Source organism: Cnephaeus nilssonii (assembly GCF_951640355.1).
Source record: "Cnephaeus nilssonii genome assembly, chromosome: 7".
NCBI classification, from domain to species: Eukaryota; Metazoa; Chordata; class Mammalia; order Chiroptera; family Vespertilionidae; genus Cnephaeus; species Cnephaeus nilssonii.
In genome coordinates, this window is record NC_137078.1 from 98752340 (window position 1) to 98821101 (window position 68762).

Here is a 68762-nt window from a genome sequence, read left to right on the forward strand (position 1 = left end):
CACCCAAAGCCGTCTTGGCCACATGGGAGTGAGTTTAGAGAAGGGATTGAGACAAAGAGGAGCTACCCCCCTCATCCCCAACCCCCCTCCTCACTCCCCCACCCCCACACACGGGCCATGACTTCGGAAGGTCAGGGTCGAGGACGTCGAGGATGTCCACACGCCGGGCAGAGTGCACATCTGCTTTCAGGACTGTAGGGCGGACTGTGGTCAGTAGCTGATGGGCTGGACAGAGGGATCAAGAATTTCATAGAGTGAATGAGTTAGGGGCACCTTTTATGTTCTGAGGGAAAGTATTTGATCTTGGTTGAGAGGCAAAGTGGGGTTTTAAAGTGTTTGATTAAATATACACTGAGTGGCCAGATTATTATGCATTCAGAGATCATAATAATCTGGCCACTCAGTGTATATGTGCATATATATTTAATAAGCTCTGTGGACTATCCTATCAATTTCCTGGTTTCGTTATTGTTCTGTAGTTTCACAAGACGTAACCACCAGGGGAAACTGGGTAAAGGGTACACGGGATCTCTCTGTACATCCCTTTTTTTTTTTTTAATTTCCTGTAAATCTATTATTTCAAAATAAAAAATTAGAGCATATATATTTCTATTTGATTAGATGCTGTGTGATATCCTGGAACAGAAAAAGGACATGAGTAGAAATAAAAAAGTAGAATCTAAAAGAGGTCTTTAGTTAAAGGTAATATGTCAATGTTAATTTCTTAATGTACCATTAAAAGAAACTGGGGGAAGGATCTGAGGGAGTCTGTACTATCCTTTACAACTTTTCTGTAAATTTAAAATTATTCTAAAATAAAAAGGTTAGAAAAACAAAAGTCTGTGTGTGTCTGTGTGTATATGTATTGTCAAATTCAAATGCCAACACGAATGCCCAATTTGGGGTGTGGTAAGGAAGGAGACCTGACTTAGTGCAAACAGCTGGAAGGAGCACAGCATGGCGGTGAAGACACTGCTGGGGAGCACTCCACAGCGCTACAGCGCGGCTGCCGTGGGAATGGCCCCACCACGAGGCTGCCCGGGCCCAGCCCCCCTCAGCTCAGCAGCTCCCCAACAGTCCGCTCTGCCCCTGCCCTTGGCCTGTGACCCTGGCATGAGACATGGGGAAAATGCACTCTCGGACCTATGGGGGGTGGGGGGGAGCTGGCTTATATAGACAGAAATCCCCACCGCTGGTTCCTGATTGGCCAGAGTAGAGCTGCTCTGATTGGTCAGAGCTGCGTAGCTCTGATTGGGTGGAGAAAGCCTCAGCCCTATTGGTTGAAATAGGACTCCAGGGACTCCTTATAAGCACTGCTCAGATGGCAGAAACATAGTGCAGGCAGGGTAGCAGAGAGTTCCCCATGAAGTGCAGTTTGCCTGGGAGGCCCCTGTGCAGAAAGGGCTGTGAGGCTGTTTTTGTTTTGTTTTGTTTTTCTTTTCTGAACCCATTTAGCCACAAGGAGCCCTTCTTAGTAGGTGTCCTTTTGTCCTTTTTTTCCCCTCGGGGTTCACAGTATCTATATATATAAAAGCCGAAGCGACCCTTTGACTGCCCGACCGGTAGCTATGACATGCACTGACCACCAGGAGGTAGATGCTCAACGCAGGAGCTGCCGAGCTTCGGTGACTGGGCAGCCTCGGTTCTTGGGTGACTCACCCAGAACCAGAGAGGAGGGAGCCCAATTCCAGGTGTGTCACCCGAGAACCATCCTCTCGCAATCCAGGACCCCTCGGGAGATGTCGGAGAGCCGATTTCGGCCCAATCCCCGCAGGCCAGGCCAAGGGACCCACTGGTACACGAATTCGTGCACCGGGCCTCTAGTATATATATAATTTTGCTCCCTTGTTTGGCTGTATGGCTAGAAGGAACCCTGCAGAGCTCTTAAAACCAATAGGAGCCCTGAGTCCTCTCCTCCAACGTTAGGGAGAGCTCACTGTGATACAATCCCATTTTCCAGACCAGAAACTGAGGTACAGACAAGAACTGAGGTAATCAGATTGTGATTTCCTGGAATATTTAAACTCAAATTCTTTTCTGTTTTCTAAGCTTGTGCTTGCAAACATACAAAATAATCTATAAACTGTAGCTGTTATACATTCGCGGGGGGAGGGTGGGGTAAGAAAATGACCATTGCCACTCTTCTGGGCTGTCCTCAGGACCAGTGGCTAAATTTGGTGGGGAATCCAGTCAAAATGAAAATACGGAGTCGGCACCTGGTCCGTGCCTTGCAGCGAGGGTGCTTCCAGAATGCGCGAGGACTGCTGGGAGCCAGGTGGTTTTGCTCCTCGGAGCACCTGCCTGGACCTTGTGGGACCCCTCACCCCACCAGATGCAGTCCAGAGGCGCACCCCAGTGACCTCAGCTTAATCTCCTTCAAGACCCTATTTCCAAATACAGTCACATTTTGAGTAACTGCGGTGTTACTGCTTCAACATATGAATTGGGGCGGGGGGGGGGGGGGGCATAGGGGATGGCATGGACACCATTCAGCCTTTCACAGGGATTTTTCTGGGTTTCAAAATCGAGGGTTAATGCTTAACAATATCTCCCCAGTCTGAAAAGCCGAGAAATCGTCGACTCCGGTTTGTTCTCCATCCACAGGAAGAGGCTCCGTGAGACTGGGCCGCCAGCAGAATGTGGCTGTGGGTGGTTGCTCAAGGGCATGAGGCACGGGTTACTTCATACCGGCTTTCAAGGCGACACAGGAAGAGTGACTGTGCCGAGGACAGGAGCCAGCTGCTCCCCAAGTCCTGCGGAGCCGGGGCAAGAGGAAATGAGTATGAACAGAAGATTGGGATGAAGATGGCAAAAGGCCTTCAGGTCGGCAGGGGTAGGCAGGGTCAAAGTCCTGAGAGCCAGGAGTAGTAATGTCGGGAGACCTGTACTCAGTCACCTGGGGTGTCCAGGAGTCCGTGCCAGGTTCATAATAAGCCTTAACCCTCAATCCCCCCCATCGAGGGCGGTGCCCAGGCATCTGTGTTATTAGACAGTTCCCCGGGCAGGACGTGATGACACAAGATTGGTCGTGTGCCGTGATTATTGAAGCTGGCTGATGGCTCCCTGGGGGTTCGTGTGCTTTTTCAGTACAAAAAGTTTAAGGAGAGAGAGATGGAGAAAATGGGGAAAAGCTCCCGGGAGGTTCTGAGGCCAACCCTGGTTAGGACACAGATGGGAGGGAGGAGGCCATGACCTGCCCCTGGGCTTCCTCTGACCTGGGAGGAGCGGTGCCTCCTGGTGGTGAACAGTGGGCACTGCACACACACTGTGCGTAACCCCCCATCCGGGTGTGAACCTGAGACCAGGACAATGTGTGCCCCTGGGATGGTCAGGACCCCTGGGATGGTGGTAGAGGTGAAAGCGAGGCAAGCCCTGGGGGCAGGCTCTTTGCCTTGGTTATGCCACGGGCCCCTCTACCATCTAGCCATGCCTGTGACCCAAAGGGTAAAGGCAAATTTGCAAAGTGGCATAATTATAGTATAACTAGAGGCCCGATGCACGAAGATTTGTGCAAGAACAGGCCTTCCTTCCCCTGGCTGCTGGCACCGCCTTAGCTCTAGCCGGAGCTGCCTTTCCGCCTTCCCATGCTGCCCAGAGGCCCAGAGCGGCTGGGCGGTGCAGAATGCCTGTGTCCCACCCCACCCTGGCCAGTCGATGCCTCTTTATGCAAATTAACCCACCATCTTTGTTGGGTTAATTTGCATACTCACTCCTGATTGGCTGGTGGGTGTTGTGAAGGTACAGTCAATTTGCATCTTACTCTTTTATTAGTGTAGATATAATGATCAAAATAGTTGATAAAAGCACATTTGTTTTAGAGTGGTACACGTTCCCCTTATGAGCACGTTACGGAAGATCCAGTGCCAGGACGACTATAAAAGTAGTGATGAGCATGAATGGCATTTTGAGAACTCTGAACCATGATATGAAAATACCTGTGATTTCTATTGTTGACAGAATCAGGTATACTGCTAAGAACTCTCCAGGGCCCGTTGCTTGCCTTCCTAGGTCGAGGGGATGCTGGATTCCTGTGGGGAGTCGGTGAGAATAGATGCACCTAGTTGCCCTCTGGGTGCATGGCCCGCAGGTAAGAACCTGCCTTAGAGAGGAGCCAGGGGCCACGTGCTCCCCTCACCAGGGCCAGGTGGCTGTTGTCTCCATATTCCCATCATTGGTCCCACACACATTGATCGAGGGCCTACTGTGTGTCAGACACTGCACAACATAGACCAGGTCTTTGTCCTTCCCAGGGGTGCATCCCACAGAGAAACAGATGATAAACTATACATAGAACAGCCCCGTTGGCGTGGCTCAGTGGGTGAGCATCAACCTATGAACCAGGAGGTCACAGTTTGATTCCCAGTTGGGGCATATGCTCAGGTTGCAGGCTCAATCCCCAGTGCAGGAGGCAGGCAATCAAAGATTCTCTCTCATCATTGATGTTTCTCTCTCTCTCTCCCTCTCTCTTCTGCTCTGAAATCAATAAAAATATATTTTAAAAAACAACAACACAATACATAGAACAGATTCAACATGCTTAGAATTTCAGTCACATGTTCCTATGGAATATATTATATAACATAATATATAATATACTAGAGGCCCAGTGCATGAATTCGTGCACCAGTGGGGTCCCTCAGCCTGGCCTGCGGGATCAGGCCGAAACTGGCTCTCTGACATACCCCGAAGAGTCCTGGATTGTGAGAGGATGCAGGCCAGGCTGAGGGACCCCACCGGTGCATGATTGGGGGTGCGGAGGGATGCGGGAAGTTGGCCAGCTGGAGAGGGCTCCAGGGCGTGTCTAGCCTGTCTCACTCAGTCCGGATCGGCCGGACCCCAGCAGCAAGCTAACCTACTGGTCGGAGCGTCTGCCCCCTAGTGGTCAGTGCACATCATAGCAAGTGGTTGAGCAGCCTTAGCATATCATTAGCATATTATGCTTTGATTGGTTGAACAGCTGACTGGATAACCGGACACTTAGCATATTAGGTTTTTATTATATAGGATAATGTTTCCTGTATAACTGATACATAATTCTTCTCAGTGGAAGTTTCAATCCTATTTGCTTTAAAGTCAGGGTTTGCCACCTAGTCTAGCCCATGGTCCCTTTTTATAAGGCAAGAGAGATCGCACCTCCTTTGGCAAGTTCCCAAGGGCTTCTGGGAAGGCAGGGTGCTCATGCCCCGCCAACCCCTATTAAGAATCACTGTTATTCATAACAGCGTTATTCACAAGAGTCAAAGGTGGAAACAGCCCAGGTGCCCGCCCATCGACAGGTGAGTGGATACACACATGCCCGTGCCATGGAATGTCATTTGGCCATAACAGGGAACGAAGAGCCCATTGCTGCCACGTGCACGAACCTCAAGACATTGTGGGAAGTGGAAGAAGCCAGACACAAACTACCACCTGTTGTCTGATTCCACGAATGTGAAATGCCGAGAACAGGCACTCCACCGAGAGAGAAAGCAGGTGAGCGGTTGCCAGAGGCTGGGGGGGGGGGGGGGGGGGGGAAGAGGCGATGGGAGTTATTGCGTAAGGGGTACAGAGTTTCTGTTTGGGGTGATGAAAAGGTTTTGGAAATAGCAGTGATGGTTACACAACCTTGTGAATACCACTGCATTATATACTTTAAAATGGCCGAAATGACAATTGGTTATAGTATAGACAGTTTACCACCACTTACAAACTAGGGTCACTTTTTCGAGACATCTTTCTGGCTGAAGACCCTGACTCAGCCTGGTGACTGCAGTGCCCTGGCCTCCCTTTGCTGACGTCGCGCCCCACGCTGGGCTCTGGGAGCTCTCAGCCTTGTGGCTTAGACGCGATCTGTAAGCTGATTGCCTCCGAATTTCTGTCTCCAGATAGGATCTCCCCAGAAGTCCAAGCTGCCCCACTGGGCTTGTCCAATAGGAATCTGACCGCAGGCCCAGAGCTGAGCTCCTGCGACTGCCTCCCCCTGAACCTCCCCCCTAAAGAGCCGCTCTGCCCCTTCAGCTTAGAAATCTGGATGCTCCCTCGACTCATCGTTGGCTCACACTGACACCTGACCTTTCCGAGAATCCGTCAGTCATCTCTGCCTCGGGAACACAGCCATGACCCCTCACCTAGTGACACAGACGCCTCTGAGCCGGCTGTGTTCGTTCCCGGCCGCCTCTGCCCAGCCCTCAAGGGTTCCCATGTCACTTGTGTAAAAGCTCAAGTCCTCCTGGTGACAGGGGGCCTCGTGTGACCTCCCGCCCCTCTGCCCGCCTCTCTTCTCCCTCCTCTCCCTCCAGCCACAGTGGCTCCTTGCTGTTTGCTGAAAACACTGGCCATCCTTCCCCTCAGGGCCTTTGCACATGCTGTAAAAATATGATATAAGGGCCCTAGCTGGTTTGGCTCAGTGGATAGAGCATCGGCCTATGGGCTGAAGGGTTCCAGGTTTGATTCCAGTCAAGGGCACATGCCTGGGTTGTGGGCTTGATCCCCAGTAGGGGGCATGCAGGAGATAGCTGATCAATGATTCTCTCTCATCATTGATGTTTCTTATCTCTCTCTCCTTCTCCCTTCCTCTCTGAAATCAATAAAAATATAGTTAAAAAATATGATATAAGGGATGAAAAATGGAACACGCGTGGAGGGCGCTGAGCGTGAATTGAGTTGGCAGGATGTTGCTCTGGGTGAGTCAGTGAGTGAGTGGGGCGTGTCTGCAGAGTCCACTGCCGGGGTTCTTGTTCCAGCATTAAGAAGGATTCAGCAATCTGGAGACAGGCTGTGCGTAGATTAAATAGGAGTCCGGAGACGAAAGATAATTTTGAAAGGCATTGGGGGTCAGAGGAGCTTTAGCTAAAGGAGCTAAGTTCTCCTTCTCTCAGGACCCCTTGCTTTTTATTAACGCAATTTGTCCTCAGGCAAGGTGGAGACATACACTTCAAAGGGTAGGGTTTCCGTCTACAGAGTCCATTGTCAGATTGGGGAATAGCCTACGGCTGTTCAGGTGTTTGGCCAGTAGGAGGCAATAACATGTAGATTAAGATGCCCTGAGCTGTCTGGCAGCAAACAATCCATTTAATGCACCCCTTTCCGGTTTGGGGAAATGCCTTTAGCCATTCCCAACAGGTGATAACATATGTGGCTCAGCCCTTGTTGAGTCCCCAAGTTCCATCAACCTTTTGATGAAACCTTTGCAATTATGACGTGCTGAACTGGCTTCCGGCAGTCCAACCCTTTATAAACCTCGTACACTTAGGATACACTACATTTATACAGCCACACGCGATTCAATCAAGCACAAGAGAAAATGATGCAATCGAGAGACATGGTAAAAATGAGATGTGTGGGGCTGTTTTACAGCAAAGTTTTTTGTAAGTAAAGACTACACTCTAAAATAACGATAAAAAGTATGGTAGAGCCAATATAGAAAGCAGCAACCTCGTCCTTCATTACCATGACCCAGTGTTACATGCTGCACATAATTATATGTGCTGTACTTTTATGTGGCTTTATAGGTTTGTTTACACCAGCATCACCACAAGTCCAAGCTCAGGGTTCCTGGGCCCCTCTCCCTGGCTTGCAGACAGCCACCTTCTCGCTGTGCCCTCCCTGGCAGAGGACCAGGGAGCGCTGGTGATGCCTCCTCGTCTTTCTCAGGCCCCACTCCCGAGGGAGAAGGGGAGCAAAATGGGCAGTGACCACTAATATCACAGGGCTCCATCGCTTGACCTCTTGTAGCCCGAAGCACTATCAAAGGCCCCGCCTCCTAATACCATCACGCGGAGGGTTAGGGCTTCGACCAGCAGGTTTGGGGAAGGGGGTCCGCAAACATTCCGTCTACAGCAGGCCTTTAATCGCATCGTCAAATCCCCTCACGCAGTGCCTGGCTCAGTGTCTGAGTGAATAAGCCCGGGACGGGATTGAGTTGGGGGGGGGGTCTATAGAATTCCAACCCGACAGACGTGGTCAGGACAGAGGTGCAGGGGGACCTGGCCCTCCCCTGGATTACGGCACCTGCCCCGCTGGCTGCAGCGCCCCTAAACCGGCCCACCTGCAGAGGGGCTCGGAGGAGAGGCCCCGAGGAAAACGGCCTTCCCTTCAGTGCCTTAGCTCTGCCTTCGTCGGCCTGGGTGGCTGGGAACGATGTTGCCGTGGCCGCCCCCGGAGCTGGTGCAACGCCCAATGCCCATCGCCCATCGGAACAGCGAATTCAGGTTTTCCGCGGGCAGCAGGCCCAGGTGCACAGCTGGCTGGGGCAAAGCCTTCAGAGTTTGGGGTGGGGAGGGGCAAGGCTCAAGGTGAGGGAGGCGAGTTTAAGCACATCCCCCACCAGGACCAAGGGCTTCTCTTGTAGGAAAATACACCCACCAGATGGTGCGCCATGCAGGGGAGGCCCCTGACCTCCGAAATGTGGCTGGTCGGGCCTGTCCTGGCCTTTCCCCTGCGGGGGGCCCCAGGTCACATGAGCATGCCCAGGGGTTGCTGGAAGTGGGGGCGGGAGGATGGAGAGGGGCTCCCGTGGGCTGGTCCCTGGGTAGGAAGGGGCAAGACAGGCAATGCACACCTTTAACCAGGAAATGAGAGAGCCCACATTCCTCCCGGCCCCTCTTCTGCTCGGGGTTTAGGACTCACAGGCGGGGCCTGTTCCTCAGGTTGGAGTTGAGCTCAGGAGATCAGCTAGGGCGCCTTCGATTTAGAGTCTCCCTGTTGCCTCTGTCAGAGGAAGGGGCTCTGGGCCAGTTTCTGGGGCGGGAGGAGGGAGGAGAGAGCAACAAGCCCACCTGCTCCTGGGGCCACCAGCCTGGGCTGTGGGGCCTCTCTGGGTCTGTGTCCTTGATTGGCGGCCAGATAACGGGGGAGGGGAAGGCGGGGGGGGGGGGGCGCTGAGGAGGTTGTCGCTGTGTGTCCGGACCTGGGACCTGGCCCCTTTGGATGTCGGTCATGGAGCGACAAGACAATCACCAGCTGGCTTGGCATGGATGCTAGAGAAACAACTCGGGGTCAAAATAAGACGCCATCTGAATTCCTCACTAGTTCCCTGGAGGGGAGGAGAAAGGGGACCAGGAGGACGTAGCATCCCACGTGGGGTGGGCTCCACCGCAGGCAGCTCGGAGCCTGGATTCTCCGGGGCTGCTGCTGTTGGCCAGGCCTCCTGGAGGACCAGCAGCCACTGGGAGGGGAGAAGCAGAGCCCAGGACTGGCTCCCTTGGGCGGGGGCCACACCGGGTGGCTTTAGGTCACCCGGCGACGTAGGAGTCATGATTTTTGCCTCCTGCTCACTAGGAGTGCCGGGACCCATCGGGGCAACACCAGGGAGCTCGGACCTGGGAAAGTCAGCCTCAAGCTTAGAGCTGAGTGACCTGAGGCTGTGCCATCGCACATCTTTCCCATTGCCCCCGGGGGGATGTTCCTGGAATGCTGTTTTCCAGGGCAAAGCAAACCAGGCGGCCTCCTGACCACCCCTGCCTGCTGCATAGCCGGCCTCTGCCCTAGGGAGGTGGAGGAAGTGCTTTCATCGCAATCAGCAGGGAAGGGACTGGCAGGCTGGTCTGCCGCCGAGCAGCGTGCCAGGAGACCTCTCCCGTCCTTTCTGCCCCCAATACCCTGAGGACCAAATGACCGTGAGCTGGGGAGAAAGTCCACTCCACGCTCTTGCCCAGCCATGTTCCAGAGCCCAGGGCTCGTTGCACAATCCACGCTCGGACCTGTTCACACCAGTGAAAGCTGGGAGGCCTCACTGACAGCCAGGGCCTGTGTGTGGCCGGGGGTCCTCTCGGGAGGAGGCCAGCAGCTTCCGAAGTGACTGGAAAGAACACAGCTGCTCCTCAGCTCTCTGCGGGCCGTGTCCCCGGATACTTGCCCAAACCGCTGGGAACTGCTGTTAGTAACTATTTTCCCGATGAAGAAAGAATATGTGCTCCTTCCAGCATGGCTTGTAATAGCCCAAACCCGGAAACAACCCAAATGTCTAAAAACAGTGCAATGGATAAATATAGTATTTATTTCATGGAAAACGACACAGTGGTTACAGCAAGGAACATGAGTGAACTGCAGCTTCATGTCAGAACGTGGATGAATCTCACAACAATAATGTGGAGCAAAAATCAGGATATTCAAAAGGTAACATAGAGTGTGATTCCATTGATGTGAAGTTCAGTGACAGGCAAACTACTGTTTTGTTTAGGGATGCATCCATGAATGGTTAAAAAGAAAAAGCAGTAGAATGACAGAGGAAGAAGAAAGAGGTTTGGGGAAAGGCTTCTAGTAATATTAGTATTTCTTGCGCTGGATGGGTATTTGCTTTATAATTATTCATTAAGTCATACAGTTGTATGGTAGGCACTTTGCAGTATGCCTATTTCATAATCAGTGATTTTAAAAGTTAGATACAAAAAGATAACCTATGCCCATGATAATCTGCCTTTTCTGACTCAAATGCAAAATCGAATCTAGTGTACACGGAAAACTACAAACATCATTGAAAGAAATTAAAGATGACCTAATTGAATGGGAAGACATCCCATGTACATGGATAAGAAGGCGTAACTCCATTAAGATAGCATTATTCCCCCAATTTATCCGCAGATGCAACTCAACCCCTGTCAGAATCCCACCAGGCTCTATTCGCAGAAATGGAAATGCTGATCCTGAAATTGATACGGAATTGCCAGGGACTCCAAACAGCCAAAACAATACTGAGAAAGAAAAGCAATGTTGGTTCCCGATTTCAAAATTGTACTACAGTGCTGCAGGAACCCAAACCATGTGGTGCTGGCAAGAAAGAACACTTGGCTGTACATCTTCACGAGTTTGGATGAGGCAATGGTTTCTTAGAAATAACACCAACAGCCCAGCAACCAAAGAAAAGAAGTAGGTCATGTGGACGTCGACAAAATAAAAACTTCTGTACCTCCAAGTGATAGTGATAAGATGACCCACAGAATGGGAGAAAGATTTTGTAAATTAATCTGATAAGTTTCTAGAATCCAGAATATCTAAAGAGCTCTTACAACTTGACTCCATAACAAAAAGACAAACTCAATTTAAAAATAGGCAAGGGAGCCCAGCCAACGTGGCTCAGTGGTTGAGCTTCAACCTTTGAACCCCGAGGTCATGGTTAGATTCCCGGTCAGGGCACATGCCTGGGTTGAGGCTTGATCCCCAGGGTGGGGTGTGCAGGAGGCAACAGATCAATGAGTTCTCTCATCATTGATGTTTCTGTCTCTCTTTCCCTCTCCCTCTCCCTCTCTGAAATCAATAAAAATATATTTTAAAAAATTTTTAAATAAAAATAGGCAAGGGAATTGAATGGGCATTTCTCCAAAGAGGATATGCAAATGACCAATACGCATATGAAAAGATGTTCCGTTTCATTATTAGAGAAATGCAAATCAAAACCACACTGTAACACCACTTCGTAACCACTAGGATGTCAGGAATAAAAAAGCAGATAGTCAAGTGTTAGGAGAATGTGAAGAAATTGGAACCCTCACACATTGCTGTAGTAATACAAATGGTGCAGCCACACAAAGTTCAACATTGAGTAACCCTATGACCCAGCAATTTCACTCCATGAGAACTGAAAAGCTATGCCCACACAAAAACTTATACATAAATGTTTAAGTCATAGCAGCATTATTTATAACAGCTAAAAAGTGTCCAAATGTCCACCAGCTGATGAATGGGAAAACAAATGTGGTCTATCCACACGAGGGAATATTGTCTGGCCATAAAAAGGAATAAAGCACTGAGACGTGCTACAACATGGATGAACCTTGAAAACATGCTACGTGAAAGAGGCCCGTGACGGAAGTCTGATTCCATCTCTGTGAGCTGTCTGGAATAGGCGAATCCGTAGACACGGAAGGTAGATTAGCGGTTGCCAAGAGCTGGGGAGGGAGAAGGGGAGCAAGATGGGCAGTGACCACTAACGGGGTTTCTTCTTGGGGTGATGAATATGGTGTGGACTGCGACAATGATGATGGTCACACAAGCCTGTGAATATACGAAAAGCTACTGAATTGTACACTGAAAAGTGCCAATTTTATGGTAAGGTATATCTCAATTAAAAATATGAAATTATGAAAAAAACACCAATAAATTGGAATGGCTTCTTTGTTTTAAAAATTACACCTAATACGACTAATTTTTTTTAAGATAGTGTGCTCATTGTAAGAAAAATTGTCACACCCCCTCCCGGGAGTAGCCACCACACCCTGTGGACACTCTGTACCCTGCTTAGGGAAGGAGGATCCTAAGTGTATTTTTGTTACCAGTGGAAGGAATGCCTCCATCCCCCGCCCAACACACGCGCGCGCACACACACACACACACACACACACCATACACACACACGCTGGCTGGAAGGAAGGTAATATTAGCCCTAAAAATGCGAGTCCTTGGCTCCCAGGACAGACGTCCTAGCCATCTGGTGAGTGCAGGGGCAGCCTTTCAGGAGGGCGGGGCTCCAGGTCTGGAAGCCCGACCACCCACCGGACTTGGGCGCAGCAGGGGCGTGGTGTGAAATTGTTCGTGGGGCACGTGGGCGGGGCGCAGGGGCGTGGCTGGCACTCGGGGGCGGGGCTCGGGGCGGGGCGGGGGCGGGGCCCGGAGCCGCCTGCAGGGCGTGGGAGCGGTTTGCGAAGGGCGCGGGGGCGGGGCTTGAGGGCGTGGGCGGGGATAGGGGCGGGGCCCAGCAGCCCGGGCGGGGCGAGGGGCCGGGACTGGAGCCGCTGGCGGGTCCGTGCAGAGTCGGCGGCGGCGGCGGCGGTGGCCGCACTGGCGGCGCGGCCTCCGTCCTCGTGGCGCCCTCGCATTCGGCCCCGTCCCCGCCCGCCCGGCCATGCCGCCGCCCGCGCCGCCCACCGTGCTGGTGCCGTCGGAGCGGGCCGTGGTGCTGCTGTCGTGCGTGCTGTCCGCGCTCGGCTCGGGCCTGCTGGTGGCCACGCACGCCTTGTGGCCCGACCTGCGCAGCCGAGCGCGGCGCCTGCTGCTCTTCCTGTCGCTGGCCGACCTGCTGTCGGCCGCCTCCTACTTCTACGGGGTGCTGCAGGACTTCTCGGGCCCCTCGTGGGACTGCGTGCTGCAGGGCGCGCTCTCCACCTTCGCCAACACCAGCTCCTTCTTCTGGACCGTGGCCATCGCCCTCTACCTGTACCTCAGCATCGTCCGCACCACGCGCGGGCCCCGCGCCGGCCGCCTGCTCCTGGCTTTCCACGTCGTCAGGTGGGTGGCCGCCCCGTGGCCCTCGCGCCCTTCTGGCGCCCTCGTCTTGGTCAGATCCGGGCCGGGCGCCCAGCAGGCAGTGTGCGCTCCTCCCCCGGGCGGCCCGCGGCGAGCGGGGCGCGTCAGGCTTGTCTGAGAGGTGCACTGTGTGAGCATCCCCATCTGCTTGCTCCGCCTAAGGCCCCACCAGGTGGGCCCCTGGGCTCAGCGCCTGGAGGGAGGAGGGCCAGCGCTCGCCCTCAGAGCTCGCCCTGGGAACTGAGATGCACCTGGAGAGCTGAGGCCACACTGGGTCCTTGGCTCCCGCTTCCCTGCGTTCTGACCACCTGTGCCGCCCTGGGGGGAAGCCCCGGATCCCAGGCTGGGAGATGGGCTGGCGAGGGGGCTGCCGCAGGTTGCAGAGCCTGCCAGCGCCCTCCCCATCCCATGCCACCTCTCTGCACCCTGACCCACAGGAGCGGTGCATTCGGCTGCTCCTAGGCTGCGGGTCCAGCTAGCCCTCTGCCCAACGCGGTGCCTCCGCTGTAACATTTACAAAAGACTCTTTTCTCTCGGCTCATCGCTGGACCTCGGGCCCTGTCTGTTGTTATCTCTGCCCTGGATGGTCTTGACGGGCTGAGTTGAGCAACTCCGAGGTTGAGGTCAGTGGCAGTGGCTGGCCTGGAGGAGGGCCACAGGCTGCCCGCGTGTCTGAGACCAGGGCCAAGGAGAGCCTCGCCCTGCCCTGGCGCGGACGCTCTCATCACGTTCCCCTCACCTGAGGAAGAGAGTCGCCTCTCCCCTCTCCCTCCTGGTGTCATTCCCAGATTCAGACACCTGGGGCTGTCCTGCCCGAGCCGAGACAGGGCTCTTACAGGCACTTCCTCTCCTCCCTCCCCAGATAAGAGCCCCAACTACTGCCCTAATTATAGGCCCTCTCTGCGAAATGCTTGGGTGCTTTCCAACTTTAGCAGAGACACCTGGGGGTCACAGCAGTGAGGTCACAAGACTGCAAGAGTCACTTGACCTCTTCTCAGAGCTGCTGGCTGGAGGCCGGCTGGCTCCCGGGAAACGAAATGTCCCGCTGCTCAGCTGTTCCAGTCCCAGCTGCAGCCAGCCATTCAGCCGGTGCGGATGCTGCAGGGACCACAGACAGGGGTCTTTCCGCCCCTCGCAGCATCCCGCCCGGCCTCTGGGTCCTTTCACAGACCTAGGCCTTGGCCGGCTGGTTGGGTGGGGGCAGTGTGTACGCCAGAGTTCACGTGGGCTGGAGAAGGCACCCAAGGCTTTCTGTGCAAGAGTCTCTTCTCTCTCCCCACTCTTTTTAAAAGTATTGAACCCACACACACACTGAGTGGCCAGATGATGATGATCTCTGAACGCATAATAATCTGGCCACTCTGTGTGTATCCTATATAATAAAAGGCTAATATGCAAATTGTCCCCTCGACCAGGAGTTCGACCAGCAGGCAGGCCGGCCAACCGCCCAGGTCCCCTCCCCATGGCCAGGCTAGCCGGACCCCACCCATGTACGAATTCATGCTCTGGGCCTCTAAGATATAGATAGATAGATAGATAGATAGAGATAAGATAAACCCGGTGCTGCAGTTCCTATAGAAAAGACAACTTTCCTAAGGAACCTGAGTCGGGAGTTCTTTCTGTTCACGTCTAGGGGGTTTCCCGTGATGTTTAGGAAAAGCTTCCTGAGGAGGTCAGTGTGTCCTCTTCTGGCCATGAGAAAGGTGCACCCTGTTCATCCAGTTTGTTGAATGGGATCCACCTGCTTCTTAAAAGAAAAAGAGGAGAGAAAATACCTGGGTCTAAGCTAGAAAGGGACTCGGGCATTTCCCCGCTCAGAGGCGGGAGCAGTTACTAGGCTGAGAGAAGCGGTAAAACCCGTCTAACAGGTTCATCTGTTGACCTAGATCCTCCCAGACTGGAGGTTAACGACCTTACTAAGCACCCTCCTTGGTCCTTCTTTGGAGCATCAGTGGATTGTTCCTTAAGTGCCTGTTGGTGTGAGAAATGCCATCTTCGGAAATCGGCTAGACCGTCATCGGCAAACTGCTGCTCTCGAGCCACATGCAGCTCTTTGGCCCCTTGAGTGTGGCTCTTCCACAAAATACCACGTGCGGGCACACATGTACAGTGCGATTGAAACTTCGTGGCCCATGCGCAGAAGTCGGTTTTCGGCCTGGGCGAGTCTATTTTGAAGAAGTGGTTCTAACACCGAGCCACATTCAAGGGGCCAAAGAGCCGCATGTGGCTTGCGAGTCGCGGTTTGCCAACCACTGGGCTAGACTGTCACCACGTTACCATTTCAGATAACACAGTCAGTCCACTTCAAACCTCTGGCCTTGAAAACTAAAATATGACAACACACAAGGTTGTTAACTATATTCCGTAAAAGAGTTTTTATGAACTGATTATTTTTAAACTGACAGATATCCTGTTAAGTGGACAAAAGCCACATTCAGACAAAATATGAAGGTTGGTAAACAAATATGGGGAAAAATTTAGCCCCATTAGTTAGTACTCAAAACAATGCAAGTTATAACATTTGAGGTATCATTTTCTCATTGAATTAAGAAAAATATACTAAGGCAGAACAGGGACGTATTAAATGCCGATGAAACTGGTGTTTCCCTACATTGTTCTTGGCGATGTAATTCGGAGTAATCTGTGTGGAAAGCACTTGGCTCATACCTCTGGATCCGGTAATCCTATTTGTAGAGACCTAGTCTAAGGAGATAATCCCGGACGCACGCAAAGCGGTTTGTGCAAAGGAGCTTGGGAGACGCTGTTCTCACGGGCAGAATTCAAAAGCCACCTCAACGTCCACAGAGGAGGGAACAGTGAGTTACCGACGACAGCCCGCGGGAAGTGGTATATAGCCAATACTGGCTGTGACCTCTGTACCTCTTTTGTTTTTAAGTGGTGTGATAGCCCTAGTCGGTTTGGCTCAGTGATAGAGCATCAGCCTGTGGGCTGAAGGGTCCCAGGTCCGATCCTGGCCAAGGGCACATGCCTAGGGTGCAGGCTCGATCGCCAAGGTCAGTCCCCCTGTTACAGTTCCATCTTGTCTCTTGGCCTGGACACTGATTTTTTAAATTGAGTTTAATTTGACAATGAGATATTTTTAACTTTCCAGATTTCCCCCATTATTAACATTTTAGCATGTCACCTTTATCCTCTCCAGTTATTTCTTCTTCTTCTTTTCTGGAAACATTTTTCGAGTAAGTAAGTCGCAGCCCTGATGCCCCTGAGAGTGTGTCTCTGGAAGACAAGGACAGTGTCTAAGGACCACATAGAGCCCGGCTGGTGTGGCTCAGTGGTGTGAGCCAGGAGGTCAGGGTTCGAGTCCTGGTCAGGGCACAGGCCTGGGTTGTGGGCTTGATCCCCAGTAGGGGGCGTGCAGGAGGCAGCCCATCAAGGAGTCTCTCTCATCATTGATGTTTCAATCTCTCTCCTTCCTCTCTGAAATCTGTAAAAAGTATACATTTTTTAAAAAAAAAAGAACCAGGTAGGCCTCCAGGGGCAGGAGGGTAGCCGGCGGCGTGCTGCGGGGTTGCGGACCTCACTGAGACTCCAGTCCTGTCACACTGTCCCCGGCAGCAAAGGGAGTCTGGCCTGTGTGCGGACTTCGCCCTCAGCCTAAGTCGGGACAGTTCCTCCGTCTCTCGGTGTCTCTGCGCTGGCTTCTGGAGGAGCCGCTGTCCTGTGGCGGGCCTCTGCCCGGGCCGCCGGGGGGTCTGGGCCGCTGTCCTGTGGCGGGCCTCTGCCCGGGCCGCCGGGGGGTCTGGGCCGCTGTCCTGTGGCCGGGCCTCTGCCCGGGCCGCCGGGGGGTCCGGGCTGCACTGTCGGCAGGAGCCTCACAGGAGCGTTCTCTCTGCCTCCTCCCGGCGCCTTGGGCGGGTGCCTCCCGGCCTCGCTCCTGTGATCGCTTGGCCTAGACCAGTGGTCGGCAAACTCGTTAGTCCGCAGAGCCAAATATCCACAGTACAACGATTGAAATTTCTTTTGAGAGCCGAATTTTTTAAACTTAAACTTCTTCTAACGCCACTTCTTCAACATAGACTCGCCCAGGCCGTGGTATTTTGTGGAAGAGCCACACTGAAGGGGCCAAAGAGCCGCATGTGGCTCGCGAGCCGCGGTTTGCCGACCACGGGCCTCGGTGTTACCGGCCCGGCCTCCGCTGCAGTTACCGTGTCCCCTTCGTCATGAGGAAATGTCTTGTGGAGGGAAATGTCCTGTTGCCCTCAGACTCCGCGTCACGGACAGTCCCGTGAAGTGCACTTCCTGGTTGTCGGGGGAGAAGATTCAGGGTCCAGGGAAGCCCCGTAGTCAGTCCTCCTCTGCTCTGTTGGGGGAGCCTGGTACAGACGCCCTGTATTGCACGTTCATGCGCGTGTGCATCTGTGGCCACCAGGTGCAATCCTCACCTAAGGAAGTGCTGGGCCCTGGCCGGTGTGGCTCAGCGGATAGAGCGTGGCCTGCAGACTGAAGGGTCCCAGGTTCGATTCCACTCAAGGGCACATGCCCGGGTTGCGGGCTTGGTCCCAAGTAGGGGGTGTGCAGGAGGCAGCCAATCAATGATTCTCTCTCATCATTGATGTTTCTATCTCTCCCTCTCCCTTCCTCTCTGAAATCAAAAAAATATATATTTAAAAAACGGAAGTGCTAGAAGCTCGGGCCACAGCTGCTGTGTGTGGGGTCAGTTCCCTTCCCATAAGACCAGCCCCGTTGGCCTGACCCATCCCTGTGGCCCCAGGAGGTGACCTGCCTTTCTAAAGCAGCTGCCAGCCCCTCCACCCCGCCAGGCGGGCTGCTCCCCAGGGAAGTGGGAATGGGTCCGGCTGGGTCAGGGAACCGGGCCACCCCTGTGCCAGGCCTCAGCCCGCCCGTCCTGTGAGCCTGAGGGAAAGGCGGGCGGGGTGCCTCGCCTCACCATGGCAGGGGAGAAGGGTCCTGGCCAGGCTGCCCCTCGAGCGCTCCTAGGATTTCTTCTGGCTCCACTGAGGCGGGCACGGGTGCGGGCATGACCCCTGGCAGGGACAGGCCACCTGTGCCTCCGGCCCACGTGCTCACCACCCTCTGGAGTTTGCTTGGCCGTTCTGGAGGAAGAAGGAGTCTGGGGCACCCCAAGTTCACCATCCAAACTCCTGCATGGGGAGTGGGAAGTTCTAATGAGAGAAAAGGGGAAACGGGACCCTGAAAGGGAAGGTCCTCTAAGTTCTCTAACTGGAAGCGGCTGCGGTGGGGCCCAGCCCGGGGGCCAGGCGGGCGGCCTGTGAATGGGGGTGCTCCTGGCGCGGACCTGGCTTTTCTGTTGCCTCCAGACGGTTTCGGGGGGCGCTGCTGTGGCAGGTAGTTCTTGCACTGCACGACCGTGTTCACGGGCCCTCCGCAGGTTGACGGCGGAGGGGACACCCTTCCCCCGCAACCCCCCGGGGCAAGGTCAGACCTGCCCATCCTTACCCGAGCGCAGGACAGATCCGGGGTGCCCACCAGAACCAGGGCTGCAGGTGGTGCCAGGGCGGGTGTGTAAAACTTCCTTTGGGCGCCCCTCCCCGCTTCTTCGGCCAGAGCTGCCGAGTGACCTCGTGGTGGCCTGGCCGGGGCTGACTCCCTGACCCTCTCCCACATCCCGCCCCTCCGCTCCACACTAACAATTAGTGCCCATTGTTCCCCAAAGAGACCTCGAGGCCGCGGGGCCTCCCACAGCAGCTGCGGTTCCCTCTGGGGCCCCTCGTCCTGCTCCCGAGAGCCTTCTAAATCAGCACATTGTGGCCTCCGGGTTTCGCTCTCAAAGCGCTTTCTGAGTGATGTTAACATTCAAGGCTCCCACAGCCCGGCAGCACGAGGCAGGGGAGGGGAGAAGGCCTCTTTGTTTCCCTCCCAGCCACCTCCCGCCCGCCCGCAGGGTCTGTAGGAGGGGGAGGCCTGGGTGGAGGGAGCAGGGCTGGAGCTCAACAGTGGGGCCAGCTGTGGAGCGACCTTGAGCCCCTGCGGGCTGACCCTCGGAGCAGGGGCCGGGGTATGCCATTGCCTGTGAAGGAAAGTGGAAGCGGCTCTCTGTCGCCCCAGGTGTCCCCGCCCTGACTCTGGTGGCCGAGGTTTGGGAAGGTCCGCCCTGGGCGGAGCTGGGAACTCACTCGGAGGGAAGCCCAGAGCACTCGCTGTTCCGGGACCGGCGCCTGGAGGTCGGCTGACAAATGCCAGGGACTGGGGGACGGCTGATCCGCACCTGGCTCATCCAGTTCCACGTCCCCAGGAGATTTGAAAACAAAAAGGACGCCAGTTCTAAGAAGAGCAAGCTCCTCCCGACAGATCTGAATGCCTTTGGCCAGTTTACCACCCTCCCCGCCCCCCAGCTCTGGCCGTCAGGGTGGGGGGTTGTGGGAGGGAGGGAGGGTGTTTCCCATCCATCCCTTCCCCTCTGGAGGTGGGAGGTGGGGTCCCAGGATAAGACTCCGCCCCAGAGCCTGTCTCAGGAAACCTCTGTGTTAGTGTCCTGGGTCTTACCTAATACAGTGTCCCAGCAGGGCATCTCAAACAACAAAAATGGCCCCCAGTCCTGGCGGCTGGACGTAAGATGGGGTGCAGCAGGGTTTGTCTCGCAGATGGCTGTCTGCGTGTGCTGTCCCTCTGCCTGTCTGGGTCCTCTCTCGTCTTGTAAGGACACCAGTCAGATCGGCTTAGGGTCACCCAGGTGACCTGCTTTTACCTCCCTCACCTCTTTAAAGACCCTCTCTCCAACCACAGCCACCTCCTGAGGTCCTGGCGCTTAGCTCTTCAACATAGGAGTTCTGGGGTGACACAGCTCAGCCCCTAACCGCCTCGGGGCGGGGGTGGGGGGACTGCTAACTTGGACTTGGACCTCAGTTGTGAGGCAAACACAAGTGAGAGCTGGGACCCCGGCACCTCTGGGGGCGGGGGGCCGTCGGAGCCCCTCCACATGGGGATTCTGCTCAGGGTGTTCTTCAGGCTCCTTCCATCCAGGGGACCCAGCCTGCTTCCCCTCGGCCTGAGTCATGGGTTTGGGGAGAAGGGGTCTTATCAGTCACCGGCTTTGGCCTCGTCCCCCCCCGCCCCCAGCGCCTTTGTCTGCATCCCCTGCACTTGGCCCTGTGGCTTCTGGGCCTTCTCCCCACGTGCCCAGCTCTGGTGCCAGCTTCACAACCTCAGGGTCAAAATGTGGGTCGCAGGTGTCGTCCGGAGGCAGGACCGTTCGCTGGCCGTTCTGAACCCCCCGGAGGCCTCTGAGCATCAGGGCAGCCTCCCGCCACTGGTTTCTAGGTCAAAACCAATGTAAGCCCCTGGTGCTTTCCGGTGCTGGTCTGACGCGATGTCTCCCTTGTTCTGGTGTATTGTTTGGGGGGTGACTGCCATTTTGTGGAGGAATAAAGAACCGTTAGGCGGTACATGTCAGAAATCGCACGTGCACGTTGCCGGAAAGCAGGAATGTGTCGCACACGTCTCTGTGGAGTGCCTTCCAGTTCATGTGACTCTGGGAGGACGGGGCCTCTTCAGCTCCCTGTCCCCTGCTTCTCCGTCCACACGTGTGTCCTGCAGCCAGCTGCTGAGACCCAGTGGTTACATTGGAGGGCATTTTGTGAGCTGATTGTTACATCCAGCCATTATTAAAATTAGATCATACCAACCTAAAATTAAGTGATTATACAAAAGTAAAATTAAAATAACTCAACATTGATTACGTCCTAATTATTTCACTGCATTTCACTCTGGCCTGTGCACTTGAGGTTGTTGGCATTGTTGTATCTGTGCAGTGGAAATCCCAGCTGATGGTGTGCTGGCTTGAACTTGGCCCTGGTGTAAATATTTACACCTTGGGAATTGGCAAACAGTACAAGTCAGGGCTTGATGTATTGTTTTGTTGGCTGTGTAGGGCAGAGGCCAGCAGACCTGTCCTGTAAAGGACCAGGTAGTAAGTACTTTCAGCTTCACGGGCCATGTGATCTCAGTCGCAGCGGCTCAGCAATGCTGCTGCTGTAGATAATATGCAAACACGTGAGTGTGGCTGTGTTACAATAAAACTTTATTTAAAAAAAAAACACACAGACCTTGGGCCGGATTCGGTCTGAGGGCCATAGTTTGCTGGACCCCTGATCTGGACTTAAGAAAGTGGTGGAGAATCCGTTAATAAGTAAAGATTAGGCTTAAAAGTGTTCCTTGTCTCTGAATTTAAGCAGAGATGGCAGCCACATGGGGGGGGGGGGGGGGGGGCGGGAGGAGAGGGGCAGGCAGGAAGCCGGGTGTTTCAGGGGGAGAGCATGAGAAGTGTCGCGAGCAGGAAGAAAAGAAGAAATACCCCTCCAGTGCTGGAAAATTGTTATCTGTTCCCACCGAGAACTTGAAGTCACGTTCTGGCCTTCGTCTTCCCTTATGGCTTCCTGCTTCCACTTTCCTCTCCCTTGTTACGGAAAAGGACAATATCAACCAGCCCCACATCCCAGAGCCACTGTCTTTGCTAACTGCAGCCATGGAGTGAGTGGCTGCGGATACCAGTGTTGGGTGAGAACCAACAAAAGCACTCTGAGAGATTCCGTTGGCCATGCGTGGAACTTACCACGAGGAGTTTTGTATGTTATTTTTTCTAAATTGTGCTTCACATGTTTTATACCAGCACATTTTATTATAACGTTATATGTGCACGTGTACATACATGCACGCAAATGCGTTTTCCTGGAGAGCCTGACGCTGGGACTGGTGGAGCCTGCCCTGTCTCGAATTAGGAGACAGTCTCTCCCACTCCATTCCCACGGCTCCCTGGTCTTGCCTCTTCTTACCACCTGCCCCTTAAGTACCTCCCCCAACAGCTTCTGACCCCATCGGAGCTGCCATCTGTGCTTAGTGCACACAGCACCTGATTGATCAACCCTCCTTAACCCTTTCAGAGCCTTCCCTCTGCCTCGTTGGTCTTCTCGCTGGCAGCTCCCAGCACACACTCGGCCCTGGCCCCGGCACACCCCAGTAACCTAGAGGAAATGCACCCCTTTGGAGCTCCAGTAGGACACACCTACAGTCTCAGACTGTGGTCTGTCACCGTGTGGTCCCCAAGTCTCTGGTAAGGGCCCGCAGGACCTGGAGCACGGGGAAAGGATCCCCGCGCTGCCTGTGGGGGACCCCCCTCGGCCTGTCCCTCCTCGGCTCCTCCTTCCAGCCGGACTGGGGATCCTCCGCTCCAGCCCAGCCTCCTTCCTGGTGACTGTCCACACACATACACACACACACACACACACACACACACACACACACACACACACGGTGCTTTTCCCTTCCCAGAATTCCTTGGAGGAGCCCTGTAACCCATAGCGTGATGAGAAACCACACATGTAACTGCAGGATTGTGGTTTTAGCAACTTTAAAAGCCTTTTACTTCCTTTTCAATAACGTGCATGCCGTGAACATTGAAGCGGTGGATTGGGGAAAGCTCTGGGTCACTTGGCTCAAAGTTCGTTCATTCATTCATTCAGCAGGCCATTCTTTTGCCCCTATCCAGTGACAGAATAGTGAACCAACACAGCCCTCGCCCTCAGGGGCTCTTAGCGGTGACATGTCCTAACACCCCAGGGTGGCATGAGTTTTTAAAAGGTAACCCTTTATTATGACAAAACAGTTTGACACTAATATATTGGGGGGGGGGGGCAAAAGTAGGCTTACAGTTGTAAGTATGCAAAACAGTTTATTCTTGTGTTATTATTTATTAATTATTGTATTATTTTCCATAAGAATAACTGTAAGCCTACTTTTGCCCCACCCTGTATATTAACTTCCCAGATAAATAACTTGGCGTAGAATAAGCATTTAACATGGGCAAACTCCTTGATACCTTCGTCATACCCTTTAACTGTTGTGGGGCTTTGCCCCTTCTGTGCCTTTGTGACTACGAGGAGGACACGCTCCTTCCTGCCCCCCCTCTTGGGGGTGTGGACACTGGGGGCCCTGGCATGGGGGCTGCTGGGAAGGGCCTCAGGCTCGGGGCCGTCCCTGCCACATTGCTGTGGGGATAGGAATTCAGCTCCAGAAAAGTGAGCCTGGCGCTGTCCTGGCTCCTTAGAAGCCCCTTCGACCCTCGCTAGGCACGCCCCCTCCCCACAGAGCCCCCAGGACCTGGGAGATGTGTCCCCCCAAAGCCCAGATCCCCTTCCAGATCCTCCCTGCCCACACAACCCCAAGCCATCAGTGTGTGCACCCTAGACCCGGGCTGGTCAGGGGCTGGCTGTTAGGCGTTGGGGTGGGCAGAGCGGGGCTGGACTGGGGCTTTGAGGACTCTCGCCCCTCTTTTCTCCCGGGACACTCGGCGAGCGTGATTGTCCTTGTCTGAGAGCACCCAGTCATTTCCCCCTGGCTGGCTGCGCTGGGAGCCGGGGCCTGATCCCGTTTGCTCCTTATTCCTCAGCTGGGGGGTTCCACTGGCCATCACCGTGGCAGCTGTCACCCTAAAGAAGATCGGCTATGACGCCTCGGACGTGTCCGTGGGCTGGTGCTGGATCGACCTGGAGGCGAAGGACCGTGTCCTGTGGATGCTGCTGACCGGGAAGCTGTGGGAGCTGCTGGCCTACGTCATGCTGCCCGTGCTCTACCTCCTCATCCGGAAGCACATCAACAGGGCGGTAGGTGCCCGCGCCTGCTCCCCCGCGGCCCCGCCCACAGCTCCGGGTGGCCCCTGTGCCCGCTGCGGGCTTGCCCCTGAGTTCTGGCATTGGGCTCGGCCACCTTAGGGGACAGAACTAGTAATGGAGAGCCCTAGCCGGTTTGGCTCAGTGGATAGAGCGCTGGCTCCTGGACTGAAGGGTCCCGGGTTCGATTCCAGTCAAGGGCACGTACCTGATTGCAGGGCCGGGGTGCATGCAGGAGGCAACCAGTCGATGGGTCTCTCTCACATCGGTATTTCTCTCTGTCCCTCCCTCTCCCTTCCACTCTCTCTAAAAACCAGTGGGAAAATATCCTCAGGTGAGGATGACCAACAAAAAGACTAGTAATGGAGAGCTTGCGAGGCGTCAGTCCCTGTGAATTACACACATCCTGGCTTGTCTGGTTTGCTGACCACACAGTCCTGTCAGGAGCGGGTCCTGGGACTCCTCGTTTGTGGGTGAGGAAAGGGGGGGCTTATCGAGGTGATGGGTTCCCCAAACCCACTCAGCCCCCAAGAAGAGAGGGCCAGCCTGTGTGCCCGGCCACAGCCCTCTACTGCCCCCTCCTGGACAGCCCTCGGGGTGGCTCAACGGTGAGAGGACTTCAGATGAAAGTGAGTGGTGTCCGAGTAAGTGAACTGGAAGGGAGGCCACGGGTCTCCCCCGTAGTGAACCGATAACTCACCTCGTTACCCTTGAGGATTCGGGTTACATCACACTGGCCGACTTTCCAGGCACTCGGGCGTCCATAAATCCACACGCTGGGCCAGCTGGCCAGACGGCTGGGAGACTGCTGACCCCGAGGGCTGGCCGCAAAATCCAGGGAAGAGTGGTTTTCCTCTGACGGGCTGGCCAAGCTGCTCCTTGTGCTGAGCTGCTGGTTCTGCAGTGTAAGGATGGGCTTCCTCCCGGCCCCCGGCAAACTGCCGCCAGGAAAGGCCTCGGTAACTCGCCCGCGATCGGCTCGGCCACGCGCTCAGGGCACTCTCATTGAGCATCTACTTCCCAAACCGCTGTGTGCGGTGGGAGTTCCTCCTGAGGACCCAGGCGGGGATCCTGTCCGAGGGAGAGGCAGGAGTGTGAGTCATTATGATAGAAGATGCACGGTGACCACTCCGAATATGGCCTCCTTCCCGGCTCCCGCTGCAGGTGACTGAGTGTTCGTGGCTGGACGCACAGCCAGGTGCCTCCCTGTCGCTCAGGGCAGACTGTTGCCCCAGCAGCCATTTCTGGGTTTGTGGGTGCTCCCGCCAGCTGTGTGACGCCTGATCCTCACCCCGGATTCCCACCGGCACGGAGACTCCTGGTTCTCATTTTACTCTGACCTGACCGGATTCTCGTCCCTCCTGTCCCCCGCTTCCGGCTCAGCTGGAGAGATGCTGCAGGGCTTACCCACTGGCCTGACGCCCTCTGGGCCAGGGGGAGCCCTCCCACCTCCCCCTTGTTCCCACTGCCCTGGGAGGGCTCCAGGCTCCGGGATGAAGGCTCCCAGAGCTCCACCAGGCTCTGCCCAGGGCGCCCCTCCGGAGCTGGCCTTCTGTGTCTCTCCTCCTCCCTGCCCTTCCTGTAATAGTAGGAAGTCTGGGACCACTGGGCTGGTCCCCGTGTGTGAGGCATCCACATGGAGATGTGGCACAGGCCGTGGATCGAGGAGAATGGAGTTCAGGAGAAGAATGTGGGCTTGTGAGGGGAGCCTGGGGCTCATGCAGGTGGGAGCTAGTGATGGGTGCCTGGGGCTCGTGCAGGTGGGAGCTAGTGATGGGTACCTGGGGCTCGTGCAGGTGGGAGCTAGTGAGGGGAGCCTGGGGCTCGTGCAGGTGGGAGCTAGTGATGGGTGCCTGGGGCTCGTGCAGGTGGGAGCTAGTGAGGGGAGCCTGGGGCTCATGCAGGTGGGAGCTAGTGAGGAGAGCCTGGGGCTCGTGCAGGTGGGAGCTAGTGAGGGGAGCCTGGGGCTCGTGCAGGTGGGAGCTAGTGATGGGTGCCTGGGGCTCGTGCAGGTGGGAGCTAGTGAGGGGAGCCTGGGGCTCGTGCAGGTGGGAGCTAGTGATGGGTGCCTGGGGCTCGTGCAGGTGGGAGCTAGTGAGGAGAGCCTGGGGCTCGTGCAGGTGGGAGCTAGTGATGGGAGCCTGGGGCTCATGCAGGTGGGAGCTAGTGAGGGGAGCCTGGGGCTCGTGCAGGTGGGAACTAGTGAGGAGAGCCTGGGGCTCATGCAGGTGGGAGCTAGTGAGGGGAGCCTGGGGCTCATGCAGGTGGGAGCTAGTGAGGGGAGCCTGGGGCTCATGCAGGTGGGAGCTAGTGAGGGGAGCCTGGGGCTCGTGCAGGTGGGAGCTAGCCATGTGAGCCTGGGCTCCAGCGTGCAGGAGGAAGGCGCTCCACGCCTCACTGCTCCTTCTCCTGCGAGTCTGAGACCTGGGAGGACGGCAGCCCCTGGGCAGTCTGCTCACGTGCTCTGGGTGTTCCCGCACAGCACCAGGCGCTCTCCGAGTACCGGCCCATCCTGTCCGAGGCGCACCGGCTGCAGCACCACAGCTCCATGGCGGATAAGAAGCTGGTCCTCATCCCGCTCATCTTCATTTGCCTTCGGGTCTGGAGCACCGTGCGATTCGTGCTGACCCTCTGTGGCTCCCCGGCCGTGCGGGCCCCGGTGCTGGTCGTTCTGCACGTAGGTAGCTCTGCCCGCCCCCCTCACTCCCCGCGCTCCCCCCCCCCCCGCCCAGCGGCAGTGTCAGATCGCTCCCCTCCCCCGCCCCCGCAGAGTGGGCACGTCCCAATGCATCAGGCAATGCAGGGCTGCCCGGGGCTCGGCTCCAGGGTACCTTCCTGCCGCCTGAGACGGAGAGCCAGGCGGCAGGAAGGTGGGAGCCTGGGGAGAAGGTGGGAGGTCAGCGCGGCTCTAGTGCAGCCCCCGCAAGTGCGTCCGGGTGCTGCCCAGCGGCCTCGGAGGAGCCCCAGGAGAGGATGCTCCTGGGTCCTTCCCAGCCCAGGAGACCTGGAGACGGGGCTGGGCCCGGTCTGCACGCTCAGACCCGCCCAGGGCGCTGCCTGCCGTCAGCCCACATGCAGGGTCATGGCACCCGGCCCCCGGGGTGCAGGGCAAGGTTTGGGGTCCACAGCACTTGCCAGCCCCTCCCCCCGGCCTATGTGCTGAAGACCCCCTGCAGCCCTGGCACTCCTGCCCCTCCTCTCGCCCCTGCAGGGAATCGGGAACACGTTTCAGGGAGGTGCCAACTGCATCATGTTCGTCTTCTGCACCCGCGCCGTCCGCACTCGGCTCTTCTCCCTCTGCTGCTGCTGCCCGTCCCCGCCTCCCGCCGAGAGCCCGGCCGGCCCGCTCAGGGCCTCTACGCCCTCCAGGACGGGGGACTCGGGGACCCAGGTGGACTCAGAGGAACTTCTACACACCTGAGCCCTCCCTTCCGGGTCTGTGCGGGTGCTGCCTCCCGGGACCATGGCTCTGACCCGCTGCAGGGAGGGGGGACTTTGCAGCCGGGAGCCCGCCCTCTGCTGTCCGAGCTCTTGAGGCCTGTGGAGGGGCGGCCGCAACTCAGCTTCTTCTACCTCCTGGACCCTGAGGCAGCAGGTGTCCGCACCCGGGTCCGCTGTGCTCGGCGTCTGTCCGCGTGAGGGTGGCAGTGAGATTCAGGGACACCAGTGGGACATGATCACTGCCAGGTCAGCGGCCTCTGGACCACACAGCACTGTTTACAGTTTGAGGACCCACCCCCGCGGGAAAAGCATGAAGAGCTATGTACACTATTGACCCTCCCAAGTCAAACGCCAGGGGGCGCCAGAGAGGTGGCCCCACCTGCATATCATGGAGCAGATTCCCGGCTGGTCAGGGTGTGCACCTGCCCCTGGAGCGTGGCTGTTCTTGGGGAGCTTTGCCAGCCAACAAGAGCCGGGTACCTGGAACCAGGTTCCCTGGGGATGCGGCCTCCTGGGACCCTCCCCAGCCTCTCGGGTTGCCAGCCTTTGGTGTAGATGGCATCCGAGTTTCCAGCACAGGCCAGAGCCCAGACTCCTGCCTCCACAGTCACGTCAAATGCAGGTTCCCTCCTCCAGGGCACCGGCCGGCGGGGCAGGAATGGGAAGGCGGTGGTGGGGACTCCCTGGGGATGCCCAGGGTCGCAGGTCTGTGCTGTGAGCACCGGCCGGGCCGTCGGGAGGGGTATCCTCACTTCCTAGGTCAGTCTTTACAGGAAAGGGGACCACGAATGCCCCCAGTACTGATCCCTCCCTGAAGGCACAGGTTTGGGAGTTGGTTGGGGAAAGAGACACATGGGTCACAGGTGATAACTTACGTTTTAATAGAAAAAGGACTTAAAATGAGCACCTGTGTCTCTATGTTCTGTGCCTCTCCCGCCAGCCCTTTAACTTTCTCAGAAGTCACGGAAGCCGTTGGCTAAGGGGATGCTTAGATGTCACCACCGGAGCCTTGGTGGGGGCGGAGCTTTGGTGGGGGCGGAGCTTTGGTGGGGGCGGAGCCTTAGTCTGGCCGGAGCCTTGGTGGGGGCGGAGCCTTGGTGGGGGGGCGGAGCCCTAGTGGGGGGCAGAGCCTTAGTCTGGCCGGAGCCTTAGTGGGCGGGGGCGGAGCCTTCGTGGGGGGCAGAGCCTTAGTCTGGCCGGTGCCTTGGTGGGGGCGGAGCCTTAGTGGGGGGCAGAGCCTTAGTCTGGCCGGAGCCTTAGTGGGCGGGGGCGGAGCCTTCGTGGGGGGCAGAGCCTTAGTCTGGCCGGTGCCTTGGTGGGGGCGGAGCCTTGGTGGGGCCAGCACGAAGACGACGTTACCAAAGGTGTTACCCCCTGGGGTTCCGTGAGGACTCCGCCACACGGAAATGATTTTGGAGCCTATAAAACGGTTCTGGGTTAAAACCAAAGTCACGCCACACTGTGGGTTCCTGTTTCACTCCGAAAAGCAACGCCTGTAACAGGAAGAGAACCTGAAAGGCAGGTCGCCTGCAGAACTAGTCCAAAGTGCTGCTTTCCGGTCTCCTTTAAAGTCCCTTTAGGAAACTCAGCAAGAGGTACCCCCCCCCTCCCCCCGTAGGATCCGAGGAAGCGCTGGGCAATCCCCTGACAGAAACGGCCTGTGTGAGGGGCGTTCGGGGTCCCCTGAGGATGTCACAGCAGGTCACGCCGCAGGGCCGGTCCCGACCCGCACGTTAGCTTCTAGGATGGAGCCGGTCAGGGAGCTGCTCGCTGCAAAAAGGAAGCGGTTCGCAGCTGAGGCTGAGCATGGGCCGCCGAGGAAAGTTGCTGGAACAATTCCTGCTCAGAAGGGCCCTTACCCCCCCACCCCCACCCCCAGGCCCAGCCGGGGAGTTGACCCAGACAGGCTGCAGTCAGAAACGGCCGGCAGGGGGAGCCGGGGGCTCACAGGAGACATGGCTGGGTGCCCTGCGCCCCCCAAGTTCTCATCCCAACGTTTGGAGCCCTGCTGTGCTGCTCCTTCTGTCAACACCCCCAGCAGCCACCGGGCTCTCCATCCCTGCTGCCCGCCTGTCGCTGCAGCTGGTGAAGGTGTTGCTGTGAGTGGGGGGGGCTGTGGGCAGGCGAGGGGCTTGTCCCAGGGCCTGGGCCTGAGGCCAGGGCCGACCTGGAAAACAGCAGCTGGGTGGGTGTTGGGACCTGGAGGGTGGGAGGCTGCGGAAATGAGGTCACTCGGGGCAGGGGAGAGCCCCGGGGTGGAGGCAGGAGCACACAGCGTGTGTTCCTTTGACACTCGCTCCTCGTCAGTGTCCCTCATGTTGATCCACCTTCACCCCCAGGGACACATGTGTCCTCAGCTGGAACAGGTGCGGTGGACTCACTCTCAGAACCTTGGTCTTTATCGTTATTTTAATCCTCACCCAACGATATGTTTTTTATTAGTTTTTAGAGAGGGAGGGAGAGAGGAACATTAACTGGCTGCCCTCCGCACGCGCCCCGATTGGGGACTGAACCCGCAAAACGGGTTTGTGCTCTGACCCGAGACCCTTAGGTGCACGGGATGATGCTCCCACCCACTGAGCCGCACCGGCCAGGGCTGATCCCTGGTCTTTCAACCAGGTTTACCAGGCACTTGCTGCCTCTTTTTGCTTCAGAGTTGTTTTTGTTTGTTTGGTTTGACTTTTTAATAAAGATTATGACTTGGCCCGGACTGAGTTACAAACAGAGCTCCCCACATGTCCACGACAAGAAGAAATATTTTTACAAACGTCCCTTTTATGGCATCACAACATGGCGGGAGGTTTCTTTGCACGTGCAAAACTGTAATGAACACCCTGACCATTTAGGTTGAGGCCAAAGTCCTGCTGTTTTAAATGAAATAAAGTAATTATGTTCCCTTTGCGTGTTTGGTAAACGGATGGCCTGTGACGGGGGGCGGTGGGGCAGGGTGGCTCCCCAGAGCCTTCCACGTGGGGACCTGGAGATGGCGTCTGGACCCTTCCCTGTGGGGACGTGGAGTCAAGTAGGCGGCCGCCCTGGAGGCATCGTTTCTCCCGTGTTTGCCTGATAGGATCACGGGTGTGGGGGGACTATGGCTTTAGAACACAGAGGCCCAGGTCCTACCCCATATGGTACCAACAGGTCCGAGTTCCAAGGACCCACGGCTTGGGGCCAAACTCTCATGGGGGGGACACCCCAGCATTGAGTCCTCCCAGCACGCCTCTGCCCGCTCCAGCGGCAGCTCCAGGCGTCGGGGCCAGGGACAGCGGGCCACACGGCTCTTCTCTGAGGGCAGCGGCCTGGTTCTGAGCGGGTCTGCCCAGCCCACGCAGCCCCGCCTTCGAATCTCTTTTTTTCTTCTTCTTCTTTAACTGCTATATCCTGGGAACTTTGCTCCTCCAAAATGCTGCTTGATTATTTGTTCTACTTTCTGGGTTTTGTGAAGTTAAAAATACATTAACTGTCAAGAGAAGGAGAAGACAGGCCACCGACGGAGAGAATATTTGCAAAAGACACAGCAGCGCATCTCCACGAGAGGGTGCCCGGGGAGCAGCCTCCTCCTGTGCCCTCTGAGGCACACGCAGGCCTCTGCTCTGATGTGGCACACGCGTCCCTGGAGAACCCCGCGTCCTCCCATGTGGCACACGGAAACAGCAGGGATGCAGGGGAAACGGGGGTTGAGGCAGGCCACTCAGATCCGTGCAAGTTCTTAACCAGAACGCAAACAAAAACAAGTGCCATTTAAGGAAGTCAGCAGTCTGGGTAAGTCTCCGCTGACATTCGCACCCAGCAGCTCAGGGGTCCACATTTCTCCTTTAAGACGAGAGTCTTTAGGCCGTTCATTCCCAAGGGGGGAGCCCTTTCATGTCGGGGTTCTTGTTCCAGCATTAAGAAGGGTTCAGCAATCTGGAGAAAGGCTGTGCATAGATGAAGTAGGAATCCAAAGATGAAAGATAGTTTTGAAAGGCATTGGGGGTCAGAGGAGCTTCAGCTAAAGGAGCTAAAGATTTCCCTTGTCTCAGGACCCCTTGCTTTTTATTAACACAATTTGTCCTAAGGCAAGGTGGAGATAATACACTTCAAAGGGTAGGGGACAGAAGCATTGTCAGATTGGGGAATAGCCTATAGCTGTTCAGGTGTTTGGCCAACAGGAGGCAATAACATGTAGATTAAGATGCCCTGAGCTGTCTGGCAGCAGACAATCATCCTATTCAGGTTTGGGGAAAGTGCCTTTCCAGCCGTTCCAACAGGTAATTACATATGTGACTCAGCCCTTGTTGAGCCCCCAAGTTTCATCAACCTTTTGATAAAACTCTTGTAATTATGGCATGCTGGAATTGGCTCCTGGCACTTTCATCAAAAAGTTAAACCTGACCCAGACCATAGTCAATGAAAATGTCTCACAGCTTCTTCAAGGGTTAGGCTCCCTCCCCGTTTTCTGTCCTAACAGGTTTTCAAGCAAATGTTTGATGATTCTATCTATCAGTGAGAATCAGGCTCAGCTGCAAGCGACAGGAAACAAAATGGAAGAGCATTTCATGTTAAGTTCAGGCCGTGGTCCCGGGCTGACATAGTGCCCCACAGGGCAAGGGACCCAGGCTCCTACCATCTTGTTGCTCTGTTCCATGTGGCCTCAACCGCGTGGTCAATGCCGAGGGCACCCTCATTTTAGGCAGCAGGGGTGGAGAAAGGGGCAGAGAAGAGAGCAAGGAAACACCACATAACACCTTTGCATATGTGGCATTAGACAGAACCAAGTCATGTGTCCACCCAAGTACCGGGATGATGGGGAGAGGCAGTCTTTATCTTGGGCAGCCACAGGTTCTGCCCCAGATAATTCCGTTACTATTGGAGAGGGACTGAGCAAATGGATTTGGGGAGCCACAGCAGTCTACAATTGAAGCCCATGGCAAAACTTTAAAATTCCAGAACATTCCTAAGTAGAGGTGAGACCGCCAGTGACCTGAAGTGCTTGAGAGAGATAGAAACATCTCAGCTCAAGCTCGATTTTTTAATGAAGCCTTTCTTGACCACCCCCACCCGCTCCCTGGTCTCAAAACAACCCAGGGATTGCCGGTCTGCTTTGAGGTGCTAATTCCACATGTTACGTTCTGGTTAAATTTTCCTATGTAAACTTTTTTTTTTCAATTCTGAAAAGCTTCATTTTCAAAAAGATCATTTTTTTTCTTTTTCTTTTTATTCCAGCACTAATCTAGAAAATTCTCTTATTTCCCCTCCGCATCATACTGTCAGTCACCAAGTTTCATCAACTTTACATCCTAACTATCTCTCAAATGTGTCCTCTAATCTCTTGCACCATCATCTTCCAGCTATTCTACAGCAAGAACTGCCCCATTCCTCTTCCCCAAACCCAGCGGCCTCTTGTCCCCCTCAAGGGGTGGTTAACCTTTAAAAACACCAGCCTGAGCACTCTCCAGAACTCTCCATGCCTTCTCTCTGCTCCTAGAACAAAATCCAAGCTCCTTCACCATGCCCACAGGGGCTAACTATAGTCTGGCCCCGCTCATCTCACCAGCTTCCTTCTCCCTCCACTCTTCCTCTCTGTTCTGTGTTCTTGAACCACATTGACCTTACAATTTCTTGAATACATTTTTATTGATTTCAGAGAGGAAGAGAGAGAGAGAAACATCAACGATGAGAGAGAATCGTTGACCGGCTGCCTCCTACTGGGGCTCGAGTGCGCAACCTGGGCATGTGCCCTGACTAGGAATCGAACCATGACCTCCTGGTTCATAGGCGGAAGCTCAACCACTGAGCCACACCGGCCAGGCTGACCTTACAATCTCTTGACGGCATCATACTCTCTTCTACCACAGGGCCTTGGCACCAACTGTTCCCTGTCTGGGAGGCTCTCTCTACCGCCCCATTCCCTACCCCCTTTGCCTGGGTAAGCTCTCTCCATCCTTCCTTCCCATCTCAGCTCAAGTTCGATTTTTTAAGGAAGCCTTCTTGACCATCCCCACCCGCTCCCCAGTCTTTAGAGCCCGTGTGTAGTTATCAATTCATCAATGTGTTTATTTGACCAAGTAATGTTTCCTCACCCAGAGTTAAGTCGCCTGAGGCCGGGGCCCTTTTTATCCTCTGCGCCCAGTCGCACCCCCTCTGCCACAGTAGCAGGCTCCGTAAAATCAATGTAAGCCTATGCGAGGACTCAAGTCATCTGGAACCCCACATCTCAGCGGAACCACTGTTTCCAGATTCTGGTAAGTCCTCTCAAACTGTGTGCTGACACATTTACATTTCATAACAGAGTAGATGCTAGTAATAAATATAGTAAAAGCGATTTGGGAGTGGAGATCTGAGACCCACATCCTCATGTCAGAATCCTTGGCGAGCAAGGATGCTTGGCCAGGCTTTCAGCGAGAGGACCTAATGCAGGGCCCTCTGGGAAAGAGGAACCCTAAGATGATGGAACCCTGAGATGATGTCCCTGGGATGGATCACACTGTGGGGGGCGGGGAAGAAAAAGTCCGGAAGGCCTTGCTGGAACCGGGTGTGGCCCCTGCAACTTATCCACTTTCCCCTGGACTTGAAAAATGATTCTTTGGCTCTCATCAGAGGTCGTTTCAAAACACAAGTCAGTTCCCTGGAAATATTAATACGCGTTCCTGGGACACACCTGAGCCTGCTATCTGCCATCAGACACAAGGTCCCGGGCTAATCACTGCTGTGCATTAGTCACTGGAAACCCCGAGGCAAGACTCGCCTTCCATGGGCCGCGTCCCTTCTGGTCCAGGCTGCACAGGCAGGGGCGGCGGGAGGGCGAGGCCACGCCGCGGGTGAGACGCAGAGACCACGCCGGGTTTCGGCTCCGGTGGGTCATAAACGAACATGAAAGTTCCGGAAACGAAAAAGACCACTTGCAGGGGGCGAACCGGACCACACACCCCAGGTCAGCCGGAGGCAGGAGCCTGGAAGGACCCCGGGTGGGGACCATCCCCGCCTCTGATCAGGGGCCACCCCTCCCCCCATCCTCCCGTACCCCCACCCCTCCCCCACTCCCACCCCCGCCCCGGGGCCTCCTGGCCTCCGCCAGGCCTCATGCTGCCCGGGGCGGGGGGGGGGGGGGGGGGGGCTGCTGGGCTCCCCTCGAGGGTCCTGGGCCAGGAGGAGGCCGGGAGGGCGCCTGAGCCGCTCCAGCCCGCGCCCCGCGGCGATTACCGCATCACGCCGCACCGCCGCCCCATCCTCGCGCTGCGCTCCTGCCCGCAGGCGTTGGTGACGACACGCCGTGCGTGGGGTTCCCTGGGACGGGCAGGAGCTAGGTACCGCCGCCCCACCCGCCCAGGGGGACACCCGGGGGCCTGGTCTCCCGTCGGGGAAGTGGAGGCAGGGCGGGGAGTGTCTGCATCCCCGTCACTCCGGGCGCAGCTCCCCACGGGCCCGAGGCGCGGGGAAGGCGGGAGGCAGACTTGGGGGGCGGGGGGGGGGGGTCAGGTGTTCCGGTTTCCCCACCCCCCGCCTGACGTCTGCAAACTTGTGACACTGATTTTTGTTTGCACCCCTGTAGCTTCCCCTTCCCTCCCAATGGCTGAGCCCCCTCCTCCCACCTGAAGTGCATTTTCCTTGGAGACGTTTTTATAACTCTTCGAAACAGGTGGAAGCCTCGGCCTTCCCAAGCTTTAGGTGGAAATCGTCTTCGGGCTGGTCCGTCCTCCCTTTTATTTGTTTATTAAACATATTTTTATTGATTTCAGAGAGGAAGGGAGAGAGAATCATTGATCGGCTGCCTCCTGCACGCCCCACACTGGGGATCGGTCCCGCAACCCCGGCATGCACCCTGATGGGGAATTGAACTATGACCTCCTGAGCTAGGCAGGCCAGGCCAGTCCTCCCTTTCAAATAGGGACATAGGGACCACCCACCCCTGCAACACACACACACACACACACACACACACACACACACGCACACACACACACGCACACGCACACACAGGCACAGGAGTTATTACACCGTCACCCTCTTCGCAGTCCCCCACACGGCGGAGCCCGACCACAATCCCCAAGGTTGCTGCTGAGGCCGGAGCTGCGCCTGACTCCCAGGTAATCTCACTTGAAGGTGAAGGCGGCGAAGCCGTGGCCGGAGGGATGGGATTGGTGCCCGGCACACACGGCGGGCGCCTGTCCTGCGCACATGCCCGTGTGCAGCCTCCCGGGACTTTGCTCTGGATTGTGGCCCGGGGCCACTGAGCACGTGCCCGCAGGGGGCCTGGCGGTGGCCTGGCCACGCGTGGAGCACCCAGACCAGCATCCGTGACTCACCCTCCCTGCCCTGCTGATAAAGGGCTCGGGAAGATTGATTGCGTTTTCAATAGTGATCATTACACAGAGAAGAACAGCTCTGGGCCACTTCTGAGGGGAAATAAACCCTCCGAGGAAGTGCTGCATGGTCAGAAGGGCAGAGATGGGGGAAGGCCGGGGGGGGGGGGGGGGGGGGGCGGCTGCCTGGCAGGGACCACTTCCTGGAGCCACCCTGGCTCCCTTGACCCAGTGCTGAGGGGATGGCAGCTCTTGTTTCCCTCCCGTGTGTCTGTGACAGAAATAGCCCTTCCAGTCACTCACCACGGGCCTGGCTGGCGAGGCGCTCGCCGTGGGGACCGACTGTGTGCCCACCAGGAAGGCGCTGGGCCCGCAGCCCCGGTGGCTGTGTGTGGCCTGTGTGCCCACTTGCTGAGCTGAGCCCCAGGCATTTGGAAGGAGAAGTGAGAGGAGGCGGCCCTGGGGTTCCTGAAAGGGTTACTCGGCCCCGGGCTATAAAAACGCGATTGGATTGGCCAGGACTTGACTGGCCAAAGTGCAGCCAGGCCTTCTCTGTCTCCACGCAGTGCACCCGCTCTGCTGGCTGGAAGCAAGTAAGCGGCGCGTCTTCCCAGAGCGAGGATGGAGGAGGGCACGGCCAAGAGGGAAGGGGTAAGTGGGCTTCCGGGGAAGGGCGTGGAGCAGCCCCCGGGCCGGGCAGCCTTGCAGGGGGACCTCCTGGGAGCTCGGGCCGGGGGAGCCCTGTTTCGCGTGACCTGCCCTCACCGTTCACCCAGCAGCTGGGCTTTTGCGGGGACTAGAGAGAGGAGGCATTTGGGGCGTTGGGATCTGAGATCCTTTGGGAATCCTGCTGCTGGAGCAGCCTGGACAGGTACCTGCAGCCAAATTGAAGGGACTCGGGGGGGTTCATTTGTCCCAACTTCCTTCACCAAAAGAACCTGAGGTGAAGGGACCCCCAAAACCAGCCACAAACTCCTTAGACATGGCTGGTGAGGGGGTTTTCCTCTTTTGTTCTGATTTTGGCGTCAGACTTTTACAATTAACCTTTTCAGCAGGAAACATAACGAAGCCAACATGAATTTAGACGCAGAAAAGATGCTGCAAGAGGTGAATGTAATTCACACCTGCAGCGGAGAGTCCCTGCCTTTTAGATGATGAGACCCGCCCCCCCCCTTTTTTTTTTAGAGACAAAGGTTTTTCTGGACCTGCTGTTAGACCTTTAGAGCAGCGGTTCTCAACCTCCCTAATGCCGCGACCCACAGGCTGAGAACCGCTGCTGTTAGAGCCTCAGACCATCGGAAAACACAGATATTTACATCGCGATTCATTAACAGTAGCAAAATTACAGTTATGAGGTAGCAACGAAAATAATTTTATGGTTGGGGGTCACCACACCGTGAGGAACTGTATTCAAGGGTCGCGGCATTAGGAAGGTTGAGAACCACTGCTCTAGAGTCTTCTTGCTGGAGGGAAATGCATAGACAGAAAGATAATATCAATTTATGAGTGCTTTTCAGGACTTGTATTTTGTTCACCACAACAGCATGTGCTTATATTTGTGGGAGGAGAAGCCCATATCTGGGCAAATTATTGTTTATTCGGTTATGATTGTGAGACCCTGGCCAGAGGCAGGTTTGGAGCCTGCTCTGTACGGGGAGGTAGAGGTACCTGGAATTCATTCCGGCTCCATGTGGGGACTTGGGCAAGTGATGTAGCTGCTCTGCACCCCAGTTTTCTCATCTGTAAAGTGGGTATAATAACCATGCCATCTCCTAGGGCTGCTGGAACCATTAAATGGCATGGTGCATGTAAATTACCTGTCACACAATGAATTCCCCATAAATGTTCTGACTTTTTGGTCATCGCTTAGAGCAGGGCACTGCTGACATCTGGGCCGGGTGATGCTCCGCTGTGGGGGCTGCCCTGTGTGCTGGGGGGGGGGGCATCCCTGGTCTCCCTCCCCGGCTGCCAGTGGCACCCCCGTCCCAAGGAAAATCACTGCTTCCGAGACGGCTGAGCACCGGCACCTGGGTTGATTGATTTTTTATTGATTCTCACAACTAAGACAGTGTGAGCCCCTCTACTCTACCGAAAAGGGACTGGGAGGCCACGAGAACCGAGGGGTTTGGGGAGGTCACGGGAGGCCCTGGTCTGGTCTCTGGCCCCTCTTCCAAGAGAAATGCACCGCCCAGGTGTGTCCCCAGGTGAGTGCCGAACATGGAAACGCCCCCACATGGTGGTGCCTGACAATGGACAATACATCTGAAGAAATAATTAAAATGTTCACATGCAAAAGGTATCGGCCGATCACAGCTTCCTGCCGCCTCGATTCTCCGGGGGAGGGAGCCTCCAGCCCCCAGGGCAGTGCAGCTTCCCCCCCCCCCCCCCCCCGCCCGGGGCCGCCTGAGGGTGGACCTGCCCCTTTGGGCACGTGCTGAGCTTCCTGGGAGAAATCAAAGCAAAACTCTCCCATGGGTGACTCATTGTAAGAGTCTGCAAATCATTAAGCCCAGCGGAGGGGAGGCTTGGGAGCCAAGGAGCAGGGGAGGGCCCGGCGGAGGCTGCAGGGAGCGGGCCGGGCTGCCAGGGCTGGCTCCTCCGGCTCTCTGTCCCTGGTGGCTGCCTGCCCCGGCCCCCTGGCCTTTGGGTCCTCATATGTAACGAGAAAAGCATCCCTCTGATGTGCCTCAAGGACTTTCCGCCAGGAAAGAGACCTCTAGGCAAAAGAAAACAATAAAATGGATTAGAAAAAAAATGCCTAAGTGCTTTGGAAATGAGAATGCATATTTTTTGTGTAGAGTGCCCCCCTCTTCCCCCCCCCGCCCCCCCCCCCCCACACACACACACAGTAGTTCAGTGGCATTGAGCAAGCAACTTTCCCTCGGGTCCTCACTGTTAATAATTAGCGGCGATAGGTGTGGCTCTGAGCGTTTTACACACGGGGCGGGGCGGGCAGCAGTGGGTTATTGCTGACAATGAAGAACTCCGTGCCAAGCGTGCTGGGGGCAGCACGTAGGCCACGTGAGCACTTAGAGATTGTACCTACGTGCCCCGTGCCCTGCGCCGCCTTCTGGGTTAATGAGCTCTTGAGTCCTCACACCGGCAGGTTGTTTCCGTACCAACAACCGCCAGCCTCCTTTTGCCCGTCCCTGTATCTGACCCCCTTTGTTCTTTTTCTTTTTAATCCTCACCTGAGGACATTTCCTCCATTGATTTCTAGAGAGAGTGGAATGAAGGGAGGAGGGGGAGAGAGAGAGAGAGAGAGAGAGAGAGAGAGAGAGAGACAGAGAAACATTGACGTGGGGAACCTGCGATCAACGTACGTGCCCTTGACAGGGAACCTAACCCAAGACCCCGAGGGCCACAGGCTGACACTCTAACCACTGAGCTAACCGGCCAGGGATGAACTCATTTATTCTTCACATCAATCCTGTGAGGAAGGTAGTGTCATTGTCCCCATTTTAAAAAATATTTTTTTATTGATATCAGAGAGGAAGGGAGAGGGGGAGAGAGAGAGAAACATGAATGGCGAGAGAGAATCATTGATCGGCTGCCTCCTGCAAGCCCCACACTGGGTGTGCCCTTGACCGGAATCGAACCTGGGGCCCTTCCGTCCACAGGCCAATGCTCTATCCACTGAGCCAAACTGGCTAGGGCTCGTTGCCCCCATTTTAGAGGTGAAGGAACCGGGACACAGAGAAGCTCAGCAACTGGCCCAAGGCCACACAGCCAGCAGCAGGGGAGCGGGGATTCGATCCCATGCTCTTGGGCTGCAACCACTGGGCTCCGAAACCCAGTGACAAGACAAGGCACCGCCAGTCTCCCCCCAACCCCCCGCCCCCCGACGTGGACCTCACTGTCTCTTCATAAAACTTGGGGTTCCACAGTGTGGTAAAATGACGTCAAGTGCTGACAACACTCGCTTTTCCAGGGATGTTTGCATTCTGCCCGGAGATTCCGGCGAGGGGAGTCTTAGGCGGAGCGTGTCTGTGATGGTGGGGAGGGGTGTGGGTGCAGGTGCCTAAAGGAGCTGACGTGGGCAGGCTTCCTTCCCGCCTCCTCACCCACACCTGCCGGAGGGCCGGCCCTGGAGATGGGTGTTCACTGGAGTCTCAGGTCCTCAGCGTGAGGCAGAACGGGAAGCCGGTGGAGCGTGGGCATGAGGGAGGTGGTTCCAGCTTCTCCCAAATCCCAAAGGGAAGAAAAGAACCAGAAGAGAACAAAGAAATGTAAGCCCTGGCTTTCTTTTACATGCTTTTTTTATACATTACCTTTAGTGAGAATATAACATACAATTCATCGTTTAAAGCAGTGGTCGGCAAACTGCGGCTCGCGAGCCACATGCAGCTCTCTGGCCACTTGAGTGTGGCTCTTCCACAAAATACCACGTCCTGGGTGAGTCTATTTTGAAGAAGTGGCGTTAGAAGAAGTTTAAGTTTAAAAAATTTGGCTCTCAAAAGAAATTTCCATCGTTGTACTGTTGATGTTTGGCTCTGTTGACTAATGAGTTTGCCGACCACTGGTTTAAAGTATACAACTCACAGAACTGTGCAACCCCCACCACAAGCAGCTTTAGAACATTTTTTTTTATCGGCCCTAAAACACCTATACTCATTTTTAGCCACTCCATATTCCCCACCATCCCTTCCTCCTCTCGCCAGCCCTAGGCAACCACTAGTTTATCTCCTGTGTCTATGGATTTGCCTGTCCCGGACAATTCACAGAGTGAGAACCAGGCAGGAGGTCGCTCCTGTCACTGGCCTCTTCCATTTATCATGTGTTTAAGGTTCGTCCATACTGTAGCGTGTATCAGCGCGTCATCCTTTTTTATGGCCCAATAATACTCCATTGCATGGAGAGACCGCATTTTGTTTATCCGGTCATCAGCGGATGGACATCTGGGTTGTCCCCTCTTGGGGCGGTTATGAATAATGCTGCTATGAACATTCATGCTCAGATTTATATGAGCATGTTTTCATTTCTCTGGGGTCCGTGCCTAGGAGCGGAATTGCTGAGTCATTTGGTGACAGTACGTTTAATTTGGCGAGGAACTGGCCGACTTTTCCCAAGTGGCTGCGCCGTTTTGCATTCCGACCAGAAATCCCCACCTCTGTCCACACGCCTTATTCTCTGTCTTAGTGATTTTGACATCCCAGCGAGTGAGAAGGGCCCTGCCTGTCCTACCTCGCAGGTGGGGTGCATGTGGGTATGTGTGTGGGGGTGCCTCCTGCCTTGAGAAAATACAGGGTAAGGTGGCCACAGCCCTGGAACCCGCCTTGCCTCCTGGGCACCATCACCTGCCCCCCCTTTTGTCACCCTCACCCCCCACACTGGCCCCAGAGGACGGTGAGGGCTGAGGACCGGACACTGGAGCCCACCGCTCCGTGACAGACTGCTTGTCTGCGGCTCTGACCTCCCTCGCCAGAGTTTCTGGGGAGTGAAGCACTGCCCATTCATTTGGCGGACGGGGGAGGAGAAGGTGGAGTTTCACCCGCGGCTTTGCCCGGACCAGGGCTCCTGGAGGTCCGCTCCTGCTCTGAGGGGCTGGCTCCTCTGTCCTCGGGGCATCCTCTGTCCTCTATCCGTCCTGCTCCTCCCTTCTCACAGGAGGTCCTCTTTAGATCAGACCAGGCACTGCCCACAGGCCCACAGGAGCGCCCGAGGGGCCTGTGCCCACGTGGCAGGGTGAGCGTGAATGAAGGTCTTGAATGGAGGCTCCCAACAGTCGTGTCCGGCCCAGCCCAGTCGGCAGATCCTCTCTGCGGCTGGATGCTTTTCTAACTCATCCTTGCAATAACTCTGGGAGTGTTACCATCCTCATTGTTTTAAAGATGAGGAAACTGCCCTGGCTGGTGTGGCTCATTGGTTGGAGCACCATCCCGGGCATCATCCTGGGTGGCAGGTTTGATTCCTGGTTGGGGCACATGCCCCGGTAGCAGGTTCAATCCCCAACTGGGGCTCATGTGGGAGGTGGCCTGATTGATGTTTCTTACATTGATGTCTCTCTCTCTCTCTCTCTCTCTCTCTCTCTCTCTCTCTCAAATCAATAAAATAAATTTTAAAAATAATGAAGATTAAACTGAAGATGGTGGAAATTAAGCTAGAAGGTGGCAGTGGGCAAATTCAAAGTGAGATCTGCAGAGTCCAAGAGCAAAGTTCTTGCCGCTTCATTTTTCTCCCGCTCGGCACGAAGGACTGCCTTAGATGAAGGCTCGGTTTCCTCGCGTGTCAGGGCTTATGTGTGTGTCAGGGTCCCCAGCTTCTCACGCCGCCCTCTGCCTGTTTCAGCGCAAGTGCAGGGGCTCAGGGACATACTCAGTGGTCCCAAATCGTTTAAATCGCTTGCATTTTTCCTCTCTGAGTTCTAGGGCTGTTGGCAAATGCAGCCACGCAGCAGGAATGCATGGATGGGGTGTTCGAGTAGGTCCCTCTGACCAAATGCATCTCAACCAGGGGCAATCCCCCCGGGGGGGGGGGCATTTAGCAATGCCTGGAGATTAGGGTTGTCACAGATGGGGGAGGTGTGCTCCTACAATGCACACAGGACAGCCCCCCATAACGGGATTATCCAGCCCCGAGTGCTCCCGTGGGGGAAGCCTGTCCTAACCCCAGGTGAGCAGAGGGCGGGTTTCAGGACCAGGGAGCTGATGAAAGATGCACATCTTCCGGTTCCATCCCGTCTTCCTACAAGACGTGGAACCGAATCGGGGCCCCTCGGCCCCCTGACCTCACCGTGACCTCTCCTCCCGCAGAGGCTGACGCTGGTGCTTGCCCTGGCCACGCTGATCGCGGCCTTCGGGTCCTCCTTCCAGTACGGGTACAATGTGGCCGCTATCAACTCCCCTTCCCAGGTAGGTCTCTGCGGGGAGCGAGACCCGGCCCCCACGACCCAGGGAGGTGGGTTGAAGCAGCCCGGGCCCCGGGGGGGCAGGGGGAGCGCCAGGGTGGGACTGCACACACGTGGAGGGCAAGCAATGGGTCCTGGAGGAAAGGGACCCCCACGGGCACAGGGGACTGGTGGGCACAGGACTGGGGACGAGGCCCGGGCCCAGGGCGGGCTGGACCCCCGGGGGGCTGGCCGTGATCTCCCGCAGCCTTGCCATCTACGGAGGAGTCCGGAGCGGCAGGGATCACCCACTGACCTGGAAGACCGGAGTCCCTCCTCTCTGGTGTTAGAAACACCCGGGCAGTTTGCCTCCCAGAGGCATGGAGCCCTCCCCAGGGGGCCCTGCCCCTTGCTGTTCATACAACGTTGTCCTCCCCCGCTTCCTGCACCTAACGATGTCCATACCTGTGTGCCCCGCTGTCCCCTGTGGGCCCAACAGCTTACGTTGCTCTTTCTGTAAAACCGGGCCTCCTGTTCTGCTTCCTTCTGCAGCTCATGAAAGAATTTTACAACGAGACCTACTATGATCGGAAGACCTACTACTTGACCGACTTTAACTTGACGCTTCTGTGGTCTCTTTCCGTGTCCATGTTCCCCTTTGGAGGCCTCATCGGGTCCCTCATGGTCGGCTTCTTGGTGAACAAATTTGGGAGGTAAGGAGAGGTGACCTCTCAACTCCGCAGAGCGCGTACACCCTGTCGGAGCTTAAGGCCTAGCCCCACGCGGACACCCTTACCGTACGGTGAGGCGAAGCCACGGAGGTGACTTCTGTCTTCTGACGTGGTCTTCAGACCAGACATTGGCCAAACGTTGGGGTCGTAGGCGAGGTCTTGGGGTGAAGAGGAAGTGCAGGGCTCGGGCTTGGGGCGGACACGGAGCGAGCAGAGCGCTTCGGGGCCAGGCCTCCTCCCGCCGTCTCTGCTCCCTAGCCTGGCAGGCTTTTGTGGTTGCTTGTTTGGTTGTTTTTATGTTGTTTTGTACCAAAACCCAAACCTAGTTCTCTTTTCTTTTTTTCTTCTTCTTTTTTTTTTTTTTTTTTTGCCTTTGGAAGAGTCAAACCTCAGCTGACATGGCCAAGAGGTCAGTCCCAACGTAGGTCACAGCACGGGGTTCTTGAACTCTGCCCCCTGGCGACCAGGGAATATGCAGAATGTAGCCCACATTAAGTTCCTGTGAAACTCCGAAGCGGCTGGGGTCACCAGGCACTTCCTGGGACGCCCCTTTCACTGTCGGTGGAGTGGCTGCCAAGGGGGAGCCTGTATCTTTGCCCCTAATTCTGGAAGCACTGGAAATTCTGTAACTTGATTCTAAGAAAGGTCCTTAAGTCATCCCACTGCCCCATGTCAGGTGCGTGGGCCTGGGAGCCCAGCCTCGTGCTAAAGAGCATTGAAGAGCTCCTCCCCTCGACCCCTCTTCGCGGATGAGCGCAGGGAGGCTGAGCGGGACCAAGTCCCCATTCCTGGCCACAGATCTAGTAGCTCAGGAGTCAAGGCAGGGCCAGAACCCGGACTTGGGTTCTTTCTCCGGTCTTTTCAAAAAGAGTCTGCGAGTATGAACTCACGGCTGCTGCTCTGGGATCTCAGGGCCTGGGGTCTTCCTGGGAGCTTGGCATTGAACTCACAGCATTCCCTGCGGGCCCTCGGGGAACAGGGCACCCGTCAAGTCACAGTGGGACCTGCAGGACCCTCCCCCTTGAGTGAGGGACTTGTGGTTCCATCCACACAGGAGCCGACCGCGGCTGGGTCAGCTGTCTGCTTGGGAATGTGATGAATGCTATTTAACTGCGTAGGGTTTTCTTAACCATTCACAAGTGTTCCTTAAGTAACAGCAGCAACTAGCATTTTCCGTGCCAGGCTTTAGCTTGAGTGCTTTTAGCGTTATTAATTCCTCTAATCCTTAGAAAAGCTCCACCCCCGTTTCAAAGACGGGAAAACGAGGCACAGAGAGATGCTGTAGCAACCCAAGATGACACCACTGGGGGGCAATTTCGCTTCTGAGCCCGAGCAAGTCACCACCACACTGTCCTCTGTTATATCAGGCAAACAGCTTCTCAGTCCATTGTTTTACTTTTTAATCACACACACAGTAGTACATTTTTTAACATAAAAATTTCCATTGTTCAAGTGGTCAACTTTAATTTACAGTTTTTGCTTTTTATGTCTTAAGACAGCCTTTTACCTTCCTGGGGACGTAGGATAGTATTCTATAATTTAAAAAATAATTCAACAGTTTTGTTTTTCCCAGATAGACCTGGAATTTTATTTTGTATATGGTGAGTGGTGAGAGAAAGCTAATTTTTTTGCACCTAAAATCTGTATAATTTTATTACCCAGTGTCACCCTAATCCTATCTAAAAAAAGAGTAATATGCAAATTGACTGTACCTCCGCTGTACCCACAAGCCATGCCCATCAGCCAATCAGGATCGTGTATGCAAATTAACCCAACCAAGATGGCTGTAGCCACGGAGTGAGCAGGAGGCTTGGGTTTCCCTGGCAAAGAGGAAGCCAAGCTTCCCACAGCCCTGGCCTCCACTCAAGGCTACAAAGTCTCAATTATAGAAGATAAATAAATCCCAGATATCAGGGCCTCCTCTTGGGTTGCTGGGAGGTGTGGCCGGCCTGCAAACGACCACAGGCCCCTCGCCCAGGCCGCCCCATGCCCCAAGGGAACCCCCACCCTGATCCGGGACACCCTTCAAGGCAAACCAGCCGGCCCCCACCCATGCACCAGGCCTCTATCCTCCTATCTAATAAAAGAGTAATATGCAAATTGACCATCACTCCAACACACAAGATGGCTGCCCCCATGTGGACACAAGATGGCTGCCACAAGATGGCCAGCAGGGGAGAGCAGTTGGGGGAGACCCAGGCCTGCAGGGGAGAGCAGTTGGGGGGTACCAGGCCTGCAGGGGAGGGCAGTTAGGGGCAATCAGGCTGGCAGGGAAGCAGTTAGGCATCAATCAGGCTGGCAGGGGAGTGGTTAGGGGGTGATCAGGCTGGCAGGCAGAAGCGGTTAGGGGCAATCAGGAAGGCAGGCAAGTGAGCAGTTGGGAGCCAGCAGTCCTGGATTGTGAGAGGGATGTCTGACTGCCCTCGAGGGGTCCCAGATTGGAGAGGGTGCAGGCTGGGCTGAGGGACACACTCCCCCTGCACGAATTTCGTGCACTGGCCCTCTAGTAAATTCAATAAAAAGGAAAAAAAATAAAATTAAATATAGTGACTACTGATAGGAAAGAACTAAAAAAAACAAAAAACACTAATTTTTTTTCCATGTGAAAAGCCATTGTTCTTAAATTTCTTAATTGTGTTCCTTTACTCTTCTGTATTAACTTTTAAATCATTTTATCAAAATCCCTGAAAAAGATTTCATGTTTGTCGTAGAATTTTAGGAGACTTCACCTTTATTAGCTTATAGACGTTCTATTTATAGTTTGTTAATGCTGTTGTTTTTTTAAATGTTTTATTGATTTTTTACAGAGAGGAAGGGAAAGGGATAGAGAGTTAGAAACATTGATGAGAGAGAAACATCAACCAACTGCCTCCTGCACAACTCCTACTGGGGATGTGCCCACAACCAAGGTACATGCCCTTGACCGGAATTGAATATGGGACCCTTGAGTCCGCAGGCCGACCCTCTATCCACTGAGCCAAACCGGTTAGGGCTAATGCTGTTTTTTTAAATTATAATACCAAATTTTATGGACTTCTTTTGCAGCTTCAATTGATAATATTATATTTTCCCCAGTATAACGTTTTTTAAATATATTTTTTATTGATTTCAGAGAGGAAGGGAGGAGAGAAAAACTAATGATGAAAGAGAAACATTGATCGGCTGCCTCCTGCACGCCCCTACTGGGGATTGAGCCGCAACCCAGGCATGTGCCCTTGACCGGAATTGAACCCGGGGCCCTTCAGTCGCAGGCTAACACTCTACCCACTGAGCCAAACCAGCTCGGGCTTCAGTATAATCTTTAATATGGTGTTTATGTATGCCAAAGAATTCCATCGGGGACATTTGCATCTATGTTGATAAGTGAGGTTGGCTCATACTTTTCTTCTAATGTTCTTACCCAGTTGGGCTTTCAGATTATACCCAAATCATGTCAGTCTATGATTGCAAAACCTCGTACTGTATTCCTGGATACAGGATACTGCTGTCACCAGGCAGACACTTGATGAGCCTTAGACCAAACTGGTTTTCACTTTTGTTTTGTTTTTAGTGTATTGATTTTTAGAAAGAGAGAGGAAGGAGGGGAGAGAAAGAGGGAGAAGCAGAGAGAGAGAGAGAGAGAGAGAGAGAGAGAGAGAGAGAGGCAGGGAGGAACACTGATTTGTTGTTCCACTTATTGATGCATTCACTGGTTGCTTCTTGCATGTGCCTTGACTGGAGTTGGGGCCCACAGCCTTGGTGTATCAGGACGATGCTCTCACCAACTGAGCTGCCTGGCCAGGGCCCAGCCTGGCTGACGCGCTGTCCTCTGCAGGAAAGGGACCTTGCTGCTGAACAACTTCTTCTCCATCGTGCCCGCCGTCTTGATGGGATCCAGCGAAGCTGCCCGCTCGTTTGAGATGATCATTGTCGCCAGGCTGCTGGTGGGCATATGTGCGGGTAAGCCAGGCGGCACTGCACTGCCGAGCCGTGACTGACAGCCGTCATGCGGAGGGAGGACGGGCGCCAACCTGGGGTCTCTGAGGCCAGACTCACGCTGTCCCTCTGTGCTGTGTGAGCCAGGCTCGAACCCCTCCGCCCGGCGCTTACTTCCGGCTCCAGTGCGGACAGTGGGCGGGTCTCCCCTGTGATGTTTCCTGCGAAGCAAGCTGTTCTTTGAAAGACTGAGGCACAGACTCAGCTTCCAGAGGGTCCTTCCTCCCCAATCCTTTATCCCGGTGTGTTCTCAGCAGCAGGTCAGGACCAGCGAGTGGGTGATGACATCTGTTTAGAAGGCAATGTTTCTGTGTGTGTGTGTGTGTGTGTGTGTGTGTGTGTGTGTTAATCCTCACCCAAGGATATTTTTCCATTGATTTTTAGAGAGAGTGGAAGGGAGGGGGAGAGATGGAGCAAAACATCAGTGTGTGAGAGACACATTGATTGGTTGCCTCCCACACGTGCCCCGACCAGAGGATAGAGCCTGCAACCCAGGTGTGTGCCCTTGACCAGAATCGAACCCGGGACCCTTCAGTCTGAGGGTCGACGCTCTACCCACTGAGCCACACCGGCTCGGGAAGTGAGCAACGTTTTGTTTTATAACTAGAGTCCACTGAGTCACTGTCTTTTGAAACTTTGGTTCCAGTTATCTATCTGTGTACGCCTGGGAGACCCGGGTTGCCATGTAAAATGTATTTCTGTAGCTTTTGCTGTGGGTTGTGGCCAAAACAGCTTGAGGAACAACCGAGTGCCTGGGTCCCTCTAACGGAAGGAGTTAATGGTAGCAACCTCTCCACTTGGATGAAGCATTGAGAGTTTGCAAAGGGCTGATCGTGGCTTCTGTCTCCCTCCCTCCCTCAACGCCCACCTGCTGGGCCGGGGAAGGGCCTGCCTTCGGCCTCCCCCCTTGGGAACCTGGAGCTGCTCTGTGAACCCCGCAGAGCTGGGCCGCCCAGGCTGTCCTGCTGGCGGCTCTGGGGAGCTCCCTACAGTGGCTTCCAACTGAAGAGGGGTGGGGAGAGCCTGCGGGGGGCCTCCCTCGAGCCCATGCTCTCCCGTAGGCAGTGTTGGCCAGGCCGCTCAAGGTGAGTGAGGGGTAGAGTTAGGAGGCACCTCACTTACCTGCTCCATCCGCCCTGGCATTGCCAAGTAACTGTTTCTCCTTCCAAACACGGGGACAGGGACAGACCATTTGGCCGATGTCCGCGAACCCCGTACCTGAAGTTAACTGAGCACGGGGGAGACTTGAGGCTTTTCTTCTCCGAGACCAAGCCAGTTAGGGGGGAGGCCTGAAGCCAGGCCGGCTCGTGCCCGCAGGTAACACCAGTCAAGAAAGTGAGGCACCAGCCCCTGAGCCTCTTTGGTCAGACTACATTCTCCTTCCTCAGAGTTCAGAGGACCAAGAATTAAAAGGGGCGTTTGCTTGCTTGGGCAGTTTTCTGAAAGTTTCAGCCCAATTATGTGGCTGCCGAGTAAGAACAAGCGTGCTGGGGGCCGCGGCCTGGCCCCGCCACCCCAGGCCTTCCTGATCGTGTGTCGTCTCACCCTCCTCCAGGTCTGTCTTCCAACGTCGTCCCCATGTACCTGGGGGAGCTGGCCCCCAAGAACCTGAGGGGGGCCCTGGGGGTGGTGCCCCAGCTCTTCATCACCGTGGGCATCCTCACGGCCCAGATCCTGGGCCTTCGCAGTGTCCTCGCAAACCAGAAAGGTGAGCGCGGCCGCCTCCGGGCCTCAGCCCTCCCTCCGCTCGGCGGACGGACATTCTGCGAGCTGGGCTTTTCTCTCTGCTCGGCTGGCTGTCCCTCCGGCCCCCACGCTGCCCTGGCCCCACGAGGTGCTGGTGACAGACGGGCTGACATGTTCTAGTCCCTCTTAGGACCGGGTGAGGTGGCTTTGAGGGGGCACGAAGCCGCCTGACTTGCTCCTGGCCTGATGGTGGCGTCCCTACCAGGGCCAAGACAGAGTTAGTGTTCCATTTCGGGACTTCCTGCAGCGGGGCCCACCGGGTAGGTCAGTGGTCGGCAAACTTATTAGTCAACAGAGCCAAATATCAACAGGACGACGATTGACATTTCCTTTGAGAGCCAAATTTTTTCAACCTAAACTACTTCTAACGCCACTTCTTCAAAATAGACTCGCCCAGGCCATGGTATTTTGTGGAAGAGCCACACTCAGGGGCCAAAGAGCCGCATGTGGCTCGCGAGCTGCGGTTTGCCGACCACGGGGGTAGGCGACGGCGCCCAGCGTGGCGCTGGTGAGACGGGCGCCCGAGTCTGGCTTCCTTGCCGGTGCAGCGTGGAATCCATGTCGTGAACTCACCACGATGTGTGTCTCCGTTCCACCACACGGGCTGGCGTGGCTCCCGGGTTTTATTCCACCGTCGGCGATGCTCGGACCATTCTAGTTGGCGTGCCCGGGGTGGCCCGGGCCTACCCCTGGGCAGGACAGTGGGGTCAGAGCTGAAGGGCCCAGCACCCCCAGCTCCTGCCGGCCTGTCCTCCAAGGACGCCACGTGTCTACTCGACCGTGGAGACTTCCCAGTTGCCCACATTCTCGCCAGCACTTGGCGGTGTCGGGTCTTCACTTTGTCCACCTGGCAGGTGGGCACTGGCGGGTCGTCACCGCCCCTCTTGTCCGCATCCGCAGGGTGTTGGTTCCGCGCCCTCCTGGGTGCTGGGGACACGGGATGAGAAAGCCGCTCCCAGGAGAACGCATCCGGCTGATGGGGCAGAGTGGCCAGCTGGGTGCTGTGGGGCTGGGGGCGAGAGGCAGGGTCCTTGGCTGGGGCCTCTGAGAGTGGCGCCCATCCCCCTTGCAGGCTGGCCCATCCTCCTCGGGGTGACTGGGGTCCCCGCGGCTCTGCAGCTCCTGCTGCTGCCCTTCTTCCCGGAGAGCCCCCGCTACCTGCTGGTCCAGAAGAAAAACCAGGCAGCGGCCAGGAAAGGTGATGCTCTCCTGGGGGCGGCGGGGGGCGAGGGGGTCAGGGCCGCAGTGTCCTTGCTCCGGGGAAGCTGTGGGCCCCCCTCAGACGCCGCCCCCCTGGTCCCCTCCCTCAGCCCTGAGGAGGGTGCGCGGCTGGGACTACGTGGAGGACGAGATGGAGGAGATCCAGCTGGAGGCCGAGGCCGAGAAGGCCGCGGGCTTCATCTCCGTGGTGAAGCTGTTCAGGATCAGGTCCTTGCGCTGGCAGCTCATCTCCATCATCGTCCTCATGGGCGGCCAGCAGCTGTCGGGAGTGAACGCGGTAGGGGGCGGCCTGGGGTAGGGGGCGGCCTGGGGTGGGGGCGGCCTGGGGTAGGGGGCGGCCTGGGGTGGGGGCGGCCTGGGGTGGGGGCGGCCTGGGGTGGGGGCGGCCTGGGATGGGGGCGGCCTGGGGTAGGGGGCGGCCTGGGATGGGGGCGGCCTGGGATGGGGGCGGCCTGGGGTGGGGGCTGCCTGGGATGGGGGCGGCCTGGGGTGGGGGCTGCCTGGGATGGGGGCGGCCTGGGGGGGGGGCTGCCTGGGATGGGGGCGGCCTGGGGTGGGGGCTGCCTGGGATGGGGGCGGCCTGGGGGGGGGGCTGCCTGGGATGGGGGCGGCCTGGGGTAGGGGGCGGCCTGGGGTGGGGGCGGCCTGGGGTAGGGGGCGGCCTGGGGTGGAGGTGGCCTGGGATGGGGGCGGCCTGGGGTAGGGGGCGGCCTGGGGTGGGGGCGGCCTGGGGTAGGGGGCGGCCTGGGGTGGGGGCGGCCTGGGGTGGGGGCGGCCTGGGGTGGGGGTGGCCTGGAGCGGGGGGTGGAGGGGAAGGGGAGGGTAGGCTGGGCCAGGGCTCTCAGCAGGCGGTGGCCTGGCCAGCCCACCAGCCTCGCATTTCCTTCCAGATCTACTACTACGCCGACGAGATCTACGAGAAAGCGGGGGTGTCAAAAGATAACGTCCAGTATGCGACGGCGGGCACGGGGGCTGTCAACATGGCGATAACCATTTTAGCCGTGAGTGCCCCTGGGAGCTGAGTGCCCTCGGCCGCCCAGGATGGAGGGCGCCTCGAGAGTGGGGGTCCTGCGGGCTTGGAGCCCTCGGTCCCTTGCGGTGTCGCCTCTGGGCTCTGCTCAGGTGACAGCCTGTCTCTTACGGGAGGTGGCCTGTGGCTCTTCAAAGACGGAGAGGACCCCGCCCTCAGCCCCAAAGCTCCCTGTGCGAGTGGCGCTTCCTGGAGCCCCTGCCCGTGCAAGGGCCCCCACATGAAGGAGCAAGGGGACCCCAGGACTGCGCAGTGCTGGGCCCGCTGGCCATTCAGGGGCACCCCCCTGGGGGCACAGAAGGGGTGTGCGCAATGGGCGGGCGAGGAGCTTCCTGCCAAGGCCGCTCCGGGCCGGGGTGTGGCGGGGGACGGCTCGCGGCTCCTGAGCCCCCACTTTCCCCGGCCCCTGCCCTCCAGGTGTTCGTGGTGGAGCTTTTGGGGAGGAGAATCCTGCTGCTCCTGGGCTTCTCCATCTGCTTCTGCGCCTGCTGCGTGCTCACGGTCGCCCTGGTTCTGCAGGTGAGGGGGTGCGGCCCCCACGCCCCGGCCCCGGCAGCCCACTGCCCACTTCCTGCCCATTTTCCAGTGGCAAGAGGTGGCACTTCCTGTTGAAGGAGGAGCCCGGTGCCGGCCCTCTGGGAGCCGAGATTCCCGGCGCTCCCTGTCCCAGGCTGTCCCTGCGCTGCCCGGTGTGACCCCACTCTGTTTCCCCCACAGACCACCGTCTCCTGGATGCCTTACCTCAGCATCGTCTGTGTCCTCACCTACGTCATAGGACATGCCCTCGGGCCCAGTAGGTACCCAGAGCTGGTTCTGCCTCCACTGCCCTCCCCCGCACCTTGAGCTCCCTGGAGGGGCCCTGGGAGGGGCTCTGGGGGCCCTGGGGGGGGGCTCTGGGGGCCCCTGTTCCTGCTGCGGGGGGTTGGGCAGAGCCTACTGAGAGCGGAAACAGTAAGGCGGTCGTGGAGGCTGAAACACGCTGCCCCGTGGGATTGGGGGTGAGAGGCTTACAGATGGTCAGGCCTTTAGGGACTTCACAGGGTGTTGTGCTGAATTCTGGCTTCTGGCCTCCTCACCCTGCTGCTGCCCCTGGGGTCCTGCAGACTCGCCACGCCCGCCCTGCACCACACCCCGAGGCCCCTGGCACCCAGCGGGGGCCCCAGGACCCTTGGTGGGCTCGGCTCGCTCTGCCTTCAGCGAGGGCCGCTCTCCCTCCTCCCCCCACAGGCCCCATCCCCGCGCTGATCATCACCGAGATCTTCCTGCAGTCCTCCCGGTCCTCGGCCTTCATGGTGGGGGGCAGCGTGCACTGGCTGTGCAACTTCGCCGTGGGCTTGCTCTTCCCCTTCATCCAGGTGAGCGTGACCCCGGCCCGCACCCACGGGACCCTCTCGCGGCGAAGGGGACGCCTTTCCCAGGAAGTGAGCCGGGCTGCCCTTCCCACAGGGGGGCCTCGGGCCCTACAGCTTCGTCATCTTCGCTGGGGTGTGCTTCCTCACCGCCACCTTCGTGTTCCTGGTGGTCCCCGAGACCAAGTCCAAGACGTTCATGGAGATCAACCTGGCCTTCGCCAAGATGAACAACGTGTCCGAGGTGTACCCAGAACAAGAGGAGCTCAGGGAGTTCCCGGAGGAACGGAAGAAACTTCCGGAGGAGATGGAGCTCCCGGAGGAGATGGAGCTTCCGGGGGAACGGAAGGAGCTTCCGGACAAGCTCCGGTCGGTGTCGGAGGAGCTGCAGGCCGTGTCGGAGGGCCTGAGGGAGCTGCCGGAGAAGCTGAAGTCCGTGTCGGAGGAGCTGAAGGCGGTGTCCGAGGCGCTCCAGGCCGTGGCGGAGGAGCTGCCGGAGGAGCCCAAGCAGCTGCCGCCCTCCACCGTGAGGCTGTAACTCGGGGGGAGGAGCCCGCTGCGGGGTCCGCGGGGAGCTCCCTGCTGGGGTTTTGTCTGAGTCATAGTTGTCCATAAATATCCAGAACGAGGACAGTCCAGTGTGGGGTGCCCAGAGGGCCGCTGTGCAGCTATTAAAGCCGGACTGACCCATCCCCAGGCCCAGGGCACAGTGAGCAGCCGTCCTCCCGCCATGGCTGGGCCAGCCGTAGTGTGGCTGCTGTAACACCAGCTTTTAGGACACAACGCATTCGGGTGGTGGTGGGCTAGAAGGAATCCAACTGGGCCAGAGGAGCAATCCTTTCTCCAATCCCCTGGGTCTTCCGGGGGCCCTGGGCCTGTGTGCAGAGCAGAATTCATCCTCTTGTCGGATCCATCTCCAGAACCACCACTCTCGGAAAGTGTGAGGTCACAAGTAACGGCGTCCAGGAAGCTGGAGGACAGGTCCCTGTGGAGACTTGAACCAAGTCAGGGATTCTTAATCCTGAATTGCATTGTGAGAGGACAATGGAATTGCCTCAGTATACTCAATAAAACAAATGTGATCATTTTTCACCAAGATATGCTTCTTTTCTATGAGCAGGTGGGAGGAGGGGGTATTCCCGGCTGCTTCAAGCAGTTTGACTGCACTGGAGTGTAAGCCCATTGAGAACACGGGTTTGTCCTGTTGTGTTTATCCCAGAATCCCCACTGCCTGGAGCAGGCGTGAAGGAGGCACTCAGGCAATATCTTCTGAAAGAGGGGGAGCAATGAGAGATGAGGTGGTTGCAATGTTGTGAGTTTTTAAATTTGAGATCGGGGAAGCCTCTGCATGTCTTCAGGTACATAGGGAACACCGAGAGGTCCTAAAGGTGAGATGGGGAGGGAAGGAGGGAGGGATGGTGGAAAGGAGGGAGGGAAGTGGGTGTGCCCCCCACAGATGCAACAGAGCTAGAAGCTTTGCATAGAGACGTGTGTGTGTGAAGAGGGCATGTGCAAGAAGATGGAGAAAACTTTGAGGCATGGGAAAGGACAGTGGAGAGAACACCTACTGAGTAGAAAATCTGGTATTGGGAGGGGAGGCCAAAAGCTCAGGACCAGGTGGGACAGAAGTGGGATTGGGAACAGCTTTTGTGGGGGGAGAATGATAAATTTAATAACTTATAAGAGTGTTGAAGACACAGACACAGTAAAAAGCAAAATGCTGGGGTTGAACCATCCTTGACCTTCTGCAGCAGGGATCTGCAGTGTGGAGGGGCCACAAAAATAGCCAAGGATGGAAGCTCTCAACTCTGAGGAGCAGGAAGGCTGGCATGTGAAAGGTCACGGAACTGTGGTGTTATTAATTCAGTTCCGGTTACCTGCAACGTCTCACACACAGGAAAGCTGTGGGGTCCGTGACTCTGGAGGTCTACTCCCTCAGGTCAGCCTTGGTTCTGCCACTCAGTAATTGCATATCTTGGCTTGAACTTTTCTGTACCTTCTGGCTTTTCTGTACCTCAGTGTCCTCTTCTGTTAAATGGGAGTAATAATCAGTGTCTCACATGGTTGGTTATGAGAATTCAATGATGTTTTTGTAGTGTTTAGATCAGTGCCTGGGGTATATTAAACACTGAGTTATTTATTTTTTAATTAATTTATTTTTTAAAATTAAATCGTTATTGTTGAAAGTATTACATATGCCCTCCTTTTTCCTCCATTGACCCCTTTTAGCCCACCCCCACTACCCTCCCCAGGCCTTCACCACCGTATCGTCCATGTCCATGGTTTATGCATATACATATTTAAGTTCTTTGATCTCTTCTCACCCACCCACCCTCCCCCACCTTCCTTCTGAGGTGCTACAGCCTGTTCCATGCTTCTATGTCTCTGGATCTATTTTTGTTCATCCGTTTATCTTGTTCATTAGATTCCACATATGAGTGAGATCATGAAGCACTTAGTTATTTTTACGTGCTTGGGAATGAGCTTGGATCTTGAGGGCAAATAAATTCACAGGTAAAATACAGTGAGAAACCTGTACTATCCATGGATACTGAGATCCAACAACCAAGTAAATGGATTGTTGCAGTGGTAAGTTACAGATAAACCACGGGAGGGAGTCTAGAATGATCCACGTAGTATTAGAGTAGAGCTGGAGATAATGGTATGAGCTCATGTTCAGCTTCCTATAGACTCAGGTGGCTCCATGTGGGAGCGTTTATAGATGGGTGCATTTACCGGGCCAGTAAAATCCAACCAGAAGAGAAAGGGATGGGCCTGGTGCTATGGTGGCACTGAAGGAAGATGTGGAATTAGGGAAGGCAGAAAGGGTTTCTCCAGCTGGAGAAGATGCAGTTGGGAAGTGCAGGATGGCTATTCCAGGTGAGACGTGGAGGTGTGAGGTGTTTAGGGGGACTCTGGGTTGGTCTGAAAGTAAAGCCAGAAAGATGTGGGAAGCTGACCTAGAATCTGTGGGTCCCTAGGAGCCACACTGAGTCAGAACTTTGACCTCCAGATAATGCTGGTGTTTTCGTGATCTCTGAGTTGCAGAGCGTGGTGTGGCAGTAATGAGGACGGGGTGGGACTTGGGTAGGGCGACCGGTTGATAAGAAATAATGACGGCCCTGCGAAGCCAGCAGTGGTCAGGCCCAGCGGGGAGGGGGGTTCAGAGAGAAACTAAAAGGATGTAGTGACCACTAGGCCAGCACAGGGGAGATGTCATTCATTCAGCCAATTTTTTGAGCACCGACTATGTGCCTGGCAGGGGATACAATGGATCTAACAGTCAAAAACACAAGATCATTTCCGATAGGACTGAGGGTAAAGTGTTAGAGAATGTCAGGCGAGAGTGGGTTTACTTTAAAAAGGGTGCCTGCACAGAGGATGTTTGTACCACGATGGTAAGGCCCTGAGGCTGAAAAGCCACCCCCATAAGCGGAGGTCGGGGGCTGGCCACTCCAGTCTGGTCATTAATAGGGTCTATTAAGGGGAACTCACATCCGAGGCATGTCCTGGGTGGCTGCAATGTGAAATGACTTCCCGTGCTGCTTGGCAAATGCCGACAAATTATATAGTCACTAGTAGCCCTGCGCACAAATCCGTGCGCCAGTAGCTCTCTGCGAGGCCTGGCTGCTCCACGCCCGCGGCCCAGAGGCTCTCCGCGGCCCAGAGGCCCATCCGTGGCCAGGCGTGGAACGCTTGCCTCGTCGCCGTGGTGACAAAGCAAGCATTTCACCAGGCCGCTTACATTGCCCGCTCTCAGCGGCCGCCCCCCTGGGACTGGGGGACTCCGGCGGGGCTGAGAGGACTGGATGCCACCATCTTGTGGCTATGGGCGCCGCCATGTTTGTGACAGAGTGACGGTTAATTTGAATATTGCCCTTTTATTAGATAGGATGGGGGTGGGGTTGAGTAGTCATGCATGCTAGTCCGTGAATGCCACCAGGTCCGGGAAATGATGGGCTGGACCAGGTGAGGACAGTGGTCTGTTCAGGGACCAGCGCAGAGCAGGAGACAAGGGAAGGGGGCTGGTGTATGCCCCAATGAACATCAGTTATGATCACACAGCCTCGGGGTGGGGTGGGGGTGCAGTCAGCTGTCTCCCCCACTGGCCCAGGTCCACTCGTGGGTCCGCAGCGGTCACCTCCTGGAGCAGTGTCTCCTCCACAGAGGCCCTCCCCACGGAGGTGGCATTGCAGCTGAGACCTGGGGGAGGAGGTTTCAAGCAGAAGGAACAGCAGGTAGGAAGGAGCTCGGTTTTGCCATCAGCTTGACTTTGTTGCTGTGGTCGACTCAGAGGAAGGCAGGAGAGACATCCAGCGTGGATCAGTGTTATCCAACTCCGACCTCGTGGCCAGCCAGACAGTGGACGTGCCAGCGGGACGCAGAGCGCACTCCACGGGGAGCTGAAAGGCCTGTTGGTCCAGCTCTCCATGGTCTGTAGGAGCAAACAGAGAGAGAGCTATGGTCGCAGAATAATGCGCCCCCGCCCCCCCACCTGTCCACGCCCTAATCCCCAGGACCTGGGACTGTGTTACGTCACATGGCAAAGGGGGATGGAAGTTGCAGATGGGCCCTAACCAGTTTGGCTCAGTGGATAGAGCATCGGCCTGCTGACTCAAGGGTCCCAGGTTCAATTCCGGTCAAGGGCATGTACCTTGGTTGCGGGCACATCCCCAGTGGGGAGTGTGCAGGAGGCAGCTGATCAATGTTTCTCTCTCATCGATGTTTCTAACTCTCTATCCCTCTCCCTTCCTCTCTGTAAAAAATCAATAAAATATATTTTTTAAAAATAAAAAGAAAATGCAGATGGTGTTCAGGTTGCTAATCATGTGACTCGGAGATGGGGGATTACGCTGGATTATTCCAGCAACCACGTTGAAGAGGAAGGAGCAGGAAGACAGCAGCACAAGAAAGACTCAGTCTCCGGTGCCGGCTTTGAAGACGGGGAAGGGGCCGCGAGCAAGGAAGGCGGGCGGCCTCCCGGAGCTGGAAAGGCAAGGGATCGGATTCTCCCTGCAGCCTCCAGGAGGGACCGCGGCGCTGCTGACACCCGATCGTAGCCCCGCGAGACCGGATCACAGACCTCCAGAATTATAAGGTAATAAATGTGTGTTGTTCTAAGTCACTAAGCTTGTGGTAGTTTGTTACAGCAGCCACAGGAAACTCATACAGACCTTGGTACTGGGCCGTGGGGGAAGCGCGAACAAATACCTAAATATATGGAATGGCTGTGGCATTGGGCGCGGGGGAGGAGGCTGGGAGAATTTGGAGGAGCGTGGTAGAAAACGCCTAGATTGCCTTGAACAGACGATTAATAGAGTTATGATAGTTCACTGTCCACTGGGTGGCCAGGCTGTGCAGCCACGTTACAGGGCAGTAGAGTGCCACCTCGGGGGGAGACCGGTGTATGAGTCAAGGTCACTGAGAACGGACAGTTCACACACCTGGCTCTAGTGCAGCATGGGCTTCCAGCAGAAGAGGAGCGAGGGCCCTGGGCTGTGGCTCAGCTGGTGGGAGCCGTGTCCTGCGCACCGAAAGGCTGCCGGTTCGATCCCCAGTCAGGGCACGTGCCCAATTTGCGGGCTCCGTCCCCGGTAGAAGGCGTGCAGGAGGCAGCCGATCAGTGATTCTCTCTCATCATTGATGTTTCTCTCTCTCCCTCTCCCTTCCTCTCTCTGAAATCAATAAGAACATGTTTTTAAAAAGGAGAGAGGGCCTGCACAGATCCAGACCCTTGCAGGGTGTGGGTCCCCCCCTGTGCAGCTGTGGTGGGTGGTGTGGCTGCACGCGCTGCGAAAGGACCCTGACCCCTCCCCCGGGGGTCTGAAACGCAGACGGCTGGGTGCGCCTGAGGGCCTTGCCTGACTTGCTTTAAGCAGAGCCCAGGGGCACACACCGTCCCAGCCCAGGGCCCATGCTTACGTGACAGAGCCGGCAGGGCGAGGACACATGCCTTTCTTTCCTAACAGCTGGCCGCTCGGCTGGCCAGGCCCCAGAAGCAACGAGGGGCACCGCAGAGACACAGCTCTTTAGAGCAGCGACGTAAACCCGCGCGCCCCGAGAATTCTTCAGACGTGCGATCGCCGACCATTGAGTCAGGGGCGCGGGCCTCTTCTCCCTTAGATGTCAAATAGCAACATGCCAACAGCCAACACAGCAAGAGCCATCCAGTGGGCACAAATCAAGGTTATACCCAAAGGACGTCAGCACGGCAGAACAAGTGTACGGTGTGCTGCCGAATGTTAGTACTCGGGTGCTGTGTGCCCGGTGATGAAGAGGGTGGGAGCCCCTGCTTTAGAGAATCCCTGACTGACGGGCGCAGGTGGGCAGGAGCAATAAGCACCTCGCGTTCTTTCCGTGTGCTGCGCCCTCGGGCTACCGCCCACACGCCAACACACTGCGCCCAGGGCCCTGGTACGTCTCGCGCTGGTGACTTCGCATGATGTTCATAACGAGCTGCCACGTGCTTACGTGATTTTCATGATGGTCCTCTGATCATTATTCCTATCCTTTGATCGTCATTTCCTAATGAGCCTGGCATCGTTACTCCGTTGTTCCGTACTTTGTTTTCTTAGTAGAGGTCATTCTGAAACGAACACCTTTGCTGAATATGTTACTGACTTGCTGAATGCCGGTGGGTGTACTGAGGGGTAATCACGTTGTCTGCCTGTAAGAGTGTTTTGTTTGCGCTTTCCTCCAAATGGACAACTAGTCCACGTCGCTGGGAGGAAGCCCAGAGAACTAACAGGCAGAAGCGGCCGAGACCCAGGCGAACCCCCAGTCCTGCTCACGGCCCGGGGCCCTTGGCGGGCACCTCCGTGGTACGCTGGGGAGCGTCTGGCCTGGGGCTTGGCGGAGGCCAAGACAAAACCCATGCTTGTGTGAAACTTATCTTATCAGACGCCCAAGGAGAGAGCGCTCGGGGGAAGCGGGCAGGGTCCAGAGGCCGAAGGCAATCAGGCCACCCAGGCCCCGGGCGGAACCGCGGGCGCGGAACAGACCGGGCGTCGCTCGGAGGCAGCGCGCACTGCTCCTCACCTGAGCGCATGGAGGTGCCCAGCCCACCCCGGGAGGGGGTAAGTGCCAGGCTAGGAAAGGCCCCGTCACTGGCCCTTTCCCACCAGAAGAGGGGACCCCTGGAGGGAGGGGACGGCTCCTGAAACGCCTGCAGGGACGAGGACAGAACCGGGGTCAGCCAGTGTGGGGACAGCTGCTTCCTCAGACACCCCAGCTCAGACGCACACAGGGAGGCTGAGCCCCGCTCTAACGGGGTGATGGCGGCTGGAGGACGTTGGAGATGCCACCCTTCTCGCAGCCCCGGCCCCGGCCTAGTCCCGTTGCCCAGCCTCTGAAGGTGCCGGAACCCTGCACCCGCCCTTCTCTGCAGGCTGGATCCCAGGCCAGCAGGGCTGAGGTCTGCGGGCGTCACGCAGCTGATGGTGGGGTGGAGTTAGGGGTGCAGTTAGCAGGCAAGCAGAGGGTGGAGCGTGCCCCAGGGCGGTGGCTCTGGACCCGCTGGTTTCCTGGAGTCCTGGGAAGCAGTGCCTCAGGCAGCCGCAGACCTGCCCCAAGTTTGCCGCCCCCTGGGCTCAGAGGCAGTCTCCCCACCACCCCCCACACCCCCCACACCCCGCCCCGGAGCTGCCCTGGGTTCTGAGGTGGCCAGGGAAGCGGGATGTGGTGGGATGTGGGGGCCCGGAGTGAAGGACAAGCCTCAGGGCTCTCCAGCCTTCTGTCCCTGGCTCCTTCCACCTGGACACTCCTCCCCCGGGCCGAGGGCTCAGCCACTCAGGGCTCAGCTCCGAGGCCCTCCTCAGAGGCCTGCCCTGCACCCTGCGGAACACGCCCCCCCCCCCCCCCCCCCCCGGCTTCTCCCCTGTTACCCTGTCGGTCCTCATAGCACCATTGGTATGTGGTGCTGTGCGTCCTTTTCCTGTTTGGCCTCCCCTCCCCAGAGTGTAAACTCCAGGCGGCCAGCGGGCGCTGCCCCTTTTCCCGGAGCCTCCCCCACCCATCCCGCGCCAGCACGCGGTGGGGGCTCAGCTATATCTTTAAGGAGGGATGACTGCGTGCCAGGAACAGGAAACCATGCCCTCCACGGTGCCCCCCACATCTCAGAGCCCTGAGAACCCCACCCCAGCCAGCCACCGCCCCACCTTCCCTGGGCGGGTCCTGGGGTCCCCGACATCTGGCCCAGCTGGTGGGAGCCCACTTCTCGAGGTCCAAGGACCCACCCCCGAGCCTCTGAGCAGGGACCTCATCTCGGCCTCACCTCCGCAGAGGCTGCGGCCCACGCTGGTGCTGGCCACCCTGAGCGCGGCCTTCGGCTCGGCCTTCCAGTACGGCTACAACATCGCCGTGGTCAACACGCCGCACAAGGTGGGCGCCGGGCCCCGGGGCTGCCGCCCGCTCCAGGTCCGCTCTCGAGCCGCCCAATCTTCTGGGCTACGATGGGGCCATGTCTTGCAGGTCTTGAAGTCATTTTACAACGACACCTACTTCGCGCGGCACGGCACGCCCATGGACGAGAAGCACCTGCTGCTCCTGTGGTCCTGCACCGTGGCCATGTTCCCGCTGGGCGGCCTGCTGGGCTCGCTCCTGGTCGGCGGGCTGGTGGACAAGTGCGGCAGGTGCGCGGGAGGCGCGGTCCCCACTCGCAGGTCACGGGGAAACCGCGCTGTCTCTGGGTGGTTTGCACGAGGTGGGGGCTTGATGTGACCTTGAAAAGCCTCGTCCCCACGGAGCCACAGACATGATGCCCTGAAGCCAGTGCCTGAGGTTCCCGGGACCCCTTCCCTGTCCTCACACGGGAACAGCAGGCCCTCTGTCCCCAGCCCCGCGGGCGAGGTACAGCCCTGAGAGCAAAGCTCCGGGCGCGACTCCCCTCGGTGCCGTGTCAGCACCCGCAGCAGGTGCCCCGCAGGTGCGTGCCGATGGGTCTGACTCGTGGCCAGGTGACCCGCGGCTCCAGGGGTGACAGCGGCAGCCTCGCCCCGCGCGGCCTCACCAGGCTGCTGGTCTGAGGTTGGGCTCAGGCTGAGTCACTCCCCATGCCCCTGTCCCGTGTCTTCTCGGAGATGCACAGTGGCTCTGTGTCCTTTGCGGGGCTTGCCCGGGCTCCCTAATCGGGGTGCCTCCGCCCAGGAGCTGCAAAGAGGTGACTCCCCAGATAAGGCGGGGTGCCCGGGTCAAGGTCCCCAGGAAGGGAGGGTGAGCCAAGGCCTCGGGGTGAGGCAGCGGGATGCCATCTGGCCACACCCCACTCGGAGGAATTCGCAGTGACACTTGGACTCGGATACGCCGAGACCGGCGGTTTTGGGGTGTGCGTGGAGAACCCTCTGAAGTAAACAACTTCTAAAGCACCGCAGCGCTCAGTGCTCACACATGGGAGACACTCTCGGCGACTGGACACCAGTTGTGCGTTACAGCGGGCACACAGGGCCTCTTCTTCTAGGTCAGTCGTCGGCAAACTCATTAGTCAACAGAATGGCAAACCGCGGCTCGTGAGCCGCAGGTGGCTCGCAAGCCACAGTTTGCCGACCACTATTCTAGGCGCTTGATTGGCATGTGCCATATGCCAGGCACGCGAATGAGGAAACATTCAGTATGTGGTCATTATGCCCTAACCCAGGCTTTTGTGTAATCCAGACTGTGCTGTTCTCAGCTACACGGGGAGCGGCTGGACTGTTCTAGAAGCCCAGGCGTGGCCTCCTCACCTGGACGCCCCGTCACAGAACTGGGGAGCTCAGGGATGGTCTCTTGCCGCCCTCACCTTGCAGACGAGGACACAGACTGCTCTGGTGGAGCCGGCCTTGTCCTAGTGGGTTCCCGACCGCCCTGAGCAGGAAGGGCTGGGGAGGCCAGGCCGGGGGGTGCGGAGAGGGGGGCTGTCCTCTCCGGGCCTCGGTTCTCAGTCTGGGCCCCCATGGCAGCTCTCAGAGGAACGGCCGCCCCGGAGAGGAAAGGGGCCTGAGAAAACCATCCCACACACCTGGGTGTCTAGCGCTGCCTCGTCGGAGATTTCCATGGGACTCTGGGCTACCCCTCCAGAGGGGTTCTGTGTTTCTGTTTAAAGACCGCCCCCGCCCCCCGCCCCGCTCCTGGCCTAGTCCTCAAAGGCCCAATGGTCCTCAAAGGCGGGCAGAGTGTGGGCAAATCTCAAAGGCCGGTGCGGGCAGCAGCCACCCCACAGCTGGGACCTCTCTTCCTTCCTCACCCTCCACTGGCTTCTCCTTTGGCAAAGCCCAACCCAAGTTGGGGTGCGGGGTGTCAAGGGAGCCATTGCTGGAAGCCATCAAAGGGCACAGAGCACAGTCTGGAAGGGAGGGGTGGTCCTGGGGGGCAGGGCAGCACGGTCCCTTTTTCTAGACACCCCTCCCTCTCGTTCATAGACTCCCGGGCTGTCAGCCTTGTCAGGATCTGAGCGATGCTCTAGACCCGTGGTCGGCAAACTCATTAGTCAACAGAGCCAAATACCAACAGTACAACGATTGAAATTTCTTTGGAGAGCCAAATTTTTAAAACTTAAACTTCTTCTAACGCCACTTCTTCAAAATAGACTCGCCCAGGCCGTGGTATTTTGTGGAAGAGCCACACTCAAGGGGCCAAAGAGCCGCATGTGGCTCGCGAGCCGCCGTTTGCCGACCACGGCTCTAGTCTAACCCTGTGTCCCGCCTGTTGTGGGAACCCCCTGGGGGTTCAGCATTCCTGACGCTCTTCATCTAGTCTGGCCTCTGCCTGAATATCACCAGGGACAGGAAGCTCCCTACCGGAGGCGGCAGCCACTCCCGGCCCCTCTCTGCTGCCCTCGGTCAGCTCCTGCAGTCAGCACCCCCACCCGCCCCTGCTGGCCCCAGACCTTCCTTCCTGGGACTTGCATGCATCGGTCCCAGCTTCCCCGTCCTTCCCAGCCATCGGTCTTCTCGGGCGGGCACATTCCCGCACGGCGGTGCCAGCTGCCTGCAGAGTGGGAGTCCGGTCAGGACAGCCTCCCGCCTCAGCCCCGCCCTCTGGGCTCTGCTGTCCTTGCAGAAAGGGAACGCTGCTGATCAATAACATCTTCGCCATCGTCCCTGCCATCCTGATGGGAGTCAGCAAAGTGGCCAAGGCTTTCGAGCTGATCATCCTTTCCCGGGTGCTGCTGGGAGTCTGCGCAGGTACCCGGAGCGACAGCTGAAGCCCCAAGGCCGCGCTCAGGTTCACCAATGGGGGGAAGGGTCTGAGGCCGACATGCCCAGCGCAGGGGCCGGGGCTGGAAGCGGGGAGATGAGGGTCCCCCTGGCCCTGCCCGGCCCGTGTCCCTTCTGGGGCACCCTCCTGTCTCCTTTCCCAGACCCTGCAAAGCTCATGCTCTCCCCTCCCCCTCACTAGCAATAGCTATCAGGGACGGGCTTTAAAAATGCACTTTTGGGTGGTGAGCACACAACGGAGTATACAGATGTCGTATCATAAGTTTATAGGACGTTATTGACCAATGTTACCCCAATAAGTTTAATTGTAAAACTTGTTTAAAACCCCACTTTTGCCTTGAAGTACAGCTAACTGAAAGGCTTTACACGGTGTGTTCTGAGGAGGATGGCCAAGTGCCCTGAGGGGGAGGGGCTTCGAGCAAAAGAAACAGAATTTGGGGCCTCGGTCAGCAGGGGAGCCAGGTCCCTTAACCACAGTGGTTTCTTCTGTTTTTTCTTGAAAAGTGGTACAAGTTATCTGTGCTTTAGAAAAGTCAGAAAATAGGTCAAAGCAAGAGAATCGTCCCAAAGTCCCCCTCTCCAGGGCCCCCGCTCTGCAGCTAGGACGGAGAGGACATTGGCATCATGCCCTGCAGGTGGCCCCTGGGGCATGAGGATTCTGGAAGGGTCCCCTCAGCAGTGCAAACTCAGCAGCCCTCAGGGCCGGTTTCATCTCTGTGCGGGGAGGCGGGGCTTGTGGGGGCGGGGCCGTACAGGGGGCGTGGCTGTGTGGGGATGGGGCTGTGTGGGGGCGGGGCTGTGGGGGGAAGCAGGGTCTTGCGGGGGTGGGGCTTGCAGGGGGCGGGGCTGTGTGGGGAGGCGGGGCTGTGCGAGCTACCTGTCAGTGGCGTGGACACCCAAGAGAAGCTGGGGATTATGGGAAGGAGCTGACTTACATCCCGGGTCCTGGGTCCGGGAGGCTGGGACTGCTCTTCTCCCCTGATTTTTGTTTTGCTGGAACCAGGCATCTCCTACAGTGCCCTTCCCATGTACCTGGGAGAGCTGGCTCCCAAGAACCTCAGGGGCACTCTGGGAACAATGACGGAGGTTTTTGTCATCGTGGGCGTCTTCCTAGCGCAGATCTTCAGCCTGCAGGCCATCCTGGGCAATCCTACAGGTACCCACACTGTGCACGCCAAGGTCAAAGGGGAAGAGGGGCCTGGGGGTCGTGTGGGGCCGTGGGCGCTGGGTCCAGTCGTTCGCTCAGCTGTGCCATGTTATTGGTGGATCAAGCCCATTGAGGCCGAGTGGTGACCTTTGGGCTGCACAGGTGACCTTGATGAGGACAGTCGTGGTGATCGATGGGGGCAAATTGTGCTTGGGAAGGGGAGGAGAGGACTGGGGACAAGAGGCACACGCACTCTTGGGAGTTCTGCTGGTGACAGGAAGGAGAGAGCTGGCGGGTCGCTGGATGGGAAGTGAGCTGGAGAATAACCATGCACTTGGCTGCTCACTGGCCCAGGAGCGGGAAGGCGGTGGGACCAGCATGCACAGGGCTGGCCATGGTCACTGTTTGTGGGCAGGCATGGCCCTTGTAGACGTTCTCTTCTGGTTCCTTCATCTCCTCAGTGGAAGAGGAGGCAAGGCCATTGCCTGAGAGGGGGTGGGCGGGGGTGGGGATGGTGGGAAGTTAGGAGAGGGCGAGGGTGGGACCGAGTCTAGGCTGTGGGTGCAGTGGGTTTGGTTTTGGTTTTTCATTTTACACATTTCCCAGTCACGCATTCCTTAGTGGGTGGACTTAGTCTTTGTATTCCCCATGGTGCCTTGAAGGGACTTGGAACCCAGCAGGTGCTCAGTGAAAGGTCTTCAGTATCACCGATTCCCAGGCTGCCCCAGGCAGCTGAACGGTAAACATTCATCACAGAAAAGGCCCTGAGTGGAGGCCATGCTGACCGGCAGCTGCCCAGACCAACCTTGTACAGTCTCTTGTAGCCCTCACCACCCTTTGTGTGGTGCTTTATCATCATCATCCCCATCATCTATATATATAAAAGGCTAATGTGCAAAGTGTTCCCTCAGGAGTTTGACCAGGAGACCGGGAGTTTGATCACTTGCTATGATGTGCACTGACCACCAGGGGGTGGCTCAAAATGAAGGAAGGCCCCGGCCAGCAGCCAGAAGGCCCCCAACTGCTCTGATCACCGGCCAGGCCTAGGGACCCTACCTGTGCACGAATTTCGTGCACCGGGTCTCTAGTTGTATCGTAATCTTTACTGATGAGAAACCCGAGGCTTGGTGAGGTTAAATAGCGTCCAGTTCCCACCATCGTGGCAGGGTTACTTGAGTCTCGGCACCGCCCGCCTCACACAAACCTTCAGAAGGCGCTCAGATAGCCGCCGTGCTGGGCCCGTTCCCGCCGGCCCGGCCTCCAGGGAGGTAGACTGGGGTCATTTCCAGCCATAAAATTAGGAACAAGGCCTGGCTGTTTTCTCTGGGCTCACACTTTTAAGTCAAACACCATTCCTAAGAAAAGCAATGCTCTTCCTGCAAAAGGGACGAATGACACTTCTCTTTAAAATTGTAATTATTTTCTCCATTCGTAAATGTGGAGCCCTGTGTGGGTGGGTCGCGGGCAGCCGCATGGTGGCAGGAACTAGGCCCCTGCTGGCCTTGGCTCTCACCGAGGGCTGGAAGGTCGTGGGCGAGTGACCTTGTAACAGGAGAGTCAGGCCCTGGGGAAGGTCGGCTGGAGGGAGCCAGAGCCCCAGGGACCCTGCGGGTCAGTGTCAAGTTCTCGGTGCTGGTCCCTTGCAGGCTGGCCCGTGCTCTTGGCGCTCACGGGGGTCCCCGCGCTGCTGCAGCTCCTGTCTCTGCCCTTCTTCCCCGAGAGCCCGCGCTACACCCTCATCCAGAGAGGAGACGAGGACGCGGCTCGACAAGGTACCAGGCTGCCCTGCCTCCCCCGCCGCCGGAAGGTCCCTCCATGGCGCCCAACGTACGGGACAGGCGGTGGCCAGTGGGGAGAGGGGCTCCAAGGGGCAGGCGTGTGGGCTAGGAGGAGTCCGGGCAGCGCCGGGGTGAGGTCCAGGGAGGAGCACAGACCAGGTCACAGCCACGGCTGACCCATGCGGACTGGAGAGCCTGACCAGCATGGCATGTGGTTGGGGTTGGGGACACCATCACCTGGTTGGGGTCCTGGTTGGGGTCCTGGTTGGGGTCATGAGCACTCCGCACTGGGAAAACGGGGAGCCGGTGGCCAGAGGTGGGCCGAGCAGGTGGGCAGCTGCCCTCTTCCCTGAGCATGCGTGAGTGCGGTCAGCCACGGGGGCTGCTCTGCTCCCCGCAGCTCTGAGGAAACTGAGGGGCTGGGCCGACGTGGAGGACGAGATCGCAGAGATGCGCGTGGAGGACGCGGCCGAGAGGGCCGAGGGCCGCCTGTCCGTGCTCAACCTGTTCACCTTCCGGCCCCTGCGCTGGCAGCTCATCTCCATCATCGTGCTCATGGCCGGCCAGCAGCTCTCCGGGGTCAACGCGGTACATGGGGCCACGCGGGGCGCCTGTGTGCCCGGCAGCCACGAGGGCGGGGGTGGGGGGGTAGGGGGGTGGGGGTAGAGGGGGGCTGTGATGGGTGATCGGCCCTGCAGGCGGCTGCAGAGGTGCCTGGCCAGGTTCTCCCTCAGAACTCCTGGTCCATTCGAAAGCCACTGGATTCAGTCAGACGGGCAAACGTTCACCCGGGACTCCGGCAGCGTGAGGCGCACCCCACTCTCCTAACACCACGTCCCGGCTCTTTCCCCACCCCAGCTGCCTCCCCGCTGTCCGAGGGCCCCTGGGCCTTCCACGCTATTTGCTGCAGAGCCAGGAGGGAGGCCGGTGGCCGGCGCCGTGGACAGTCCTCACAGCCTGGGCTTCTGTTTCAGATCAACTACTACGCAGACACCATCTACGCGTCCGCCGGCGTGGCGGCCGCCCACTCCCAGTATGTCACCGTGGGCGCCGGCGTGGTCAACATAGTCATGACCGGCGTCTCGGTGAGCGACCGGGAATACCCTTTCCACTGGGGGGTCCCGGCAGGTACCCCCAGGCCAACAGGGGCCCCTCAGAGTCCACTGAGGTGCTGGTGACCCCGGTGCTAGGTCACGGAGGGACACAGACTTTGGGATTCGCACGTGCACGTTTCTTCCTGTGTAAAATGGTTACGGTGATCGCAAACCCAGGAGGCTGATGTGGGTCCCGGCACAGAGAGAAGCTGGCCTTCTCTCTCTAACCTGCGGTGCTGGGCCGCTCCCGTGGGCCTCGCTGGACGGCAGGGACAGTCCCGCCTGCAGGACTGGAAGGGAGGGGCACGCAGTGACCAGATAGGGCCTGCCACCGAGTTGGCCTGGGTGTGGCCCCCGTGCCGGTGCTGGTGCCGGTGCTGGCGGCAGGGATGCGGTAGAACTGGAAATGCCTTAGAACTAGGAGAGAAAGGAAGGCCAGCCAGGGCGGCGTGGCCACGTTGGGAACATCCGAGAGGGTTCGGGCTGAGAGCGGTGCGTGTCCGGGAAGTGGGGGAGGGAGGGCTGGGTGCCTGGGCCTCGAGGCGGGAGGTCAGATCCTGGGTGCTCATGGCCTGACGTGGAGCAGCAGGTGGCAGGAGGGGCCGTTCTAAAACGTAGGATTATTATTGGTCAGGTACGGGGAGGCCGGCATAGCAGTAGGTGATTGCCATTGGAAAGACAGTCTGTCGCTCATAGTTCCAAACTGTGTGAGGAGGTGGGGGCAGGCCAGGCCACTCAGGACCCCGCGGGGAGGCACCAGGGTCAGCCCGGAGGCAGAGGGAGCGGGGGAACGCGGGCAAGAGCCTGCATTGCGGTTTCTGTGGGAAGACAGGTGAGCAGGCTCAGGCCCGCCGGTGTGAACAGTTTCAGTGGTTCTGGGGTGCAGGGGCTGCCCCCCTTGGTGTCTGCTACCTGCCCTGGGTGATCAGGGCACGGGGACAGCGGCCCTGGGTGTGAGCACCCCCTGGAGGAGGAGATCGGAGGTGCAGGCTCTGGATGGGTTTGTTTCATAGGAAAAGCAGATTCACGGGCGACGTTTGCTCTCTCTAGAAATTGGCCAACCAACGTAGGAACAGTCCTCCCAGGGGTCAGCAGGGCCCCAAGATGTCACAGCATCCAATGCAGAAACTA

The 68762-nt window shown here is 57.0% G+C and overlaps 3 protein-coding genes across 4 annotated transcripts in view; all 3 read left to right on the forward strand.

Moving 5' to 3' along the window:
- Positions 1–12735: 12735 nt before the first annotated feature.
- GPR157 (G protein-coupled receptor 157) lies at positions 12736–30081 on the forward strand. Of its 2 annotated transcripts, none has more exons than XM_079778038.1 (5): positions 12736–13200; positions 23603–23816; positions 26305–26499; positions 27034–28292; positions 28447–30081. In XM_079778038.1, exons 1-4 carry the CDS (start codon positions 12818–12820, stop codon positions 27241–27243), a joined length of 1002 nt encoding a protein of 333 aa, XP_079634164.1. In that variant the 5' UTR covers positions 12736–12817; the 3' UTR covers positions 27244–28292; positions 28447–30081. The 2 variants fall into 2 exon arrangements, with proteins under 2 accessions (XP_079634164.1, XP_079634165.1); XM_079778039.1 differs by lacking the exon at positions 28447–30081 and adding an exon at positions 28391–28419.
- A 5543-nt stretch (positions 30082–35624) lies between these two features.
- Positions 35625–52961, forward strand: SLC2A5 (solute carrier family 2 member 5; the record flags this gene model as incomplete). Its single annotated transcript, XM_079777888.1, has 13 exons — positions 35625–35675; positions 36112–36196; positions 42298–42396; positions 42924–43084; positions 46917–47041; positions 48633–48785; positions 49896–50021; positions 50134–50321; positions 50935–51045; positions 51492–51593; positions 51792–51867; positions 52302–52429; positions 52521–52961. Exons 2-13 carry the CDS (start codon positions 36167–36169, stop codon positions 52959–52961), a joined length of 1740 nt encoding a protein of 579 aa, XP_079634014.1. The 5' UTR covers positions 35625–35675; positions 36112–36166.
- Positions 52962–59469: 6508 nt separating this feature from the next.
- SLC2A7 (solute carrier family 2 member 7) overlaps positions 59470–68762 on the forward strand; it is a gene marked incomplete at both ends in the record, with an annotated part of 13876 nt that continues 4583 nt past the window's right edge. The window contains 8 exons of the mRNA XM_079778228.1: positions 59470–59499; positions 60704–60802; positions 60893–61053; positions 63455–63579; positions 64616–64768; positions 66406–66531; positions 66938–67125; positions 67512–67622. Coding sequence (XP_079634354.1) covers positions 59470–59499; positions 60704–60802; positions 60893–61053; positions 63455–63579; positions 64616–64768; positions 66406–66531; positions 66938–67125; positions 67512–67622 — 993 coding nt within the window. The remainder of the gene's footprint in view (positions 59500–60703; positions 60803–60892; positions 61054–63454; positions 63580–64615; positions 64769–66405; positions 66532–66937; positions 67126–67511; positions 67623–68762) is intronic.

What these genes read in the sequence shown, in the direction of transcription:
- GPR157 (XM_079778038.1), top strand. Translation starts at nt 12,818, where the DNA reads ATGCCGCCGCCCGCGCCGCCCACCGTGCTGGTGCCGTCGGAGCGGGCC. An exon ending in GGAAGCACATCAACAGGGCG is followed by an intron (nt 23,817 to 26,304) that starts GTAGGTGCCCGC and finishes GTTCCCGCACAG; the next exon opens with CACCAGGCGCTCTCCGAGTA. An exon ending in CGGTGCTGGTCGTTCTGCAC is followed by an intron (nt 26,500 to 27,033) that starts GTAGGTAGCTCT and finishes TCGCCCCTGCAG; the next exon opens with GGAATCGGGAACACGTTTCA.